The 72089-nt window shown below is 37.1% G+C and overlaps 2 long non-coding RNA genes across 8 annotated transcripts; one reads left to right on the top strand and one right to left on the bottom strand.

Annotated features, from left to right (window-relative positions):
- Positions 1-45593: 45593 nt before the first annotated feature.
- Positions 45594-47293, top strand: LOC145117154 (uncharacterized). Of its 2 annotated transcripts, none has more exons than XR_013712526.1 (3): positions 45594-46056; positions 46451-46534; positions 46635-47293. It is a non-coding gene; the product is annotated as an uncharacterized LOC145117154 (long non-coding RNA). The 2 variants fall into 2 exon arrangements; XR_013712527.1 differs by having other exon boundaries at positions 46632-47293.
- Positions 47294-53072: 5779 nt separating this feature from the next.
- On the bottom strand, positions 53073-58725 carry LOC145116190 (uncharacterized). 6 transcript variants are annotated; one of them, XR_013711913.1, is made up of 11 exons: positions 58494-58604; positions 57276-57391; positions 57081-57154; positions 56892-57006; positions 55925-56020; positions 55712-55848; positions 55403-55502; positions 55157-55200; positions 54613-54704; positions 53970-54058; positions 53073-53398 (listed from the first exon to the last, which is right to left on the bottom strand). It is a non-coding gene; the product is annotated as an uncharacterized LOC145116190 (long non-coding RNA). The 6 variants fall into 6 exon arrangements; XR_013711911.1 differs by having other exon boundaries at positions 53073-53174; XR_013711910.1 differs by lacking the exon at positions 58494-58604 and adding an exon at positions 58613-58725 and having other exon boundaries at positions 53101-53174.
- Between the last annotated feature and the right edge of the window lie 13364 nt (positions 58726-72089).

Genomic DNA, 72089 nt, shown 5'->3' with positions numbered 1-72089 from the left:
AACATCCCAAAATTCATGACCAAAAATTTCATTTTTAAATAAGTTATTATAAAAACCAATAGTATAAAACATTCATAATATCATCCAATGTCCCAATATATCAATAATCAAAACATGTCATCATAAAACAATATCAAAGTATAATCCCAAAGATCTCATGTGCGGAAAACATAGTGTGATGCGATGCGATCGTGCCGATTCCTTTCCTTTGAAAACGAAGTACCTGAAACCAAAACTGTAAACCGTAAGCACGAAGCTTAGTGAGTTCCCCCATCATACCACATACCATACAAATATCATACTGTCAGACATATCTGGGTGCCGGACCTACCCCTTCGGTCTCTTTCAACCGGTAACCGCCTAGCATATCTGGGTGCTGGCCTACCCATTCGGTCTCTTTCAACCGGTAACCGCCTAGAATATCTGGATGCTGGCCTACCCCTTCCGTCTCTTTTAACCGGTAACCGGGGAATATTTCACCCCTACCACTACCACGTAATACCCTAGCATATACACATTAATCACATACTGCCTAGCATATCTGGGTGCTGGCCTACCCCTTCGGTCCTTTCGACCGGTAACCGGGGACTATTTCACCCCTACCTCTACCACATAATAACATAGAATAACATACTATCAGGCATATCTGGGTGCCCGACCTACCCTCCGGTTTATCTCAACCGGCTACGGGGTCTAATCTACCCCTCCTACCACTATCCCATAATATCATAGTATACTATCACATAAAGTATAACAGATAGTGGCATACCAGAAAATTATCACAAAGACAATCATCTCAACTATAAACAACTACTAGTGGGCCGACATTGGTGCCTTCGACTCACTTCTACTGGAAGGTAACTCACCTCATACTGTTGAAGTCCACTGCAAGAGTTTCTTAGTTGCCACCCTGGCAACTCCTCGAGCTATCAATACTCAAAACATCACCCAATTAGCAATTAGGTCTCAAACTATGATCCAAAACCCTTACTTGGGGTGAAATGACCATTTCACCCTCGACCCATCGAGGTCCATACTATATAATCCATGAAAGCCCATCAACGGCCCAATTTTCCAAATTGGGCTCAAACCCTTACATGAGACTACCCCTTTAGAACCCATTTTGTACTTCATAACCCCCAAGGGTCAACCTTGGTCAAAGTCAAGTCAAGGTCAAAGTCAATATCCAAGTCAAAGTTAAAGTCAACGCTCCGAGTTGACTCAACTCATCGAGTTATCCTTCAACTCAGCGAGTTCCCATAAACCACAGAATCGTGATACTACGAATCAAATCGTCGAGTTCTACCTTAACTCATCGAGTTCTCTCCTTTTCAACTGAATCGGGACTTTTCCATACAACTCGTCGAGTTCCCTTGTGGAATCGCCGAGTTCCATGAACAGAATCAAGAATATTCGACCGAACTTGTAGAGTTCCTCTATGGACTAGCCGAGTCCCTTGCATTTCTAGACTATACAGCTTTTTCCTCAGATCTAAGGTTCCAGAATACAGATCCATATTGTTTCCATAAACTATTTCCGTAAAGTTGACAACTTGATAGCTTTGCAAGCCTCAAATGGACCCAAACTCGAGATATAGCAATATACTTCCATGAACATGGCCTTTTCTTGGATAAAAACGGGTTTGAGACCCTTTTTATGATTCTAAAGGCCAAATATTACTGGAAAGTGGGAATCCTTAACATACAATCCATGGAGGGTATCATTTTTCCCACAATGGGCTCAAAAAGACCCATAAATCAAAACTAGAAGAAATCTAAGCTATGAATCACCAAGTTAAGGACTTTTTAACTCAGAAAGCTTCCAGAGATGGACAAGATCCTAGGTCTAATGCTTCTTCTTGAATCCCCAATCCTCTCATTTTTCCACAATCTTCAAAACACACAAGATTCACTCAAAAATAACTCACAAGCTCATCCAAAGCATTAGGGTTTTGTGGATTAGGGTTTGGGACTTGGAGGCTGGAAATGAGGCTGATATGTGGGGATTAAGATGCTTAAATAGGGTGCCAAACCCCGAATTTAGGGTTTTCCCAAACCCATACCAACTCGTCGAGTAGGTTTCTCAACCCGCGTCCAAACTTATTCCTACTCGTCGAGTTATCCCTCTTGGACTCGACGAGTCGACCTTCAATTTGCATATTATCTTTCCTTAATTAGTATTCCAGATTCCGGATGTTACAGTTTATGTTAGTATTGTTAATTCAAAGTATGTTGCCTTAATGTGAAGACATAAATCCTATTAGGTTGCATGTGCCAAGTCTTAATTGTTAAGTGATTTTCCGCTTGAGCATTTCTGTTGTAATCTAAGAAAACCATCAGTGATATCAGAGTCAGGTCGGTATGTGTTTCATTAATCGCATACTTGTGAATTGAACTTTTTTTTTGCAAATTATGTGTTCATGACGTGACAGTGTATCTGTCACGACGTGAAATCAGTGCACATCCAGATTTTCAGGATTTTCTGCCTAATTTGATTTGTAAGGTTGTTATTTGGTAATTACTTGCTATAATATCTACTAAATTTGAATTTTGCATGTATTAGATGATTAAATAAAACCCTAAATGTTAGGAGATATCCTTGGACATGATAATGATTAATTATAAGATTAATTAATATTATCTTTATGAATCTAATTATTGATTTAATTAAATGATTAATTAAAAAAATATTAAATTTATAAATGGTTTAAATAAATAATTAATTAATTGATTAAATAATTAAATTTAAATGATTAAATGTTTAAATTAAATAATCGATTAATTCAGTTAATTAATTTTTAAACCTCGTATTTTGAAATGTTTTAAAATACACCCTTATATATATATATATATATATATATATATATATATATATATATATATAAAGATTAATTACTATATGTAAAAGAAAATTCATTCAAATCAATAGTAGACCTCATTCATGAAGTCATGCTATAAGGAGGGTATAGAGGAAAGAAGAAGAAGGCATATTCTTAATCAAACTGGAAAGGGCAAGACCCATGTTGGATTGTCTAGCAGTGGATCCAAGGCAAAGCTCAACTTTGATGTTCCAACTTTTAGTAACCGAAAGGAGGCCATTTTCTTCCATTGTGGCGAGAAAGGGAATTGGAAAAGAAGCTGCCCAAAGTACCTTCAAGAGTTGAAAGAAGGGAAGATCAATCTACCTGGCTCCTCATCAGGTACATACACTATTCATATCAACAACACACAACTTTATCATGCTTAGCTCCTTGATACGGGATGTGGTTTTCATATTGCCTCAAATTTGCTGGGTTTAAGCGAAAGTGAGGAAACGGAGCATGGGAAGCTCAAGCTAGTCATAAGGAATAGGTGTTCTTCACCTGTTACCAAGATTGGGACGTACAGGCTTGTGCTAGATATTGATGTTAGGATAGATTTGATTAATTGTTGTTATTCGTCTGAAATGACACGAAACATTATTTCATTTCATGCATTGTTCAGACAAGGTTTTTGATATTCATTTGATAATGAAAATGGTTCGATTATGGTTTATTAAAATGGTGTTTTTATGTTTAAAGCTTTACCTTGTAATGGTGTGTATGAAACTGTGACATGTGCTGATAACTTAGGCAATCGTGTATTCCATATTGATTCGTCTAATGGTGTAGACAAAGCATGCTTGTGGCATTATTGTATTGGGTACAACAACAAGAAACGCATCGCCCAACTCCAAAAGGATGGAGTGTTGGAATCATTTGACCTTAGGTGAGGTGAAATGTGAGTCTTGTCTTTTGGGGAAGATGAGAAAATCACATTTCACTAGAACAAGTGAAAGATATGAAGAATTGTTTGTGGGCCCTTCAAATCTGCTACAAGGGATGCAAATTGAGACTATGTGACATTTACAGATGATTATAACAAATACGAGTATATCTACTTAATTAAACATAAATCATAAACTTTTGAAAAGTTCAAATAGTTTAATCACGAGGTCGAGAATCAGTTGGATAGGAAGATAAAGATGTTTCGATCTGATAGAGGTGGAGAGTATCTTAGTATTGAGTTCTATGATTATCTCAAGGAATGTGGAATTGTTTCACAATTGATTCCTCCCATAACACTAAAACTTAATGGTGTGGCTGAGAGACGTAATCGAATCCAACTTGATATGGTTCGTTCCATGATGAGTTGAGCTTCTCTTCCAATATATTTATGGGGGTATGCTCTAGAAACAATGACTCATATCCTAAATCTTGTTCCCACTAAGAAGGTTGCTAAAACACCTCATGAGATGTGGACAGGGGAAGTACCTTCACTCATACATATCAAGGTCTAGGGTTGTGAAGCTCTCGTAAGACGAGAGACTCATGACAAACTCGAAGCCAGAGCCGAGAGGTGTATTTCCATTGGTTACCCACAAAAGTCCTTTGGATACTTGTTCTACAGACCTTGTGAAAATATGGTCTTTGTTGCTCGAATAGGAGTCTTTTGCAAGAGAGAGCTTGTAACACTCTAAATTTCAAACAAAATTTTCATTTTTAAAACCACATAAAACACAATCTCACATTTCTCAAAAACCCAAATGTATAAGTTGTTCAAAGCACAAAACAACAAAATGTTTGATAATATCCCAGAATCCTCAAAACATAATCTCAAGTTGGTGTATACAATCATGCCGGCGCCTTCTCGCGATCCTGATAGGCACCTGAAACACATTTCACACAACACTGTAAGCACAAAGCTTAGTGAGTTCACCAAAATACCACGCACAAATAATTAGCCTCTCATGGCTATATCTCGATAAGGACCCTCCGACATGTGTCTCAGTGAAGATCCTCCGGTCTCACAACTTGGGTCGGACCCTCCAGTCCGGTATCTCAATGAAGACCCTCCGGTCTCACAAAGACAGAATAACTCAATAAGGCTCAGAAGTAATATACAACATAAATCACAAAGACAAAATGCATGATATCACATAACTCAATATAAGCACATAAGACCCTCCGGTCAATAACTCACATAAGACCCTCCGGTCGCATAGTAATTACCACTCAAGTAAGTATAGTGAGAAGACTCACCTCGCAGAGTAAGCAATATCCCACACTCGAACTGCTGATCTAGACTCCACCCCTCCATGGCCTCCAGAATCCATAGCTTGACGAAAACCCTAAAGTCAACGGAAGTCAAAAGTCAAAGCTGACCCAACTCTTCGAGTGCAACTCATGAAATCGTCGTGTTCCTCAGTACTCAGTAAATCACGAAAACCTGAGTCAACTCGCCGAGTTGCTAGCCAAATCGACAAGTCCATGCAGAGTCCAGAAGATCGGGAAAAACCCTAACCACTCGTCGAGTCGTTCCACCAACCCGTCGAGTTTACTCTGTATACAAAAACAGGAAAACCCGACTCAAATCATCGAGTTGGATGCCCAACTCGTCGAGTTCTTCAACCCTTTCTCATTAAACTCATTCTAGTCGATTCCAATGCTCCAAACTCCAGATCCAACCTCCTAAGATGAAGTTACCACGTAAAGTTGCTAACTTTACGATCATGCAAGGCCTCACAAGGCTAAAACACCCAAAACTAAGCTCAAGAAGGGGTTTAGGACATGAAGACGGGTCAAAGCTTCATAAAGCTTGAGGCTTTAGGCCTAAAGGGCCTAGTAGTGTCCAGATCTGAGGTCTCCGCTCCATGTCATGCTCACAACCATTAATGACTCAAGGAGAAGCTAGAAAGGGCCATAAAATCTCAAATGGAGATATCTAACAAACAAATGATCAAGGTAATAACTTTTTACCTTCAAATGACTGCTACCACTGAGATGATGCCGGATCCAAGGACTCCTTCTTGTTCCAAGCCTTCTACTCTTCAAGGAATGCACCAAAACACACCCTCTATTATCTCTAAACACCCTCAAATAGAAGGTACTCGATTAGGGTTTGTCTCAAGGTGGTAAAGTGATGAGGGAGGCGGGGTAAAGGAGTTAAAGTCCTTTAAATAGGGTGCAAGCCCGCATAATTAGGGTTTCATCAAACAGACTCAAATCGTCGAGTCCAGTCCTCCGACTCGACAAGTAGACTTTGAAATCTGCGTGTCCTGATCAACTCCTACACGACGATTTGGGACCAACCAACTCGTCGATTAGGTCTTATAATGTGCATAAAATTATCAAGTCCCACATCTAGGAAATCGGGGTGTTACATAGCTCCTATTCAAAGAGGACAGTGGGAGTACAATTGATCTGGAAGAAATTCCAGAGTCATCCAATGAAGGAACCTTAGAAGAAACTATCTCTCAACCAGAGGATGAGACTCCTATTGAGCCCATTGACGATTCATTGCCTCTTCGTCGATCTAGTAGAGTTAGAATGACATCTAAGTTTTATGGTTTCTATATTATTGTGGAAGGGGACACGTTTATCAATGATCAAACACTGGTGAATTTCTAAGAACCTGCTAATTACAAGGAAGCGATGGCAGACCGTGAGGCTACAAAATGGAAGAAGGCTATGGATAACGATATCCAATCCATGTATGATAACCAAGTGTGGAACTTAGTTGATCAAGAACTTGGTCGAAAGACTGTAGGTTGCAAATGGATTTTAAGAAGAAGACTGCCATTGATGGAAAGGTACACACTTTCAAAGATAGGTTGGTTACGAAGGGATTTACTCAAATCCTAGGGATTGACTATGATGATTGATGAGACCTTCTCGCCAGTAGCTAAGATAAAATCTATTATGATAATGCTTTCCATTGCTACCTTCTATGATTATGAGGTATGGAAAATGGATTTTAAAACTGCTTTCCTAAATGGAAGGTTAACTGAAGACGTCTATATGAGTCAACCAGAAGGTTTTGTACATGCCAAGTATCCTGATAGAGTGTGCAAGCTTGAGAAATCCATTTGTGGATTGAAACAAGCATCTCACAGCTAAAATCTTTGCTTCAACGAGAAAGTCAAAGAGTTTGGATTCTCTAGGAGTGGGGATAAGTCCTGTGTGTATGTCAAAACTAGTGGGAGTATAGTAATTTTCCTCGTATTGTATGTTGATGACATACTCCTTATAGGAAACGACATTCCAACCTTGCAAGAAGTGAAATCTTGGCTTGTAAGTGTTTCTCTACGAAGGATCTAAGGGAAGCAACCTATATTCTCGGGATAATAATTATGAGGGACAGAAAGATATGCCTTATTGATCTTAGCCAGAGTACATAATTGGATAAAATATTGAAGCGTTTCAATATGGACAACTCCAAGAAAGGGAACTTGCCCATTCACTATACTATAAAATTGAGTAAGACTCAAAGTTCCAGTACTGAGAAAGAAATAGATGACATGAGTCGAATCCCATATGCTTCGGCTATAGGATCGATTGTGTATGCTATGACATGTACTCGCTTTGATGTGGCTTATTCTTTGAGCATGGTTAGTCGCTTTCAGGGAAATCCTGGCAGAGCCCATTGGATTGCAGTGAAAAACATAGTCAAGTATTTACGAAGAACAAAATACATGTTCCTAGTTCTAGGTGTTAAGAATACATTGAGAGTGACTTGTTCTCAATCTGGCTGGGTATTCTTGTTAAATGGTGGAGCAGCGACTTGGAAAAGTTCCAAACAGTCGACGGTAGCTGACTCTAATTGTGAGTTAGAGTAAATTTCATTAAATGAAGAATCAAAGGAAGCGGCTTAGTTGAAGAACTTCATTGGAGATCTCGGAGTAGTCCTGACCGTTCAAGAGCCAATGGAACTATTTTACGATAATGAAGGGGCGGTTGCTTTGACCAAAGAACCAAAGGATCATGCCAGATCTAAACATATCAACATAAAGTACCACTACATTAGACATAGGGATGAAGAAGGGCATCTCCTGGTGAGACAAGTGTCATCAGAAGATAATCCTACATATCCTTTGACAAAGGCTCTGAGCAGGGTCAAGCACAACCAACATGCTAGGAGCATTGGCTTTAGAGATAATATTAGTTTAAATAGTTAGTTGATAGTTTTGAAACTTTGTAACAAAATATATGTAATTGATTTTGGTGAATGAATAATATAGAATTATTTATGAGTATCGTACTGCCTTCTTCGACTATTTATTCTTGTGTTTCATTTTGCATGTTTAACTTTCAGAGTAATTTGATTATTCGAAACTCTACAGTCTATCATACTTTTGGAAGTTAGTAGTGATTTAAGACTGTCATGAATCGATTATAGATTGTCTATAGAGAATAGACATTATATAGGACTGTTGCAATATTCATGAGTACTTTGAAAATAGAGATTTTAAGTATCAGATAAACCCACGCTTAGAGATTACTTCATGGATTCAGTCATAAGTAATTCTAAGACGATAATATCTTCTATGCTTCAAACGAATATATATATATATATATATATATATACATATATATATATATATATATATATATATATATATATATATATATATATATATATATATATATATATATATAAGTTGTGATTTACAAATCGGTTGTGCATTGGTATTGCGAAAACGCATCAGTAACATGATGTTATAAAACGTGATGTCATGTATGATTTGGTGAGTAAAGAACGCAATTATATAGTTAAAGTTTATTCGTTCCTTTTTCCTTAACGGGAAAAGTGATATCTTTGGGCCCCTCGGTAATTTGGTGTTGACATTATAGTGTTGGGCCCAACCAGGACTGAATTGATGTGTTCAATTAGTAGTCTGATGATGTCACCACAAATCGGGAAATCGGGAAACAAAATTCTGGACAATGAGATTGATTGGATTCCATGCCTCATTTCCATACGATATTTGTAGAACGCAGAGATAGCTGATCACTTATCGTAGGGCCAACATTTGATTTGAATCATAGTTCGGCAGTGGCATATGAAACACATTTTGTTCTTTTGTTCAAGGTTATACTTGCAATTATAGTTATAGACTTATCCAAGTGGAAGACTGTTGGATTAATGTGTGTAAGCCCATAACTAAATTGATATGACTTATAATTAGAAGCAAAATCCTTTTTGGGTTGCCCTCTTAACTAGGGGTGTTATTCGGTTTGGTTTTTCGGTTTTCGGTTAAAACGGTTCGGTTTTATCGGTTTTTTTATATTTTAAATATAACCATAACCAAACCAAATAAGGTTCGGTTTAATCGGTTTCGGTTTATTCGGTTAAGGTTTATTCAGTTCGGTTTAACGGTTAAACCGAATAAAATTCAGCACGTAAAAATAAATATTAAACTAGAAGAAAAAAGGACTTACTAAAATATTACCAAACAAAGAAACTACATTAATATATAAAATATTATATTCAAGTTTTCGAAATAGGTCAATATAATTTTAATGGTATATGAAAAGAAATGACTAAAGATTATTTGGTTAATTTGTTTTTGCTTTTTAATACAAAATATAGAACAACTATAACTTTATAATGGTTAATAACTAAAAAAGTCATGTAAACCTTAGTAACTAATCAATAAATTTATATATATATATATATATATATATATATATATATATATATATATATATATTAAATAGCTTATTCGGTTTAACTAAAACAATGAACATTTAACCAAAAACCAAACCGAATAAGGTATCCTTATTCGGTTAACCAAACCAAATTAACCGAAAACCAAATAACCCGAACCAAATAAACCAAACGTCATTTGGTTCGATTTGGTTATTCGGTTTTGGTTTTTTATGACACCCGTACTCATAACTAGTAAATGAATAGAATGACATTTGGAGAGAGAAGTTGATTTATTGATTTATTATATGATTAATAAATTGTAATAAATAATTTGTTAACATATTATATGATTACTATATTATTTTGAAATATTAATAATTAATTAAGAATTAATAAGAATTAATTTGGATTTGATTATGGGTTAACTAAAATTAATTAAAGGTGCAAGGACTGGACTATAATTGTTTAATAGTGTAACAAGAATGAAATCCAGAGCCTTCCACAAGGGTGGGCGGTTTTGGAGATTCCATAAGAGCATCTGAAATATTCATTCTAAGAAAAGGAAACTGGATAACCTCTCGGATTTGAAATAATATTATTTTAATCAAGGTTAGGGTTTTCAGGGTTATCCTATCAGGTATAAATAGGACCCTTAGGGTGACCTATTTTCGTCCATACCATACACCAAAAGGATAGCCAAAAATCTGATCACACTCTCCTCTCTTGAAGAATCAAAGAATCGAGTATAAAATGAATCAGAGTATTGAATCAAGTAAGAATGCGAAATTGAACACCGGATGTAAATATGATCTTGTTTCAGCTCTATTACGCTTTCGAATGTTTACAGAGTACAAAGACAGGTCTGTAAAAACTCTTATCTAACTCTAGTAAATATCCCTATTTATAGGGAACAGAAAGCGTACAAAAAATATACTAAGGCATAGACACTTAAGTTTCGAATAAAAGCGCCTTAGTAAAATACATTACAAAACATTCGAAGAGGCAAAATACACTTCGACTAATTACAACCTTTTAACCCTTACAATCTCCCCCTTTGTAATCAAAGTCCAACATCTTAATTCGTAAGAAGCTGGATGGAATACAGCATCACTCTTCGAATTTCCGTGTACCAGGAAATAATCTTCTTAAGCTCTTTCTTATCCCCTTCATTGTTCTTCTTACAATGATTCATACGAACAATTAAGTTCGTATATTGAGACGTTGAATACCTTTCCACTTCGCATGTCTGGAACAAGAAACGTCTTGCTTTTCCAGCTTTGTCTTTTCCTGCGAAGACTATTCCAAAAGGCTTCAAGCAGATTTCACCATCAGCATACTTCTTCAATTCTGCCTGAGTCTTCGTAGGAGCCATTGGAGCTTTAATTTCCATACCTTTAGCCGTAGCTAACTCCACATCTGTTAGAGCCAAGCACTCATAATAATTTTCGATGAAAATCTTGATGTGAGCAAGCCCAAGCTTAAATTCATCAGGTTCTGTGTTTTGAAGATATGAAAACGATTTGTCTTTCAAAATCAAAGCAACTTGTATAAGATCATACAAGTTCATTAATGGAAAATCTGCAATTGTAAATTCGCAAATATTTCCATTTGCCCTGGCAACCACATACTTGATATTTTGGACTGTGTTTTCGAATATCACATCCTTTTTCATACTGATCACTTTCTTGATCTTTATCAACGACCAAACTTCCTCAGGGGCTTTTGCAAGAACAGCATGAAATCGAATTTTCATGTGTGTTCCATCATCCTTATCTTTGAAATTACCTTCTGCTTTAAATTGAGGCATGATGAACATCATTTCCTTTATCGGAAAGTCCAACTGACTTGAATCAGTATTCGTAACCATATAACTTTGTTTTGGTTTCTTCTCAAACGAAAACATATGATTAAAAGCTACCTTGGCCTCAATTGTTTCATAATTGTAATGTTTGGCCGGATCACCCTTGTCCATTCCCTTCGGATCACTTGCACGCTGAGTCATTATGCTTTGAATCAATCTCAGCTTTTCGATTCCAGCTTCTGCTTCGGCTTCCCTTTCTTCTTTCGACTTTTCCACCACAATTGTTTTCCCTTTATCTTTCACGACTGAATCATCTTTCACTTCCATTGTTTTCGAACTACTCCCAACATTATCAGTAGATTTACCAATCACAATTCCTTTCGAAATTGGTCTTGTAATTGGCATGGTTGTTACGATTGTTGAAGTAATCGGCCCAACAGATGCTATAACTGGCTTTGTTGTTGGGATCTTTGAAGAAAACATCTTTCCTACAACCTTCGCATCATCACCATTGGCCTTCGAATCACCAGTTTTTCTTTCTCCCCCTTGCACCCCTGTGAAAACAGATGGGGCATTTGTTGTTGGAAGAAGGCTTGATATGCGAGATAGAGGAACAAGTTGCTTGTTGAGAATTGCTTCGAATTGTAGGAACTTTTGAGATAAAAATTCAGGAGTAATCAGGGAAGAGAAAACCGGCTGGACAGATAGGTCTTTTAATTCCTTTAGCAAAGTAGTCACTTCCAAAAAGTTGGCACTTTCTGTTGTTGAAAGTTGAGTAAGTTGAGGACTCAAACTTTCATATAATTTGACAAATCTTGTGACTACGTCACAAATGATATCAACCTTCTGATTCAGAGATGCATAATCTTGTTGAACATTTGCAATCTCTTTTTGCATATCTTCACGAAGTTCATGAATCTGCAAATTGACATCCTCCCTGACTTTCTTTACATCTTGAATAAAGAGAACATGCCTTTCCTTTGTTGCATTCTTTAATTCTTTCAAATCTCCGGCAAACTTCGAATTTTGAGAATTTATTCGGAGTTCATTATTTTGATCACTATGATCAACCTTCTCCAAAATTCGAGATTCAGAGTCTGTAATCATCCCAGATACTTTACGTACAACTCTGGCTTCGAACATTTTCAACAATGAATCAACCTCTAAACTCGACACAGACGAACCACCCCCTAGATCAGCTTGAGATTGAATTATAGAATTCAACTTCTGATTCAAAATTTTAAATTGCTTCATTGTCATCAGCATATGATCTGGAAACTCCTCTTCTTCTTCATGAAACTCTAATTCTTCAAACGTACCTCCAAAACCCTCAGTATCAGTTTCGGTTTCCATAAGAACGGTTTCTTGAACGGTTGAATTAGGTTTGGGTGTATCAGTGGATTGAGAAGAAAAAATAGAAGTGAAGGGTTTATTGATAATGTTTTCGAATGTAGGGGAATCAGTGGTGGAAGTAATTGGAATAATTGGTGGAGGTAATGAAACAATATGTTCGAAAACAAAAGATGTTGGATGACCTTGATCTTCTTTATTCGAATCTCCTTCACCCTTATTGACATTTGCATCCATATCAGATATGTTTGCAGGGATGCCTGAAGTTCGTACCTCCTTAGAAACTGATTTGGTAACCGAATCTTCAGGTGGTATGACGATTGTCTGCTCAGGAGTTGAACTTTCTACATGAAGAGTGACTTCTGGTGTTTCAGGAATTCTTTCATCATCATCTTCTGTAGACTCAGTGGAAAGCATAAGCTTTTGTGTCTTCTTCTTCTTCTTCTTCTTCTTCTTCGACAAATGTTTGGCCATATCCTCAACCCTTCGTTTCTTGGATAATGGAGAAACAGGTGCTGGCACTTCTCGAATTAAAACACCTTGATGAGTGATGTGAGGTTTTCGAACCACTTTTTGTGTTGGAGACTTGCTTTTATGTGTTGACTTCATTTTGATTCTTCGAAACATACCAGTCTTCGAAGGAATGATCACTTGTTCTTGAGTGTCTTCAGCAACAGGCTCAATCACTTGTGTCTCAGCAACAGACACTTCAACTGTTAGAGGCTTCTTCTTTGGAGATTTCGAAGATTTCAATTCTGTGAGTTTGTCGTCATGAGAAGTAGTTTCAGTCTTCTTTGACCGCTTGGATTTCTTATCTTCCCTTTCCAATAGTATCCCAGTTTCGATTGTAGAATTAATAGTCTTCAAATATGCCACTAAAACAGAATTCGAAGGATCAACTCGTTTGAGCATTGCATCTGGAATACGAGCAACAGATGAAAAAACCTCAGCACTATCTGTGACATCCTTCGGATAGTGGTACGATTGAAAAACTGCTTTTTCTTCATCATTTGGTACCAAAATCCCTTCCTTGTTGTAAACATGTTGCAAAATCAAGCTCCAGTATCTTGCACATGAAATACCATGAATAGCATTCATGTGTTCTACACTCTTTTGGAATTCCTTCCACAATTGTGTAGAATAATCTACTTGAAGATCATAGTATAGCCCAACAACCATGACATATACTTCCATTCTTCCTTTATCAAGACCAACTGATCTCCCAGTTAAACATCTTAGAAAAATATCAAATAAGAAATTCCAGATACTTGGAAGACCAGATTTCTTAAAATCACTAATCTTGGATAGTTGAGGCTGATATCCCATCTCATTAAACATATGAACTATTTGAGGAAATGTGAAAGCAACATACAGAGGTGAATTCGGAATTTCAAGAATTTGGCAAAAGAGTTTCTGTGATAATCTGACCTTTTTGTCATTCACCAGATGGAAAGTAATTGTATCGGAAGCTTTATTGTAAGTAGCGGTTGATCCGGCTTGAGAAGGCCATGAAATTGGAACTGAGAATGAACTGAACATCGCCTTAGACAAAACAGAGCTCTTCAAGGCAACGATTAACATCTTCAATTCTTCCAGATATTTAGAAACATCACCCTCCAAGTAATAGTTAGTTGCTTGAATCTTCATAATTGGCAATGAAGATACATCTTCAGTGGGTTGAGAAGGATCAGCATCAACATGAACAAAAGTCGTCATTGTTAGGGTTTGAAAACTTTAAAGATCAGAAAATTTGGGAATTTGTTCTTTTTGATCGCGTAAACTGATAATGAACCCTTGAATCCCCTTTTATATGTAACCCTGAGGTTTGAATTTGAAGCGGGATGTATATTTAATGATATCTGACGTGGCACCTTGAAAATCGGACCATTACTGCGTAAAAGTAGTCATGCGTCAAAAAATATCTGTCACATCACCTTGAAATCCGGACAGAATACCATACGTCATTAAAAACCAGCCTGTATTGTTATCCCCAAGAAGATTGTAACCGTCAGAACCCTTCGTATGGAAGCAAGGCTCTTTCGCTTTTGGGATGAAAATCGAAGTCATATGCCAGATGTTTGAAATCATCAGCCTGAGTTGGTATTACTCAGAACCTCAAGGATTTCGTGAGTGCAGTGTTCCAAAGAATTTAGACGAGAAACAAAGATAAGAAAATTTTGGGATATTGTGATGTCAAAATATTAATTTGACACAAAGGGAGATAAAATCCCGGCCAAAGATTGCTTCATTAATCATTAAGAGAAATGATCAACAGCTTGTGTAGGTTCCCGTGAAATACAATCGAATACTTGTAAATAAGTATCAAAGGGCTTCTTTTATAATGCTTCGTGGGTAGTTTAAAAATTTCGTTACATGTCATCCTAAACATAAGGTGATAAATTGTAACAGAAATTACTTGTTTGACCAGTGTAGTCAGGGACAAGTTTGTTTTGATAAATTTGAAGTGACATTGAAGTTCGAATGAAACTCACACATAAATCATTTTCAAGAAAAAAATTTGTGCTGGATCTTGTTGGGTAACAAACATCAGGGGTTTCGAATGTTTGATCAAGACCACTCATACGAATTGAATATGATTTGGAGTTTCGAATGTTGGTACTAAACCAAATGGTTCGTGAAAATCTGGAACATAGTTCCCCGTCAATTCCTTAAAAGTTTAGAAAATTGGGTTTCTCTTTCATCACGGTCTCATGATGTCAGATCATAAACACAGATTTTTGATATATCTAAGTCTCGATGGGTTTGATCAGAGACCTCTCGGATATATGTCTTCGTGTGTGATCGTGTAAGAACTTTATGGGTGAAAAAGATTGGTGTAAGACACGAAAGGTACCTCTGTTATTTTTGGACAAAACAATAAACTCTTAACTCATTTTGAGAAGAGTCAGGTAGCTCAGAGACTAATGTGAATATAAGCCTTATTGGGAAGAAATTTTCGTATGACTAATTTCATTAAGGCTTTCGTACACACACATTGAGTCATTGGAGGCTTTGGACAACATGCAGCAGCATGCTTCTAGGGACAACTTAACTAGTTCAAAATATTGAAAATTTATCGATTCGTAAAAAAACTGTACCTGACCCTAGAACTGCAATCATAATCAACTGTGTATCATCATGTATATCTGCAACAAAATACTAAAAAGAAATTAGAAACAAAATATTTTTGTTGTTTTTATTTTTCGAAAATAGAGAAAGAACAAAAGCAAAACAAAATCTTTTTGGATTTTTAAATTTTTCGAAAATTAAATGAAAAAAACAAATAAAAATCTTTTTGGATTTTTAATTTTTCGAAAACTGAATGACAAAAACAAACGCAAATCTTTTTGGATTTTTAATTTTTCGAAAATTGAATAACAAAAACAAACGAAAATCTTTTTGGATTTTTAAGTTTTCGAAAATTTAATAACAAAAACAAACGAAAATCTTTTTGGATTTTTTTTTAATTTTTCGAAAATTAAAAGCTAACTGTACTTGTTGCATATACACGAAATTTTATCATCCCCTGATAAGTGACAAATTTACGAATTCGAAGGGATTCGAAGCGTTGACTATGAACCGTAACCTCTGAATCAACCCTTAAAATATATGATAAATTTACGAATTCGAAGAGATTCGAAGCGTTGACTATGAACAGTAACCTCTGAACGTTTACTGTTATTGCTTTGTTTTTCATTCAGCGCCTCTGAATCATTCCTGGTCAATCATCATTCTCCTTTTTCGCATGGAACAGAATTTCCATCTATCATTCCAAGTCCTTCTAAAATTTTCACAAAGGATTTTTCATCTAACGGTTTTGTGAAAATATCAACTAACTGATCAGTTGTTTTCACAAAATGTACTTCAGTATTTCCATCCTCCACGTGATCCTTGATGAAATGATAACGAAGAGCTATATGTTTAGTCTTCGAATGCTGCACAGGATTATGATAAATTCTTATTGCACTTTGAGAATCACAATATAATGGAATCTTTTTCATATTGATTGCATAATCACGCAATTGACTTTGAATCCATATAATTTGTGATGTGCAAGCAGCAGCAGCCACATATTCTGCTTCAACTGTTGAAATTGATACACATGTTTGCTTTTTCGACTGCTAGCTCACCAATTTGCCATCGAGAAATTGACATCCGCCACTTGTGCCTTTTCTATCAAGATTACAACCACCCAAGTCTGCATCCGAATAAGCTTGTACAAAGAACCCAGTTTTCGAAGGATACCACAATCCTAATGAAATTGTTCCTTTAAGATAACGAAATATATTCTTCACAGCAGTGAGATGTGGTTCTCGTGGATTTGACTGATACCTAGCACAATTACACACAGAAAACATGATATCAGGTCTACTTGCTGTAAGATAAAGTAATGAACCAATCATGCTTCTGTAAAGAGTTATGTCAACTGCAGGTTTATCTAACGAAGGTGTCAACTTTATTCCTGTTGTCATAGGAACTCGTAACTTTGTGCTATTCGTCAATCCAAACTTCTCTAGCAGATTCTTCGTATATTTTTCTTGATTAATAAAAATTCCTTCTCTGCTTTGACGAATATTCAGTCCAAGAAAATTATTGATTTTTCCCATCATGCTCATTTCGAACTTAGTTTTCATCAAATCTTCGAATTCTCTAGATAAAGCAGAGTCAGTTGAGCCAAAAATAATATCATCAACATAAATTTGAACAAGCATTAGATGATTCCCAACTTTCTTTCGAAATAATGTGGGGTCAACAGATCCTTGTTTAAATTTAGATTGTTTCAAAAATGAAGTAAGAGTTGCATACCATGCTCGTGGTGCTTGTTTTAAACCATAAACTGCCTTATCTAAAATATAAACATGATCTGGATGTTCTTCGTTAATAAAACCTGGGGGTTGTTCCATGTAAACTGTTTCTTCAAGCTCTCCATTTAAAAATGCACACTTCACGTCCATTTGATAAACATCAAAGTCTTTGTGAGCTGCATAAGCCAGAAATATACGAACATTTTCGAGTCTTGCGACAGGGGCAAAAGTTTCTTCATAGTCGATTCCTTCTTGTTGTGAATATCCTTTGACAACAAGTCTGGCTTTGTTTCGAACAATATTTCCATCTTTGTCGGTTTTGTTTTTAAAAATCCATTTTAACCCGACAATTGAAACATTTTCAGGTTTAGGAATTAATCTCCAAACCTTGTTTCGTTCAAATTCAGACAATTCAGATTGCATAGCAACAACCCAATCTGAGTGTTCCATTGCAAACTTAACTGTTTTTGGTTCAATTTTAGAGATGAAAACATTGAACATGCAAAATTCTTGACGAGTATTCAATACCTCATTCTTTGCACGAATTTGAGCTCTTGTTAAAACACCCTCTTGTGGATTTCCAATTATTTGATCTTTCGGATGATCTCTTGTCCACTTTTCCATTGACGGATAAGCTGGATCAAATTCCAAAGGTGCATCTTCGTATAAATCATCATTCTCTGAACCTGCAATCGAACAAACATCATCAAAATCATTATTATTCTCAATGTTTTCTAAATGCTCCCCCTCAACATTATGCTCCCCCTCAACATCAACATTCAATCTTTCATTCTCCCCCTCGAAAGAATGCTCTCCCTCAACTAGAGTGTTCGAATCCAAGTGCTCCCCCTCCACTGGATTATTTTGCATACTTTCGCCTTTCTCTTGAGAAGATGTTGATTCATCAGTAAGCTTCGTTAATTCAGAGAGATGATTATCATTTGCATTTATTTCAGCATCAACAGCATGATCTGAAATACCAAAAATTAAATCATAATCAATATCTAAGGTTTGTGAAGATTCAGATTCATCTTGTATTTCTTTTAGAATGGGATGATTTTCACACTTCGTTTCAGTTTGTTTAATATAGAAATCATCAAATGTAAGATTAAAAAGTTTCTTCAACTTTTCGTGTTCTTTTTTTCAACACACGACATGCAACTGAATTATGCGAATATCCCAAGAAAATCCCTTCATCTGCTTTAGCATGAAATTTTGTAAGATTATCCTTGAGATTCATAATAAAGCACCTGCATCCGAAAACATGGAAAAATTTGACGTTAGGTTTTCGATTGTTAAGAATTTCATATGGAGTGATGTTAAAACAACGATGAATGAAAGATCCGTTTTGAGTAAAACATGCGGTGGATACTGCTTCAGCCCAAAGGTATTGTGGAAGATTCGCATATGCCAACATAGTCCTTACCGCTTCGCATAGAGACCTATTTCTTCGTTCAACAACACCATTTTGTTGTGGTGTGTATGGAGATGAAAAATTATGCGAAATTCATTTGTCCACCAAAAATGAATCAAGAACATTGTTCTTAAACTCAGTTCCATGATCACTCTTAATTTTTCGAACAATCTTCTTCAATGTTGTTTCCATCTTTTTGATAAAGTTAATCATGATTTGTGCAACTTCGGATTTAAACCTGAGAAAATAAACCCACGTAAATCTAGAAAAATCATCAACAATGACTAATATGTACCATTTCTTGTTGATTGTTGAAACTGTTGATGGACCACACAAATCAATATGTAACATCTCCAGAGGTGCGACTATTTTCGAATCGATAGTAACTGGATGTCCTTGTTTATGTTGTTTTCCAACTTCACAAGCTGCACATAAAGAATCATTATCAAATTTAAGTACAGGTAAACCTCTTACCAGATCTTGTACCACTAGTTTGTTGATGTTTCGAAAGTTGAGATGAGAAAGTATTCGATGCCAAAGCCAACTCAAGTCTGATGTTGCTTTTGAAAGAAGACATATAGCAGGTTTCCCTACTATTGGATTGATGTCCAAAGTGAACATGTCACCTTTCCTTTTGGATTTAAGTAAAACTTCGTTAGTGTTGACATTTGAAATAACACTTCCTTCTTCATTAAAAAGAACTTGATTGCCAGTGCCCACAACAAGTTGGGAAACACTTATCAAGTTATGTTGAAGACCTTCAACATACGCAACACGATTCACTGTGAATTATCCGTTTGTTATCTTCCCATATCCTTTGACTTGACTTTTTTGATTGTTCCCAAACTTCACAACTCCAACATTCTTTAGACTTCGAAAATCACGTAAATTCTCCTTCTTCCCAGTCATGTGACGAGAGCAACCACTATCAATGTACCATTTATTATCATATTGCTCGTCACATAGTACCTACAATCAGTGGAAAAATTTAGGTACCCAAGGCTTTTTGGGTCCATGGAAATTAGATTTCAATTTCGAATGTAATGAAGAACTTTTAACCCAATCACAAACTTTGGTTTTGAGACTATCAATTACGTTTACATCTTCATTTAAAGGAACCGAAACATAAGATTTTGATGGTTTCGAATGTTCACTAACATTACCCTTCGTATTCTGAGTTTGTGAATGTACATTCTTTGTTTTGATTACTGGTTTCCATGCTTTGGCAGAAATGTTCGAATCCTTAGAAGATAAACTTCCATTTGATGAAGTATTTACATACTTTTCACAGGCTTCGTGAATTTGCTCCTTTGAAAATGTATTCGACTGATACATTTTTCCTTTGCCTTCAAGCCAATGATCAATGTTCTTCCTTGAAGTTATTCCCTTTTCATGTGAAATTTTCATAGTTTCTTTCTTTGTATGATTAGGAAAATTTGGCTTTTTAGGAACAAAATCAACTTTTGGATTGGTTAGAAAAGATTCACCATAAGATGTATCAACAGTGGATTTAAAATCTTGATGTTGAAAGAATTTTTGATTTGGATTTGATGTATTTGAAATTTTAGTTTTTGAGACTTTCGAAAACTTTGGTTGTTTATTCACTTCAGACATTAAATGATTTGATTTTGATGAATGTTGATTATTTGTTGAAAAAGAGGAATTTTTAGCTTTAAAAACATTTTTGGGTGATTGTAATTCAGACATCTTTTGAGACTCAATCATCTGCCAAAATATTTTCTTCCTGGCTTGTCTTTTTGAAATGTTATTTTCCTTCGAAAGTTTGTCAATTTGATCTTTGAATTCCGTGGAGTTTAGTTTGACAACTTTTTCATTTTCCTTTACAACTTGTTTTGAATTCCCTTTTTCAACTTTTGATTTTTCAACCCATTTTCTTTGCGGTTTTTGACGGTGAAAAACATACGAATTCTTTGTTAGGTTGTTTTCAACTGTGCTTTGATTTGTAAAGAAACCTTCATCAGTTGTTTTCAAATTATCTTCTTCAACTAACTTCTTTAATTCTGGTTTGATATTCTCAACATTTCCAGTAGTTACGAATACTTGATTTGGAAAAATGACATCATCTGTACACTTGAAATTTGGATAAACCACAGATTCGTTTCAAGATAGTGATCACCTTTTTCATTCATCACTTTTTCAAACTTTTGTATATCACCATACACTTGATCAACCACTATTCGAGGAATTTCTTCTTCCTTTGAAGATTTCTTTTCCTTCAAAATTTCTTCTTCTTTTTCATCATCGCTATCATCAGTTTGACTGTCTCTGAGATCCACGAAGTCCATATCACAAACTTTCGAAGTTGAGGGTATATCAGTTTCTTTCTTAACCATCAAGTCCTTAACTTTTTCTTTCCCTTTAAATGTTGATGCAACATTAACAACAGACAACTGGGAACAGTCAACATCCTCAAGATCACTAATTTCACTAATATTGTCAGAATTATCTTCAATATCAGCAAAATTAGATTGAGAATCAGATGTTGAATTCTCAGTCTTTTTCAAAATTTGAATTTGTTCAGATTTAGTCAAAGTATCATTCACTATGTTAACTAACTCATTAGCATCAAGACATTCATCAATTTTGACAATTCCATATTTATATCTATCATCAGGAACTTTGTCAAAATCAGCTATTATTTTCTCACAATCATACGAAATATTATCTACCTTAGCTCTTTCGAATGCTAGAAAAGGTAGTAATTTTCTATGTTGCTCTTTACTTATTTCACATGAATGATGTAAATCAGTTAATTTGCCATAAAGTCTCTTAGCAGAATTACAGTATATGTTTCTTTGTGCTAGCAAAAGTTTGACTTCATTTGACAAAGTATCTCTATCACACATAATATTCGTTATTTGTAATTCTAAACAATCAACTTTACTTATTTTCATGTCTAATCACTTTTTGGTCTCTAATAACTCCATGGACAACTTGTTGGCCTCATTGCTAGCAGACACAACAATTGAATCAAAATAAGTAACAGTCTCATCAAAAGATATTAGTTCAGAGTCATAAGCATGTGTAGGAATATTAAAAGATTCGAGAATTTTATGTACCTTTGTTGTCATTGGAGATTTGTCTGCTGTCTTGGATACGAAGCATTTTCCTTTCACTTCAAATTCCTCTTCATCTGAGTCCTCCTCCATCTTCGCATACATTGCTCCATGTGTTGGATTCCTCATTTCTTCATCGTCTGATCCGGATGACCAGATTTGATATGTTCCATCCTCCTCCTGTTCACCCCTTGCAACCAGTGATAAATTTTTGGCTTTCGCACGAACCTCCTCAAGCCTTTCTGCATAATAGGCCTCATCTTTGACTTTATTCTTTCTCTCATCCTTCTTCCTAAGCATACAATGATTCGCAAGATGATTGGCTCCATTGCAATAATGACAATCAACACCAGCATCACCTTTCAACTTTTTCTCACTCTTTCCTTCAGACATTTTTGAATCTTTCTTCTCAATTTTCTTTTTCTCCTTAACAACATTTTTACTCACAGTACTTCCTTTTACCTCAGCAAGCTTAGCCTTCGGATTGAACGACTTTTTGAAAAACTTATTGACACGATTATTCGAGTAAAATGCCATTGCCTCATCATCCGAATTCATGATGAATCCCTCTTCTTCCTCAGAATCACCATTTTCAGCTTCTTTCTCAGATATCTTGGACATAAGTGCCAATGGACCTCCCAAATTCAGCTTCGTCTCCTCAGCAATTTCATTTACCTCAGTTTCGTGTGTCTTCAACTGATTGTACAAATCATTGAGAGTTGATGTATCAAAACTTTGCTGATTCTTCACCATCATACTCACGCTTCTCCATTCTTTTCGAAGACCCATCACAAAGATGAGATTGAATTCCATTGAAGTCCTGGTAATTCCATAGCGATTACAACGATAGATTAACTCGTTCAGTCGATCATAGTAGACTTCATTTGTTTCACCTTCTTTTTGTTTGAAATCTTTCAGCTCAACCAAACACTGTTTGACTGAATTGATTTTCGTCTTCTCACTTCCTTGAAACTTATCTTTCAGATTGTTCCAGATCTCCTTTGCAGTTGTACAACTCCTTACATAATTGTACACAACTGGAGGTAAAGCTCCTCGCAATTCCCTTATACACCTCTTCTCCAGTTTCTTCAGACGACCAGTTTGATTATCAACACCAGAATTTGTAGAAGATGATCCAATTGCTTGAACATTCACCGGAACATTGACATTTCCAGTGATACATGACCATAATTCTTCATCAAGACCATTCAGATAATCCTGCATACGATCAGCCCATTGATCATAATATTCAGGGATTAGCATTGGAATTTTGGTTGATGATCCTAACAAATGAGAAAACGAGGTCATCGAATTGAGATTGAAGCTCGCCATTGTTGTACGGAAGATGATTTTGAAATTTTTTTTAAGAAGATTTGGAAATTTGAAAACAAACTAGTTGAATCAAATCGGAATTGCAAGAAGAACACTCGATTCAACAATTCAAATGCAGAATCAAATCACAAACTAAAATCTAGACAAATTTTTCACTATCAAAAAGTGCGGAAACTTTTAAACCAAAAATTTGATTCAAAAACTTTTTGAATGGATAAAAATCAGATCACAGATGTGATTCCTGCTCTGATACCAATTGAAGAATCAAAGAATCGAGTATAAAATGAATCAGAGTATTGAATCAAGTAAGAATGCGAAATTGAACACCGGATGTAAATATGATCTTGTTTCTGCTCTATTACGGTTTCGAATGTTTACAGAGTACAAAGGCAGGTCTGTAAAAACTCTTATCTAACTCTAGTAAATATACATGTTTATAGGGAACAGAAAGCGTACAAAAAATATACTAAGACATAGACACTTAAGTTTCGAATAAAAACGTCTTAGTAAAATACATTACAAAACATTCGAAGAGGCAAAATACACTTCGACTAATTACAACCTTTTAACCCTTACATCTCTCCTCTTGTGTTCTTGTTGCTAGGGTTTGGGTACAAACCATTAGAGGCACTAAACTTTTGGTGCTTGCTTATCAAGTCAACAACGGAAGGAATCAAGTAAACTTGTTTGCTATAACAAGTTAGAGGTATGTAACCCTAGTTTCATCCTTTCGAAATTGATAGGGTTTATGCTAGTATTGTTAATTCAAAGTATGTTGCCTTGATGTGAAGACATATATCCTATTAGGTTGCATGTGGCCAGTCTTAATTGTTAAGTGATTTTCTTCTTGAGCATTTTTGTGGTAATCTAAGAAAACCATTAGTGGTATCAGAGCCAGGTTGGTATGTCTTTCATTAATCGCACATTTGTGAATTGAATAATTTTTTCGCAAATTATGTGTTCATGACGTGACAGTGTAATCTAAGAAAACCATTAGTGGTATAGGTTTTGCTAATTTTTACAGAAAAAACAAAAATGGGAGGATGAGAATTGGACCTACATCTCTTCAAAATCTTGTGAGGGCTTTACCATTAAACCAAGCTTTAGGTTGAAATTAATGTCATCCTTTTTGTATATAATGTATACTCCTTGATACTTATTTTAATATCTCTTAGCCTTATAAACACATATTATTTATGTATTAGTATAGATATATAAATATAAAATACATCATTACATATAAAAATAGTACTTTTACATTTAAACCTGTTTATATATATATATATATATATATATATATATATATATATATATATATATATATATATATATATATATATATATATATACCCGCTGAAATGATTATTTTAAATAGAATGAAAATATTAAATGTCCAATGAAATAAGATATCGTTAGTTTAGAAAAAATTATGAATAGTTATAATGTATTTTTGGATTAATATTGTCATTGGTAAGCATTTAAAAAGTATGTAATGCAACATATTCAAGGAAATGAAACTGAAATAAAAAACACTAAACATTTCGGTAATGTAAATAACATAAATAAAAAAAACATTAAATTATCATAAATAAATAAATTAATATGATGGATGAAAGTTATTGTCATTTCGGTGGTCGACGAAAAATCTATTATCTGTGCCAACAGACGGGTGCGAATATTTTTTCAAAAAATTAGTTTTTAGATGTGATTAGTTCTTTTGGACGTCGAATATAAGTAGGTTTTTTTTTGTTTTTTTTTGTTTTTTTTGTTTTTTTTTTTAACTATATGTATCTTGCTATTTTGGGTTAAAACTAGTTTTCCTAGTTTAAACTATATGTATCTTGCTATGTAAAGTTATTGTAAATTGTTTTCTTTAGACGAATAGTTTTCATCGATTAAGGCTGTCAGACACGACACGACAAAGATAACATAAAATAACCATTAGTTTAGTTTTATTGTTTGGTTAAGGGATTAAACTGGTTTGAAGCTGGCAGTTAGATAGCTCTGCCTGATGACCAAGTCTTTTTGTACATTTCTATTATGTAATATTTCAAAAATAAACAATGTATATCAAAATTCATTAATTACAATAACTTTAAATTATATACCACTCAATTATCACTAAGTATAGTAAAATACATTTTGGTCAATAAAAAATAATTTACCACACTCAATTCTCACCAATATTTTGGTAAAAGAAAAAAATGTCCTATAAATATGTGTTTTTGTAAGCTAAAACTAATATCGATAAACGGAACAAATAGGAAACAAAATAGAAATCCCAGAAAAAACAATTAAAACCAAATGAAAACCTTAAAAAATCCATGTAAGAAAATGAAAGTCTTTTGCTATGAAAGTTGGATGCTAGAAAGGTTGCTTTTTCAACGTATAATGTTGTAACCAAAACATATGAAAGTAGGATGCTATAATAAAAAAAGAAATGAATGCACATTGTTATTTCTCTCATTTGACAGCAAGATGTGCTTACTTGACACCAAGAACTTAAGATTGTACAATTCTATTTGTTGCATTTGACAACATGGTTTATTTATGAGTACAAGTCACGAATTTTCCTTTATGACAACATTCATGTTTCCTTTTAGTTGTCAATGTGAAAGAAGTCGATGATCACATGGTTCTTCGTTTCTTGCAGTTAGACTTGAAGCAGGCTTGTCTCAATCTCTTTGTATTGTGTTCTAGTTGTAAATTCAGAATCTCTTCCATCTTTTTCCTCTCTCTTTCCAGTATCAGTATTGCTTCCCTCAACTTCCCTTCTGCTCTTCCACCAGCATCCTTACTCAATTCATGTTGCATGATGTTAATTAAACACTTCAAGTTGTAATGTGGAAAACAATATGTGAAAGAAAAAGAAATGGTGTGTAACCTAGACATTGTTAATAAGAGTTTGCAGGCTCATAAGTTTGCGATGAGGCCACCGATGAATTCCCAAGTCTCTACAATGTTTCTTCAACAGTGTAATTCCAACATTCAACTCCTTTGTTGCCTGTTTAATTGGAATGTAGAAGTATTTAGCGATGGTTTCCCTACTTAACATCATCTTAGAAGTATAACTTGAAGCACCAACATTGCCATTTTTGGCTTTCTCTCTTTCTCCATTGTTCTTGGATTTATCATTTGCATGAGCTCCATCTTAAACTCCATCTTCTCTTTATTATCATTTATCATTGTTGTGTTGGTAATCTGTCCACAATTTTTATCCTCCGTGTTTGTTATAAAAAATGGTTGATTATGATTATGGAACCCGCATGAGTTCACCATGGATATGATCTCTTGATTCTAGGAATAGAATCCATTATCTAATCCATAGACACCGATGAAATCATCCGATGTACCAATATTCAAAGAGTCTACAAAATAACATAAATAAGAAGATAAAATGAAAAGAAATGAATGTTCTATGTAAGCTCATCAACAATACAACCTGGGAGAAGACATTGGTTGTGGTTAGGTACGATATCTAAAGATGATTAAAGTAAATCCCTTGAGATGATGTCCATCCATGGCAACACATCAAATCTTGTTGCTCTAGCGACATTGGGATCAAATCGTAACCTCCATTGCATCCTGCCTCCGGAAACCAACTTTATATAATTTACCGATTAACTAAAAGTAAAGAACAAAAGAGAAACAAAAGTTCAGATTAATATTCTTTTGTAAGAATTTACATCATTACTACCCGAACTCAAGTGGAGGCAAAGGGTTAGGAAAAGAAAAGCAATATTCTTCTTTAGCATAATTAACTTCATGGATTGACAAATTTCTCATAGAATATTGAATTTTCATGCTTGCTTTGTTTGGCTTTTTCTTTGAATTTGTTTAGGATGCCTTACAACTGATACAAGAAGCTCTATTTATAGTAAACCCAACCACCATTTCATATTCTCCATTTAATGTGTTCATCATAGGTAGAAAGAAATATTGCCATCCTAGGAAGAAAATAGTTCCATAAAAAATGGTGGGCTTCTAGATGGATGCTGGAAGTCAACAAATCTCCCCCTCCGGTATCTCTGATTGTACGACTCAGTTTTCTTCTCCCTTCTTTTCTTAATAAAATTTGCTGGTTAAAAAAATATTTAAATGGATATTTATTTATACTTTAATATTAATCTTATTGTTTTGACCATTTTGAATAAATTATTTAACACATGAAAATCTAGGTGTTTTTTTTACCTCGATAATCAGAGAAAAAAAGTCAAATAACTAAGTAAAATTAACTATCACATATAAACTGAGATGTTTTTTTTACCTTAGATTACTGGAAAATACCACAAATTAAGCATTATTTTTTGTATCGTAGTGCATAAAACATCATTCCCTGTAACAAAATAATAGTAACACCAAACAATTTAAGGAAACAAATGAAATACATCTACGATTGCTAAAATCTTGTGCGAGGCTTGTAATAGAAATGATAGTGTGTAATATCAATAATTTTTGTTTTCTATGATATTTTGCGCCAAGCACCGGGTGCGAATATTTTTTTTGTCTAATCTTGTAACACCGAAAATTTCCAAACAAAATTTTCATTTTAAATTCATATAAATCTCATAACGCATTTCACAAAATCTCATTTATTTAGTTTACAAAACGCATCTACATAATTGTTTGTTTAATAATCTAGGATCATCAAAACATAACTCTTTCTCTGGTGTGTACAATCGAGCCGATGCCTTCTCGCGATCCTGAGAAAAACCTGAAACACATAACACGGTAAGCATGAAGCTTAGTGAGTTCCCCAAAATACCACACACATCTCAGTAGCCTCTCATGGCTATACTCAGATAAGACCCTTCGGTTAATGTGTCTCAGTGGGACCCTCCGGTCCCAGAACTCAGGTGGACCCTCCGGTCCCAGAACTCAGGTGGACCCTCCGGTCCTAACTCAATAAGCTCATAATAACAATACTCAACATAAATCACAGAGACATAATGCAGAATATCACATACACAAATAAGCACATAAGACATCTCAGTCACACAAGGATACCACTCATGGTAAGTATAGTGAGAAGACTCACCTCGAATGATGAACAACCCCTAAAAACGTTGTTGCCACGCACCGGTCTCTAACTCTGATCCAAATCCACAATTAACCCAATTAGGAACTAAGTCCATACTCTCACTCATTAGGTCTACAGGAGGTCCACTAACCAGACCATCAACAACCTAAAACCCATTGGGCCCAGCAATGCCCAATAATAAATGGGCTCTCCCGAGGCCCAACTCTCAAGTCAAAAAGGCAAGCCCAACCCACGGGCCCAAAGCACCTATACATAATCCTCTGGTCTGAAACTCTATTTCAACAAGCCCAAACTCCAAGCCCAACACTCAAGGCCCAAAATGAGACTTAGGCCATAAGTCCACAGTGAGGCTACGCGGGGAGTACCTCTCTTGGTACGCTCAGCATACTCACGAGTCCAGATTGGCCATCGGGGACACTGGGGCAGTACGCGGGGCGTATAGGAATTACGCTCAGCGTACTCCCCAGATTAACTCTTTCTACTCACTTGGTCTTAATCAGTTAAGACATTACCTCAAACCCTAAATCTGGACTCTCTAATGGCCCTTACTCCATAAAGTCGGTGACTTTAAGCCTTTGCATGGCTGATTAGGTCACAAACACTCAAAACACTCATCCTCTTTCCTTATAAAGCTCATAACTCATGCATGGCTTGCTTCTAATGTCCAAGATTGGATTTTTATGACTTTACTCCACAAAATACACTAAAAGGGGATTGATCAAGGTCTCTGGAGCTCATTATCTCATAAAGTCTCCATCTTTTGGGGCAAAACCCTAAAATACTCCATATAAATGCACAAATCAAAAGAGTGAGAAAGCTTGAAGCTTTATACCTCTATGTGAAGCTTTCCACACAGCTAAGCTCAGATCCAAAAGCCTGGACTCACACTCCTTCCTCACCAAGGCTTCTTCTCCACTTCAAGAACACAAGATTACACTCACAAGCTCTCAAATGCACTCACAAGCTATAAGAACGATGATTTAGGGTTAGGAGGGTTTGGTGTCTGGGAATGGTGGCCATGAATGAGGCCATCATATCCTTTATATAGGGGACTCACCAACAATTAGGGTTTCCACTCTGTGCCTAGTACGCCCAGCATACCCTCTGGTGCGCCCAACGTACTAGGTGACTCCGCTTGAAAATCACGCACACGAGTACGCTAAGCGTACACATATGTACGCCCAGCGTACTCAACTGCCACCTTTCTCAAATAAGGGACTTATCTTCCCACAACTTCAAACTCCCATTACTTCCTCGATATAACCTTTATTCCCATGAACCTCAAACCCACGGAAAGGTGACGAGATGCCCTAAGCTTCTAGCAACTCGTCGCAACCCCAAGACTTCCTCATGTCCGGGTTGCAGCCCACGAACCCTAACCACTGACGACCCGAAACAGGATGTTACAAATCTAGCCTCATACTTACATTTCGAATTCAAATTTTTGTAAAATTTATAGTTATTTTCCTATTAAACCATTGTACTTATAAAGTATAATACTTAAATAAGAAAAAAACTTAGAATTAGAAAAGAAAGTTAAATGCTATAAAAATAAATGAAAGTACATTGCTATTTCGTGCATTTAGCCAAATCAGAAGGTAAATGCAAGATATAGCATTTATTTTTATGTGATTATGTTAATAGTGTGTTGTTTCCCTATTTTTCTTTTGAGGTAATAGCCAACCGCCGAGTGCGGGGTTTTTTTTTTTTTTTTCTCCAGAAAATAGTTTTAGAGACGATTAGTTCTTTTGCGCAAATAATTTGCCACCTCTAAACAATTATCAATGAGTTTCATGCAAGTAGAAACGAAATCAGTAAACACTGTTGTATTCATACTTATGTTACGATCAAGCATCCAAATGATAAATCTGTTTCATGCAAGTAGAAACGAAATCAGTAAACACTGTTGTATTCATACTTATGTTACGATCAAGCATCCAAATGATAAATTTGTTATATTCAACTTCGTACGAAACTTACAAAACTCTAACAACTACTATGTTACATCATACGTAAACGTGTCGCATTGCCAAAAAATCTCTAATCTTGATATTACAATCCATTACTGATAAATTGCATGTTAGTGTGTAATATCACTAGATTTTATTTTGTATGATAGTTTTTAAATAAATAAATATTTTTATAAATTATTGTTTCTTTGTTTACATTTTGCTTGTTAGTGTGTAATAAGGCCGTTTTAAACCCATGGAAACCACGGTTGATAATTTTAAATAGAATCAAAATTTTGATTGTTTAATGAAATAAGATATCATTAATTTAGAAAAAATTATGAGTAGTGATAATGTATGTAACACCCGTGTTCCAGATTGGTTGAGCATTTTGTTGTCAAGGACTAAGGATGGAATTTTGAAGAAAACTGTGTGCCACGACGTGGTTCAGGATGCCCACGACGTGGCCATGTTGGAAATGAATGCATGTTTTATGGAGCCTCCACAGCGTGACATAAGGCCGCCATGACATGGCAACTGCTCAGGACCAAGCCCATATATTTTTAGGGTTTCTCCCATATTTAAGCATCTTAACCCCCATTCTAGGTCATCTTCTTCAGCCTCCATCCCTTCATTTCGAAACCCTAGCCTCTCTTCCATGGAAATGAGCTTGGTAGATTGCTCATGAGGTTAATATGTTCTTTTGGTGAAACTTGAAGAAGAAAGAAGTCCATCTTGGTGTAAGGAAGCAAGGAACAAGCTTGGATCCAACATCTTCTCCATATTTCCGAGTTATTGGAGGTATAAAGTTCATATCTTGACCTTTGTGTTTCTTGCTTGATGTTTGAACCCATTTTTGGATGTTTTGGTCCCATTCTTGGATGCTCTTGGAGTTTGAGGAACTACAGAGCTTGATATGGTCTTCTCACGGTCATGAACTTTTGAGTTAGTGAGAAAAAGGTCTTAGCTTGAGTGTTCTTGATCCCATGTTTGAGTTTTGGTCATATTCAGTGCTTATTAGACTTAGGGATCATATTTTACCTTTGGATGAGGTCCCAATGGATGAAGTTGGAAACTTTATCCATTAAGTCATTAAGAAGTAGTAGATCTAAAGTTTTGAATTTAGATCTATAAGGATTAAGTGCTTAGTGAAGAAATAGCACTTCAGACAGGTTCCCACGGCGTGACGTAGGTAACCATGGCATGGAGGAGTTTGGAACCTCGACAGTATTGTCCTGGCATGGCCAAGGAAGGCCACAACGTGGCAATGCTCTACATGTTGACTAATTGACTTCGACCGTTGACCGTTGAAATTTTGACTAGTTTGACTTTTGGTTAAACTTGAGTAGAATAGAGAATTTGACTAACGATTGATTTCGTTTGGCTTTAGGAAGCTTGGGTTGTGTAACGCCCCGATTCTCAGGTATTGATTTAAATAAGAATTTCTTTGATTTCAAGGTCTACTCGACGAGTTGGTTGCCCTACTCGTCGAGTAGCAGCGGGTTGGTCCACGTAATTTAGTGACCTACTCGCTGAGTCTAAGAAGGGACTCGACGAGTAGGAGCTGGCAGATGAAACCTTAAATCCCGGGGTTTTGCACCCTATTTAAAGAATCATGAGCCTCCTTCAGCCTCTTTACAGTCCCTTGAGAGCTCAGCAAAACCCCAATACGTGTGTGTGTGTACTCCATTGTGTTTTAAGCTTTGGAAGAGGATTCTTGGGGAGAAGAGCTTGGGGAAAACAAGGGGATTGAAGTAAGGAACTCGTGGGAATCAAGATCTACTTCAGTGGGCATATTTTGGGAAGGTATTAAGCTGTTATACTAACCCCCTTTTCATTCTAGATCTATTTTGGGTGGATTTTAGGGCTTTTCTAGCTTATTAGGAAGCCTTTCTTATGTTTGAGCTAAGATATGAGGTTGCAACCTCAGATCTGAACTCTCTTGGGTCTCTAAGCCCATAAAGTTTCCAGATTTTGCAAGAATGAGACTCTCCTAAGGTGTAAAGCTCCATTAGAAGCTTAGATTGGTCATTTAGAGTCTCTAGGGCCTTGCATGCATGTAAAGTTTGCAACTTTACGTGATAAACATGCCTTAGAAGCTTGGATCTTCAATATGGAGCCGTTACATGGCTTAAAAAGTACCTGTATGGATGAAGGTCTGAAGAGACTCGGCGAGTTGCATAGTCAACTCGACGAGCCACATGAAGATGGTCATGTACTCGACGAGTTGGATGAACAACTCGGCGAGTGCGATGAAGATTACCTTGGACTCGGCGAGTCAGTCGAATGACTCGGCGAGTCGGCTAGGGTTTTCCCAACCTTTGGACACGTATGAACGTGTCGAGTTGTAAGGGGAAAAATCGACGCGTTGGCCAAGGGGTTTGCGGCCACTGACACTAGAAACTCGACGAGTCACTCAAATGACTCGGCGAGTTGGCAAATTATGTCAGGAACTCGGCGAGTAGCTGAGGGTACTCGACGGGTTGAGGTCAAAATGGACTGTTGACCTTGATAGTTGACGTTGATCTTGACCAAGAGTTGACCAGTTGACTTCTGGGGGTATTTTGGTAAATTGAATATTGATAGCAAAGGACATTGGTGAATATAGGTGTTGGAGTTGGAGCTACTTTTGGAAGAGTTTGACACTACCTTCCGAGCTACTTGCGAGGTGAGTTATCCTCACTATATCAATAGGGTCTAAGGCACCAATGCCGACCCTTTATATATTTGTATCTGGATTATGGTATGACATAATTGTTGATTACATCCTGGTAGTTAGGATGGTGGTATGCTTATTCTTAGTGACCTGGTTAGGTCCGTTTCCTGGTTAAAGGATGATGCTATGTTAGTGATCTGTTAGATCGGTTTGACTGTTATATGATATGAGCTAGCGTATGATATTATGTGCACATGTTGTTTGATTAGGGGTTGGGTTGAGGCGGACCTGCTTTGTGCTGAAGGCCAACATACCCAGGGCGGTCCGGATAGACTACATGCCCAGGAGGGCATGTCAGTCAGACCGAAGGCCCGACGAGCGGTCCGGATAGGCTGTAGGCCCTGCGAGGCGGTCCAGACGTGCCGAAGGCTCGGAGAGCGGTCCAGATGGGCTGAAGGCCTGCGAGGCGGTCCAGTCAGGCTGAAGACTCATTATGCATGCTGATGGTTTATATGTTCTGATTATGATTGTATGGCGTTGGTATTTTGGGGGTAACTCACTAAGCCTTCGAGCTTACATTTATCGATTATTGTTTCAGGTACTTCTGATGATCGCGGGAAGGCAAAGGCGTGATCGTACCGCTCCTCACATTTCATGATTTTATGACTTGATTCTGGGATACTCTGACAATATGCTATTTTGAAAACAAGTTTGTAATAATCATATGTTTTAAATGTTTTGAAAAAGTTTTAATTTGGCATGAAATTTTCGGGTTGTTCAAGTTTGTACCAGAGCCTTGGTTTGAGTGAATTGGAGGAACACTCGTGTGAATCCAGTCTCAAATCAAGGAAAAGATTTTAAAATGATTTTTAAATGTTTTCAATATAATAAAAGGAGGATTCAGAGTGTACGATCAGCCGAAGCCAGTAAGTAGACCCCAAAATACCATACAGTTATTTGATATTGTGATATGTTAGAACAACATGCTAGTACTAGGCTAGGGATCTTTAGGAATTGCATGATAGAATTGCCTGATTACATGATGCCTGCTAGCCTAGGGTTTCCTTTATACGAAATTGACATCATTACTGTAGTTGCTTAGTGTATACATCACGGCCGTACATAACTAAGATCTTATAGCCTGAGAGTGTTTGGTTTGGCCTTATTTCCTGTTCTTGTTTGATGAAGGGCTTAGGGTAGGATCAGGTATTCGAAGTTTCATGGTCGGGTGAGTTGTGAGAGGCCGAGAGGTCAGTTATGAGATATTTAGCATTCCTCTAGGAGTGAGGATGAGCGCTCGCTATGTTTTGTACATTGTTAGGGTGTTGTGGTGATACTTGAGACAAATATGGGTAGGTGTGTAAGGTAGTATGGGCCCGTACTACTGAAAGCACAAGACCCATACGCGTAGCAAGGAAGTCACAACCCCTAGGGTTTTGTCGGGAGTTGGTTCCCAATTCTTTGTATGGATTATCTGATACCTTATGTTATGTTTCAGAATGGTGATGACGAGACACTTTGTGGCTGGATCCGGTTCGGGATCAGGATCAGGAGACAGAGGCCAGGAGGGGCCAACATAACCTGAACCGGTAGTGCAGATGGGTACAGTGGAGTTGGATGCCAGGATCCGGGAAATTCTGCATGATAAGGTTGCTGCTTTGTTCCGGGCCGAGTTGCCGGAGATGTTCGGGTCTATTAAGACCGCTATGGTGGAGTATTTCGATGAGCGCTATGCAACCCTCACTGAGGCGGCTGCCGCAGCAGCTACAACAGCTGTATCGGCGGCAGGGTTGGGAGCCGGTCGGGCTTTTCAGTACAGGGACTTCGATAACACGAAGCCCCTACTTTTGATGGGACTTAGGACCCCCATCAAAGCCATGAGGTGGCTGTCTGATGTGGAGGGATGTTTCTTCGCATGCTTATGTCCTACTGACCAGAAGGTCAGATGTGCCCTGAACTTGCTAAGGTCCGGGGCAAAGGACTGGTGGAGGTTGATGACTGGGTCGTATTCAGACGAGCAGAGAGCTACTGTTACGTGGGAGTAGTTCATGGATATGTTCCGTGCTCGATACATTCCTCGGGTTGAGCGGGAACGGTTGGCACATGAGTTTTTGAGTTTGAGACAGGAGGGAGAGTCGGTGACGGAGATCACCCGGTTGTTCACAGAGAGGGCGATGTTCTGCCTAGAGTTTGCATCGGACCAGGCCCAGATGACACGTTATCTGAGCATGCTCAAGACTGACATTCGCCAGTTTGTTGCCACACAGTAATGTGATACTCTGTTGGAGTTGCAGGAGGCCGCTAGGCGGCGTGAGTTGGAGATTAAGCTGCAGATGAGGGAACAATGACAGACACCGGCACAGTCACAGCCGACGCCACAATGGTCTAAGACCGCTGATTCTAGGGTTGGGGGCCAGCAGGGCCGCACTTGTGGAAGGTGCGGCAAGGGTCATTCGGGAGCCTGTCGAGCGAGTAGTGGGTGCCACAAGTGTGGTAGGGAGGGGCACTATGCAAGGGACTGTCGCCAGTCCGCCCCTGCATCGGATATGCGGATATGCTATCATTGTCATCAGGTTGGTCACATGAAGACCAACTGTCCGCAGCTCGCAGCTAGGCCGACGCAGGTTCCAGCGCCGACTACATTGAGGATTACCGATGGGAGGCCAGTTAGGGCAGATCTTCCAAAGGCTCAAGGGCGTGCCTTCCAGCTTACAGCAGAGGAGGCCAGGGCAACACCAGATGTGGTTGCGGGTAAGTTTCTATCCTTTATCTCATTTATTATATCTGTCTTATGCTTATCTGTTGTACCTGTGGTTAGGTACGTTCTTAGTGAACTCCTTGCCTGCTTTGGTTTTATTTGACTCGGGGGCGAGTCGGTCTTTTGTATCTCAGACTTTTAGTAGGGAGTTTGGTGTGCCAGTGGGCGAGCTAAAGTGTCCGTTGCGAGTCTCTATCGCCAACGAACACGGAGTTTCTGCTTCTTCGGTCTATCGAGGGTGCGAGTTGGAGATCTGCAGAGTGTCCTTTCCGATTGATTTGATACCGATTCCCATGGGGGAGGTGTGCGTGATCGTAGGGATGGATTGGCTTAGCCATTTTGGTGCCATGATAGATTACGAGGGCCAGAAAGTGGTAGTTCGAACCCCAAGTGGGGGAGAACTAATTGTTTATGGCGAGGGCACCAGAGTGGGTTCAGGGTTTTGTTCAGCCGCCAGGGATCGACAGTAGATTCAGCACGGGTGTGCTGGTTATCTAGCGTACGTGGTTGATACACGGGCCAGGGAGCAGGTTTCAGTTTCGGAGGTTCCGGTGGTCAGAGAGTTTACCGATGTGTTTCCGGAGGAGTTACCCGGAGTACTTCCGGGGAGGCAGGTCGAGTTCAGGATTGACCTGGTGCCAGGCGCGGCCCCTATAGCCCAAGGCGTTGTACCGGTTGGCACCATCAGAGATGCAGGAGCTGTCATCACAGCTGCAGGAACTGCTAGGCAAGCAGTTCATTCGACCTAGCAGTTCCCCATGGGGAGCACCGATCCTCTTCGTCAGGAAGAAGGACGGTTCGCACCGGATGTGCATTGATTATAGGGAGCTGAACAAGTTGACGGTGAAGAACCATTACCCACTCCCGAGGATAGGCGACCTCTTCGATCAGTTTCAGGGTGCATCTTGGTTCTCTAAGATTGATTTGAGGTCGGGATATCATCAGGTTCGGGCCAGAGAGGAGGACGTGGAGAAAAAAGCATTTCGAACTCGTTATGGTCATTACGAGTTCGTGGTGATGCCCTTTGGGCTCACCAACGCGCCGACGGTATTCATGGACCTGATGAATCGGGTCTGTAGACCGATGCTCGATCGCTCGGTCATTGTGTTCATAGACGATATCTTGGTGTATTCTAAGAGCCGAGAGCAGCACGAGGAGCATCTGCGGGAATTATTGGGTGTTCTGAGGCGAGAACGGCTTTATGCCAAGTTCTCGAAATGCGATTTTTGGTTACGAGAGGTCCAGTTCCTGGGGCACCTCATTAACCAGGATGGGATTTTGGTCGACCCGGCCAAAATCGAGGCGGTCATGCAGTGGGAGGTTCCGAAATCTCCCTCAGACATCAGGAGCTTTTTAGGATTGGTAGGGTACTACCGGAGATTCATACATGATTTCTCCAAGATTGCAGTACCCCTCACTCGTCTGACGAGGAAGGGGGTGGACTTCCGATGGGGCCCTGAACAACAGAGGGTGTTTGAGACCCTCAGACAGCGTCTATGCGAGGCTCCAGTATTGACTCTCCCGGAGGGAGTTGAGGATTTTGTGGTGTTCTGTGATGCGTCCATCACGGGACTAGGAGCGGTCCTCATGTAGAGGGGACGGGTGATAGCTTACGCATCGCGGCAGTTGAAGCCACATGAGACGAGATACCCTACGTATGATTTAGAGTTGGGAGCGGTGGTGTTCGCTCTCAAGATATGGAGACATTACCTATATGGGGTCTGTTGTACCATTTACACAGATCACAAGAGCTTGAGACATATCATGGATCAGCCGAACCTGAACATGAGGCAGCGCAGGTGGCTGGATGTAGTCAAGGACTACGATTGCGAGATCCTGTACCACCCTGGTAAAGCGAATGTGGTTGTGGATGCCTTGAGCCGCAAGTCAGCTGGGTCTTCCACCCCAACGATATGTATGAGGATAGTTGTGTATTCTCCGCTTGTTAGTTTGATTAGGGAGGCCCAGGTTGAGGGAATGCGACCGGAGAATTGGAAGCTGGAGAGGATCAAGGGTGAGAATACCCGGTTTGTGCAGGATAGCCGAGGATTATTGACCCGGTGCGGTCGGGTATGGGTTCTGATGTCTGGTGGGGTCAGACAGACAGTCATGGAGGAGGCTCATAAGTCTCATTTCTCCATTCACCCGAGGGCTACCAAGATGTACAGAGACCTGAGTTTGAGTTACTGGTGGCCATGTATGAAGCGAGAAATCGCTTGGTATGTCGAGAGGTGCTTGACCTGCAGGATGGTCAAGGCCGAACATCAGAGGCCGCATGGTAAGCTGCAACCTCTAGAGATTCCCATGTGGAAATAGGAATAGATCACGATAGATTTCATTACCAAGTTGGCGAGGACGACGAAGGGATTTGATGCTATATGGGTCATCGTGGATCGATTGACCAAGAGCGCCCATTTCTTGGCTATTCGGGAGAGTTCGTCGGCCGAGAAGTTGGCCGACATGTACGTTCGCGAGATCGTGTCTCGCCATGGGGTTCCCGTCTCCATTGTCTCCGACCGAGATGTTAGGTTTACCTCCCGTTTCTGGCAGAAGTTCCACGAGGAACTGGGCACGCGGCTGCACTTTAGCATAACATTTCATCCGCAAACTGACGGTCAGAGCGAGCGGACCATTCAGACCCTCGAGGATATGTTGAGGGCATACGTCATTGACTTCGGTGGGAGTTGGGATTCCCACCTACGGCTTGCGGAGTTTGCCTACAACAACAACTATCATTCCAGCATTGGTGCCCCGCCTTTCGAGCTGTTGTATGGACGGAGACGTCGCACCCCAGTTTGTTGGGGTGAGGTGGGACACAGGGTGATGGGACGGACGGAAGTAGTCTTGCAGACTACTGAGAAGATTCAGCAGATTAGGCAGCGATTGCAGACCGCTCAGAGTCGGCAGAAGAGTTACGCCGACAGACGCCGATCTGAGCTAGAATTTCAGGTGGGTGATATGGTTCTCCTGAAGGTCTCACCCTGGAAGGGTGTGATCCGCTTCAGGAAGAGGGGGAAATTGGGTCCCCGTTACATTGGGCCGTTCAGGATCATTGCCAGGGTTGGCAAGGTGGTTTATAGGCTAGAGCTACTGGAGGAGATTAGTCGGATCCACAACACTTTCCACATTTCGCAGTTGCGAAAGTGCATTATGGATCAGGAGGCAGTGGTGTCGTTGGATGATATTCAGGTCGATGAACGCCTGAATTATGTGGAGAGGCATGTGGCCATACTGGAGAGGAAGACGAAAGTTCTGAGGAACAAGGAGGTACCTTTGGTGAAGGTACAGTGGGAGCATCGTAAGGGGGCCGAGTGGACGTGGGAACCAGAGGCAGAGATGCGGGAGCACTATCCGGAATTGTTCGTCGCGGCAGACTTCGAGGACGAAGTCTAGTTCAAGTGGGGGAGAATTGTAACGCCCCGATTCTCAGGTATTGATTTAAATAAGAATTTCTTTGATTTCAAGGTCTACTCGATGAGTTGGTTGCCCTACTCGTCGAGTAGCAGCGGGTTGGTCCACGTAATTTAGTGACCTACTCGCCGAGTCCAAGAAGGGACTCGACGAGTAGGAGCTGGCAGATGAAACCCTAAATCCCGGGGTTTTGCACCTTATTTAAAGAATCATGAGCTTCCTTCAGCCTCTTTACAGTCCCTTGAGAGCTCAGCAAAACCCCAATACGTGTGTGTGTGTACTCCATTGTGTTTTAAGCTTTGGAAGAGGATTCTTGGGGAGAAGAGCTTAGGGAAAACAAGGGGATTGAAGTAAGGAACTCGTGGGAATCAAGATCTACTTCAGTGGGCATATTTTGGGAAGGTATTAAGCTGTTATCCTAACCCCCTTTTCATTCTAGATCTATTTTGGGTGGATTTTAGGGCTTTTCTAGCTTATTAGGAAGCCTTTCTTATGTTTGAGCTAAGATCTGAGGTTGCAACCTCAGATCTGAACTCTCTTGGGTCTCTAAGCCCATAAAGTTTCCAGATTTTGCAAGAATGAGACTCTCCTAAGGTGTAAAGCTCCATTAGAAGCTTAGATTGGTCATTTAGAGTCTCTAGGGCCTTGCATGCATGTAAAGTTTGCAACTTTACGTGATAAACATGCCTTAGAAGCTTGGATCTTCAATATGGAGCCGTTGCATGGCTTAAAAAGTACCTGTATGGATGAAGGTCTGAAGAGACTCGGCGAGTTGCATAATCAACTCGACGAGCCACATGAAGATGGTCATTTACTCGACGAGTTGGATGAACAACTCGGCGAGTGCGATGAAGATTGCCTTGGACTCGGCGAGTCAGTCGAATGACTCGGCGAGTCGGCTAGGGTTTTCCCAACCTTTGGACACGTATGAACGTGTCGAGTTGTAAGGGGAAAAATCGACGAGTTGGCCAAGGGGTTTGCGGCCACTGACACTAGAAACTCGACGAGTCACTCAAATGACTCGGCGAGTTGGCAAATTATGTCAGGAACTCGGCGAGTAGCTGAGGGTACTCGACGGGTTGAGGTCAACATGGACTGTTGACCTTGATAGTTGACTTTGATCTTGACCAAGGGTTGACCAGTTGACTTCTGGGGGTATTTTGGTAAATTGAATATTGATAGCAAAGGACATTGGTGAATATAGGTGTTGGAGTTGGAGCTACTTTTGGAAGAGTTTGACACTACCTTCCGAGCTACTTGCGAGGTGAGTTATCCTCACTATATCAATAGGGTCTAAGGCACCAATGCCGACCCTTTATATATTTGTATCTGGTTTATGGTATGACATAATTGTTGATTACATCCTGGTAGTTAGGATGGTGGTATGCTTATTCCTAGTGACCTGGTTAGGTCCGTTTCCTGGTTATAGGATGATGCTATGTTAGTGATCTGTTAGATCGGTTTGACTGTTATATGATATGAGCTAGCGTATGATATTATGTGCACATGTTGTTTGATTAGGGGTTGGGTTGAGGCGGACCTGCTTTGTGTTGAAGGCCAACATACCCAGGGCGGTCCGGATAGACTACAGGCCCAGGAGGGCATGTCAGTCAGACCGAAGGCCAGACGAGCGGTCCGGATAGGCTGTAGGCCCTGCAAGGCGGTCCAGACGTGCCGAAGTCTCGAAAAGCGATCCAGATGGGCTGAAGGCCTGCGAGGCGGTCCAGTCAGGCTGAAGGCTCATTATTCATGCTGATGGTTTATATGTTATGATTATGATTGCATGGCATTGGTATTTTGGGGGTAACTCACTGAGCCTTCGAGCTTACATTTATCGATTATTGTTTCAGGTACTTCTGATGATCGCGGGAAGGCAAAGGCGTGATCGTACCGCTCCTCAAATTTCATGATTTTATGACTTGATTCTGGGATACTCTGACAATATGCTATTTTGAAAACAAGTTTGTAATAATCATATGTTTTAAATGTTTTGAAAAAGTTTTAATTTGGCATGAAATTTTCGGGTGTTTCAGGTTGGCTGTTCTGTTGCTGAGGTGGCGGTTAAGCTTCTAATGAGTAGTTCAGTTGAGTCTCTTCACTGTACTCGTGGGTCGAAAGCACCAATGCCGACCCACTGGATTATGTTTATAGGATGATGGTTGTCTTTGTGACACTTGCTGATATGTTTGTATGTGCTTGTTGTCTTTGTGACTCATGCTTATATGTTTGTATGCTTATGTATGTGGGGTGAAACGGAGCCAGGGGTTGATACAGACTCGACATAGATACAAGATATTATATAGAGTCATTATGGACTCGGGGTTGATATGGACCCGACACAGCTACAAGCTATTACATAAAGTCATTATGGACTCGAGGTTGATATGGACCCGACGCAGCCACGTGTTGTTATATTTGTATATATGTTGTATCTGGTATTTTGGGGAACTCATTAAGCTTTGTGCTTACGGGTTTGTTGTTTAAACATTTTCAGGTACTTCCAGTTTTAAAAAGAAGAGCCCGACTTGATCGCACTGCATCCCCTGAATATTTATTCCGCAATGATTATTTATGATTTTACTCTGATATTTTGAGAATACTTTTACTCTAATCGTCTTTTGGGATAATGTATGAATGGTTTTGACTTATTTAAAATGAAAATTTTACTCAGTATTTTTGGGACGTTACAAGTTGGTATCAGAGCCTTGGTTTGAGGCATTCGGGCACACTCACGGGTGTGTCTGAACTCAAACTGAGGAGTTAATAAAATATTTTAAAAGAAAATGAGTTTTCCAAAAAGGTTTTTTTAGAAAAAGGGGTGCGATGCATGCGATCAACCGATCTCAAGTAAGTATTTCCCAAAGTTATTGTTTGTGCATCTACATGGGATTCTTGATGTTAGAGGCGATTATGGTTGGGAGGTTCCGAGGCCTCCATCTGAGATTTGGAATCTCTTTGAGTTTGCTTGGTCTTTATTTGGAAGATAACCTTGCATAGTATTATACATTCCAAGGGTCAGGAATGCTATGGATTTGGGTGAGCCAATTTAAGTTTTGGTCGGTTTGCAATGTCAGTTGGTGGTAGTTCGAACCCTAAGTGGGGGAGAACTAGGTAATCTGCATGAAAGATCATCGATCTGTTTGGACAGCTGGTTTCAGAATAAGGGGTCACAAGAATCTGCGGTTCGGGTATGCGAGGCTTTGTTTCAAGATTTGGTTAAGTCGGGGGGGGGGGGGGGGGTGCATAGTAAGTTGCCATCAGATGTATGAGCTCAGGAATGCATGAGTGTTTTTGCGACAAGAATTCTTTGGTCAGGGAGCTCGTTGTAGCCAATGGTTCCTTTCGGGAATGCCAATATATAGATCGAGAGGCGTTTGGGTCGCTCAAGTTGAGAATCGGTTGTTGAGGGGTTTGTCATCTCGTTGTGTATATTAATATCTATAGTCTAGGCTGGGCAGTTGTTGATCGGTAAATCAGCTTCAGAGTTCGGTATGTATAGCTCTACATGGGTTTTGTTCAGCATTGAATTAGATCATTAGATTACTTGTCAATGCATTCTCAATCATTGGTCATTTCGTTCATCGTTAATAGCCGAGGTTCCTCGAAAGTTTCGAGCTTTATCAGTTGAAGTTCAATGGATGTGTCAATCTATCGTCAAAATCTGTACATTGTATATTTTGATTTCTGGTTTTGGGTACCCTCAGTTGTTGGTTATGGAAGTATTGTTCATAGCGGACTTAAGTTTGGCAGATGCCCTTGGTTATTGGAAGTTCGGATGTCGAGGCATGGTAGTTTAGTCTTTCAGGCGTGGCTTTGGGTTTGCGTAGAATTCAATTTTGGAAGGTCGCAACGGAAGGGTTGCTATTTTGGATTAATCCGACCAGAGTCTGACAACATTTCTATTGGCTCTGGAAGTTTTTTCGAGCTATATGCGTATTGGTAGGATCTGTTCGGTTTCAATCAAGTTATAGGATCTTAGTCTTCGACCATTCATGAGGGTGTTTCTATTAGCGGTCGAGGTTTGTCATTTCGGTTAGACCTACTGGTACCACGCTCGATGGGTAAGGGTTGTGAAGAATGAGTGCAGTAGATCTAGGGTTGATTATGTGCTTTCCCTTGGGGATACACATAGGTTAAATAAGATAGCATGATATCACGTGGATCGAGTTATTAGCATGGTTCTTAATTGGTTTGTAGCCCTTAAATTGGAACAAGAGTGCAACCGCCTATCTCATCCTCTGGTTGTGTGGGACCATGTTTTCGCACAAATTTGCATTGGTTGCCGCCTGTGCTGTGAAAGGAATTGTGCGTGATAGAAGGGTATGACCCGTATTCGTGTTTGGTTAACACTGAGAGGGATGTTGATTGGGTTCTTGCAAGTCAGTGGATTGATGATTAGGTATCTTTTATCCCATGTGGTGCCGATCGTGATAGGCGTAGTACCGTGGTCCTATCGTTTTAGTGGTTAGAAGGTGTCACGATGTATCGTGAACCAGTGGTTGTATGATTTTAATGGGCGAGACCTAGTAGTCGTTTGAATGAGACTCTTAGGTCTCAAAGCGTTTGTCATATTGGCATGTTTAGGTATTAGTACATTGTTGGGTGTCGGGAGACACAGTGACCAACTAGTTTAGATCTTAAGGATAGTAGCAGTATGTTTTGGTGGATGGGTTAGTTATGCATCGAAAGTTGCTTGATGAAGGTTTGCAATTAGGGATCCCGTTTTCTTGAGGATGGTTTATTATGGGTTTGGTTACCAATGTTGGGTATTAGTTCTGAAATCTCGAGTCATGAGGTTCGTTGTAAATGTATTGAGTGGTTTGTCAGGTGAATGTGAGCTGATAAGGGATTCGAATGCAACGTGAAATTCTTGGATGAACCATCATTATGCTCGTGGGAGCAGTGGGATGGTGATGAATTGTCAGGAAGTCAAGCGTATATATATAAGGTTTTTGGGCACAACTTCCGGATTTGAAATTGTGGAGATTAACGATCAGGATGTTTTAAGTTTTCTTTCAGCATGAATTAGTGGTGTTCCTGGTCAGGAAACTAGGGGTAGGTGTGACGAATGGATGATCATCAGTATGAGGTTATGGTTTCTGAAGTTTTAACTGATGAGTTCTCAGTTTTGGGAAGTGTTTTTTAGTACTCAGACTTTGATATGGGTATCGTCTTCGAGTTGGTCAATGTTTTTTAGGTACAATTTCATACCTAGAGACATTTCCTGCAAAGTAAAATATTATTCATAAGTTGAAATAGTGATGGATAATCAAATATTTGAAAATGTAGCTAAAATATTATGTCAAGATGAATAACATCGTAGTTTGTGTTTTTCCCTTAAAAAGAATAACTATTCTTTATCTTTTTCTTTGTTTATTCATTTCTTTGACTTACTATACTTATATGCATGTCCACACATGATGAGTACTACAAAAAGTTAGAAGAGAAGAATAAAATTGAACTCCAAACTAAAGTAATAGAACTATCCAAAATAGGAATGAACCAACCCATTCATTTTTGTTGGTATGATTCTGTGAATGATGTTTAGTAATTAGCTGATGGGAGAAATATTCACAAATGTCGCAGAAGAAAAATCAATCAAACCGATATCAGAACTTTAGTGTCTTCTACCTTAACGATGCAAGAAATTCAGTGGTGAACAATGGTAAAATAATGGAATTGCTGTCGTATATAAAGAAGGGGGTAATTGGGTCGACTTTCATATAACTTTGTTCTGATTTAAGAGGGCGAAATATTACAATTATTTATAATTTAAATTCCTAAAGTTCTGGAATTTACGGCTAATTTATTGGGTTATTGTGTTTTTAATTTAGTATAAATAGAAAACAATCACTTTCCTGCTATTGTTTAGCTGGAAGTGTAATGGAGGAAATGGATATTACTATACCTGATTGAAAAGCAGATCAATTTCATTAATCACTATATCTGATTTTGCAAAGTGCATCATAAATTTTGCAGGGATGGGACTTATGTCCAATTTTAAAATTTTAAAATCACACACTAAAGCAGACTACTTTAGTACTCATTTATTGATTAGGGCAAAAATGGAAATTCACTTAAACAAATGAGCTAGAAAAATCGATAGGGGTAGGCTGAGTGATTACCACTTGGCACTTTAGTATTCATTTATTAGATTATGGGATATATAAAATATAAAAGATTATGAAAGTATAATGGTGAAAATGTACCAAATATAACTTTGGGGTAGGTTACTTGGTGATTTGATTATTTATTTTTCAAAGAATGAGTTTGACACCTTTAGAAAAAAAATTAATTTCAAATTTCAAAGAAGACAGATGTTGTACGATTTTGTGATGACAATAAATAAGAGTCAAACTAAGGTAGGGCAATTACTGTTAGAAAGTTGGTTTGTTTATTTTGCAAACCCGTGTTTATACGCTGACAATTATATATTGCATTATCTAATGTTAAAAAAAAAAAAAAAAAAAAAAGTCTTAACTTACCAGCCATAATTTTCGGAAAAAAAAAAAAAAAAAAAAAAAAAACTCTTCAGGATGGAAATTGAGAAAAGAAGAATCGATGGTTTTTAATTCGAGATTGGATGTGATTAAATTCAAGATATTGGATATAATCAAATTCAAGATTATGTGCTACAATCTTTAATTTATGCTCGAAATGTTCATAACGAGCTTCATCAATCCTCTATGATTTCCCACGTATTTTGTATATCTTCACAGCCATAATTTTAGCCCAAAAAAACCCTTCACGATGGAAATTGAGAAAGAAGAATCATGATTTTTAATTGGAGATTGGATATGATTAAATTCAAGATATTGTACTACGGATTTTTCTGTTATAATGGTTCTATAAAGATTCAATGGCTTGATATGCTACATAAAGAGTTTCTGGTCGAAGGGTTCGTACCTAAATTTAGCAATCAGCCACAATTTCATCTTTGTTTTGCTCTGGAGTTAGGAATTTTGGAGTTATGGAGTATCAAAGTGAATCAGAACCTCATCCAGACTCAATACGTAAGTAATGTTTGATAATCTTCTTGGTTTTCATTTATGGTGATTCTGGACAGTAGTGCTTGATATTAGTGGTTTAAGTCTTTTATGATTCAAATGTTGTCAAGTGTTTATGGTTGTGACTTTAGAGTTGTAATAAAAACTAGGTAACATAATGATTATGCTGGTAGAAATGATTCAGGTGTTACCAATACCTTTCTGTCAAATGAATTCTGATAAATATGCTTCTATTTAACTAATTCTGATTACTGATTCAAATCTGGTATATGATTCAACTCAGTGATTCGTGTCATAGATTCAACCAAAAACATTGTATTTTTATAATCTGCAACGGACATGATTCAATTCAGTGATTCATGTCAAAATTCATCATATTTTATCTTTAATTCAATTTCAGGGAAACGGAACGAATGCACTAAAGTTATTAACAACAAAGACATTGCCATCAAGATTGATATTGGATCCAATCTATCAAAACCAAGTATAAACCAATGATATTCAATCAATATTCAATGTTTTCTTATAATTGTTTTTATGTGTAAATAATATGTATATGATGATGGTCTTTCATAACAAAGCAGGACAAAGTATACATCAGATATTTATTCTCGAAAGCTTCCAAATGATGATGATGATGATGATTTTGTAAACCCACCACCTGTTACAATTTTGATACAAAAGATTGTGAAAAAGCAAACTAGAAAGGCAAATCCAGGAAAAGTGGAAGATTCCTTTAGATATTTGAACTCCCGGTTCCCTCCGGAACACATTACCAAAACCATGGCTTTGCTGAACAAGGATCAAAGAAGATGTCTACAGTCTATTGGATTTGGATCCGCTCTATCTATACAATTAGAAAAGCTGCCGCTTAGGATATGTTATTGAGTTGTCGACAACTACGACCCAAATAGCAATTCCATATGAGTAAAGGACCAAAGACTTGTAGTGACAAGGGAGAGTGGACACGAGATATATGGGATTCCAATGGGTGACATAGCAATGTCTAACCCTTCTAAAGCAAATTCTAAAAATAAGTTTGTCAAACTTTGGAAATCCCAATTTCCAAAATCAATAAAACGAATATGGCTAACACATGTTGTGGACATGATAGAAAAGGACACATATGCTGGTCCATTTTTTATTATGAATTTTCTTGTACTGTTTGTATCGGTGATCGAGTTTCCATCGATGGGGACTGTCAATCAAGGATTCTTGGAAAATATTACGTGATACAACAAATCTGCACCAATCTAACTGTTTGATATCCACATCATCCGTAATATTTTCCAAGAATCCTTGATTGACAATCCCTATCGATGGAAACTCGATCATCACCGATACAAACAGTACAAGAAAATTCATAATAAAAAATGGACCAGCATTTGTGTCCTTTTCTATCATGTCCACAACATGTGTTAGCCGTATTCGTTTTATTGATTTTGGAAATTGGAATTTCCAAAGTTTGACAAACTTATTTTTAGAATTTGATTTAGAAGGGTTAGACATTGGTATGTCACCCATTGGAATCACATATATCTCGTGTACACTTTCCCTTGTCACTACAAGTCTTTGGTCCTTTACCCAAATGGAATTGCTATTTGGGTCGTAGTTGTCGACAACTCAATAACATATCCTACGCGACAACTTTTCTAATTGTATAGATAGAGCGGATCCAAATCCAATAGACTGTACACATCTTCTTTGATCCTTGTTTAGGAAAGCCATGGTTTTGGTAATGTGTTCCGGAGGGAACCTGGTGTTCAATAGGATAATTAAATGCGATGACAAGTCTAGTTGTCATTCAATTGATGAAACTCTATCATTGTGAGATGTCACATTAACATTTAGTGCAATCGGAGTTTAATGGCCATTGAATTCTTCAATGGAAGAATGTTTTCTAATTCTTAAATATATATACTATAAATTATCTTTTGTAATGTTTTATTAAACTTTATAGTGCTCAATGCATTGTATGAAAAAATTTGATAGAGTTGTATGGAATGTAAAAAGATGATTTGACAATTCATTAAACTCCATGAAGTTCAATGCATTATGGATGTCATTATTAAGAAATGATAGTAATTAGGAGCAATTTAGTGGTATTGAATTTCAAAATCCACACAAAGTTCATAAAACGATGAAGAATCATGGGAGAAATCGAAGCAAAAAGCCATGAATGTTTTTCGGGGTTTATTTTGACCAACTAAGTTGTGCTTTTTATGATTTAAGTTCAAATTAGTTACGCAGTTAGCTTTATGTTATGTGTTTCATGGTCTGGTTTGCTCTATGTCTCTCTTTATGGCAAATAAAAATACGAACTTAAGAAAGAGACCATTTATATATATTTTGTTTTTATTATGTGTCTAATGAGTGTTGACGGGTACACCCAAACTAAAAAATATGGCGCACAAGAGCAAAAACCCCATGGTTTGTTAAATGGTCATAAAACACTTAGGTGCTGTTTGTTTTTCCGAAACAAAAATTCAAAAAGTCTGCGGACCACCTCTGCAAACCCCTGCAGCAGAAGAGGTGGAACAAACGGCTGCAGACTGTAATAAGAAGCGTGTTTGTTTTTGTTAACATCTGCAGACTGCTGCAGACATTAAAAATTTAAAATAAACGTAATATTAAATATACTTCATGGACACTTATTTAAAAAACAACACACGTCGTTCTTAGATTTTTGGAAAAAAAAAAGGGCCGATTGTTTTTTGGGATTGGATTTTTTTAGGTTTAGGTTTGAAGGGGTGGGAAGAGGTACAACAAGTGCTTCCCCAAGAAGCACACGGACAGAGGTTTTAAGCCCCGAAGACTTCCAAAAAACAAACTGCTGTGGGACAAAAAATGTTGCGCGTGTGCTGCGCCGCGCAGCAATAAGAGTTTTGAAGAAGTTTTTAAAAAAAAACAAAGAGCACCTTACTCTCCTAGAAGTTGCAAGTTCGGAGTCCTGATGCCTTATTATTTTTAGTCCCTTTAAAAAATTATTCAAGATTTTGTTAATCACAAAACAGCCCTTGTAGTTACTGGTTTTACAATTTTATCAAGAATTAAACAAATCAAACATTTAGAAATACCTTAATAACCACTCAACAACTTATTTTTATGTATTTTATCTGAATTTTTTGAAAACCTTGAAAATATATTTACTGTTGCCAAATTCATAACTTTCAATTATTTAGTTTAAGGCGTTGGCCTTTTATATTAAAATAATTATATATCATATTTTTATACCATTGTTTCAAAATTGTCCTAAATAAATATGTGTGGGTGTTAGAAGATTGTATTTTGAGGGATCAATACCTTGATATCGAAGGGATTTTAACCCATCGGTATTAGATGTTGTCATTTTTATTTAATGTCGATGGTTCAAGTCCCGTCTGAAATATATGTGAAATTTAAGTAGTTTAATATTAGATTAGATTTATTGTTAAAAAAAATCGGTACATTGATGTATGTAAAATAACGGGATAAAAATAATACGAACGTAATAACTAAAAGAAGAATTAAATTACTAGTTGGCCGAACGAAATATACTAGTATTGAACAAACGCCATGTGTTATCGGATTTTCTAAAATGGTTGCCTTAGGTGAACTTTTTGGTGGATTTAGGGGTGCCGGTAGCATAACAAGCTTCAATTAAGACTTAACGCCTACAATTTCATGTGATTTTTTATGATTGCTTCCATGAAAAGTCTTCATTTATATTATAGTAGGTTAGAGACCCGTGTATTACAAAAGTTGACAACTTAGAAAATCAAAAAGCATTGCTTACATTTTGAAATCACTTTCCAAACAACATTATCAAAGTTACAATGGTTAAAAAGTATGAAATATGACTTTGATAATCTTCATTGTTTGTATTACAAAATTGTACTTTTAAAATCATATGCCTATCTACCCAATAGAATAGACCATATGAATTTTTTTTCCAAAATGATTAAACCCTAATTTGAATAGATCCCTTCTCTCCTTGGCATCTTCCTTAGGTAAATGTTTTTGACTCTCATCCATTTTGAAATCCCTCTCCAAACTCTACACTCTCACAATCGTAACATATCAATATCGTATCCACCACCCAGTCACAACAAGAGCAATCGTCGAGCAGGATGACATTATGGCATCATAACGATGGGGGCATATTTTTCTTGGTGCGTTAAACCTTACCTTTTATACAGTTTAAGGATATAAAAGGCATGAAGCATAAACGATTAAAGACAGGTAGGGCAGAGCTCAAGAAATGAAATAAATTATCGAAAAATGACTCAGTCCTCATTATTTGTATGTGATTCGCTATGCAGTTATCGCGGTAAAAAATTCAATAGCGGTCACATGCCGCTATTTGAAATCGCGGTTATCGCGGTGGTATAGCGGTGATATAGCAGTTTTTTAATATTACATATAATTTATAATTTTATATCATATTTATATAGAATTTATATATTTAAGTATTAATACTATAAGTCTATATAGAATTAATATCATCAAACCTAAAAAGTCATATAAAAACATAACATAATATTCTATTATAGTAATATGGAAACTAGGTAGTGTCAAAGTGTCAAATAGAGTTTAATTGCATTGCACGGGTTCAATCTCGTATTAGTAGGTCGTGGTTGGTTTAAGGAGTTAAGTTCCAAGTTGTAGCCTCATAGGCGTGGGTTGATTTACAAAAAGCATTAGTGGAGTCCGACCATAGCAGCTCAAGTCATCGTGGGTACAGAAAGAGATGAGAAAGAGAGTTGTCGGTAGACGTAGTTGCTTTAAATGCTTTTAATTATGTTAGTTGTTCGGGATTTTTAAAATGAAAGTGTAGTGAGATTATTAAAAATAGTTTTTCATTGAAAAAGTAACCAAATGGCCCAAAATGTGAGTGAAATGGAATAGCGCCCGTAGCACCGCTATAACGGTAATTGAAATAGCGGTAAATAGCGCCGCTAATAGCTGTACCGCTAAATGAAAACGCTAAACTGAAAATAGCGGTTCTTGACCTCCGCAAAACGCTATAGCACCGCTATAGCGCGCAATTGATAGCTTAGGTGATTCACAACATCATTGTTTATAAATCTTCAGATAGCGAGATCCAGTCCATGTATGATAACCAAGTGTGGAACTTGGTTGATCAAGAACCTGGTCGAAAGACTGTAGGTTGCAAATGGATCTTCAAGAACAAGATTGACATGGATGGAAAGGTACACACTTTCAAAGATAGGCTGGTTGCGAAGGGATTTACTCAAACCCTAGAGATTGATTATGATGAGACATTCTCACTAGTAGCTAAGATAGAAATCTATTAGGATAATGTTTGCCATTGATGCTTTCTATGATTATGAGGTATGGAAAATGGATGTTAAAACTATTTCCTAAATAAGAAGTTAACTGAAGACGTCTATATGAGTCAACCAGAAAGTTTTGTACATGCCAAGTATCTTAAAACTTGAGAAATCTATTTATGGATTGAAACATGAATCTCACAGTTGGAATCTTTGCTTCAACAAGAAAGTCAAAAAGTTTGGATTCTCTAGGAGTGGGGATGAGTCATGTGTGTATGTTAAAGCTAGTGGGAGTATAGTACCTTTCTTAGTATTGTATGTTGATGACATACTCCTTACAGGAAACGACATTCCAACCTTGCAAGAAGTGAAATCATGGCTTGTAAGTGTTTCACTATGAAGGATCTAAGGGAAGCGACCTATATTCTTGGGATAAGAATTTTGAGGGACAGAAAGAGACGCCTATTGGTCTTAGCCATAGTACATACTTGGACAAAAATATTTAAGTGTTTCAATATGGAAAACTCCAAGAAATAGGGAAAACATTGTCAAAATTTAAAGAGCCACATACATAATTTAAAGAGCCACATACATAATTTTTTTTCCTTCTATATGAAATGCATTTAAAGAGCCACATACATAATTTTTTTTCCTTCTATATTTTGGAATTCAGTGCATCAGTGTAGGTATCTGGTGATAAAATGCACTTCAAATCTTGAAAGATAATACCTTCAGTGACCAAGGGTGTTTACACATGAGTTCAAACATGAGTTTCTCAAAAGAATATAATATAAAGCACACAAACTTAGAAACAAGAGTAAAATAATCTTTTGGTCCATGAAATAAGGTTCTTGTACCACTTTCGGTCCCTGTTCTAACTAAAGTGACTATTTATGGTCACCAAATATAGCTGATTTTTGCAACTTTGGTCCCAAATGTTTTGTCATTTTACTTGAAACAAGTAAAAAAACGTTTAAAACCTCAAACAAGGAAGTGCATATCATTTCCATGAGGGCATAATCGCCCAACACAACAGCCTTATTTGGGTTCAATGGAACTAAAACTGTACCTTTAAAACATTAACAGAAAAACTAAATAAGTACATAAAAAGCATCAAGTGTTTTATAGTGTTAAGGGTAAAAACTACATAGTAACACTTTGATTCTCAGGGGAATCTTCTTTTCTTTTTATCAACCATAAGTTCTTTATCTGGTTTCCAAAACCTTTTCTTGTTGCAGAGTGATGAATGGAACATGTTAAAGGAATTGGAATTAAGCATAACAATTCATCTCAGAGTAATGTAACGGAACTTGTAGTTTACAGAATATTTTTGAGAAGAACGGAATTGGAATAAAATTTGAAAGTACAATATTTTAATAATAAAAAGCTATAATTGGTAACCGTAACCAAACATGTTCAGTTTTTCAAAGTATAGTGACCTAATAAGAAAAATAATAAAACTACAATGTGTTAATAGGTTTAATTATGAAAGTATAATGTTTTAATGGAAGTTTTAAGAACTTAGCATCTAAATAGCATTCAGTTACAACATACAAACTTAAGAGGCAATATGGAAAGACTTATTCCCTATTAGACATTTTGCATGTATATTAATAATATTAAGTAATAGGCAAAGTACAATTTGGTTTCTTACCAGGGCATCATTGTAAATGTTCATTTAGCTTTTTTTTTTCTTCACTGCAATAAACCACACACACACCTAAGTGAGCAACAATAAGCCTTACTAAATTTACTAAAATACATAAATTTATCATACCCATCATATACTCTGTTATATAATCACACAATAGGTCTCAATTTCACCATGTCATCCAGCAATTTCAAGTTGCACTACATGAATGAAAATACAGTGAAAAGTTTTGCCCCTCATTTAGTCAAAAAGAAACAAGAGTTTTGTCATGATGTAATCATTATCACGAAATTAAATTGGAAAGAGCATTGGATCTTTCATATATGTAATGTGTGCCAATCAGGTTTCCATGGTGTCCACTTGTATAACATATTGTAGCCATAATGCCATAATTGATTGAATTTTGAGAGTAAGAGTCTCAAAACTGAAAAAATATAAATAAATAAATAAATAAATAACTTCAATGTCCTATGTGAAATAATTGGATGTATAATGCTATAATTGGTAAAAAAAACAAGTTTCCTGTTTCAAAATAGAATGTTTTAATAGAATGTATAGTTCTAAAATTGGCTGGATTTTCAGAATACAATGTTTAAAAAGGACAAGAACTGAAAATACAATGACTTAAGAGATTAGGTTTTCAAAGGACAAAGTCTTAATAAGAAAAACAAATGAAAGTAAAATGTTGGATTTCAAAAGTATAATGTTATATTTAAAAGTGTAATGTTATAGATGGTTAGATCATCAAAGTACAATAGCTTTCAGGTCCTCTTTAAAAGAAATAAAAAAAGATAAAAAGTAGATATTCTTAATAGGTTATTTGTTGAAAAAGTAATGCTATAACTAAAGGTATAATGCTAAAATTAAAGTAGAATATCTTAATAAGAAGAAACTATTGAAAGTATAAAACAGAAGTGAAGAAAACTTAGCCTATCAGACAGACATTTTGCATGTATATTATTAAATAATCAACAAAATAAGGTTTGGCTTCTTACCTTGGTATCCGCATCATATAATGGTCAGTCATTAGCTTTTTTTTTCCAGATTTGTAGGTGCTCTCAACTGCTCCAGTTAAGTTATTCTTCTATCAAATAGAGGATTTGTAAGATGATAATAATTGAAATACATAAATGTGGCAGATTATGTGAGCCTAATAACAACCCATGAGGGCAATGTTGTTGTTAGCTAATATTAACAGAAGATTAAAATGAAGTAAGCAAACATGACACATTCAAACCATGACTAGATCCAAGATTTTGACCAGTACATGTGAAAGCAATGGAAGAGAAACTAGAAACACAATAAACATCAGGCCAATTTTATACTTTATAGAAAGCAAAATAGATTTCAATGAAACAAAACCATCTAAACACACCAGACATGACAAAGATAAATAAAGCGCTACACTAAAATTATAACGTTTAACAAAAACCAATCTTTTTAATACCTGATTACAAGAAACCCATAGAAATTTGTCATCATCGTCATAGTTATCAAACAAATATTCGTTGCTACAGTTCTCATTTTTGGACAAAATCTTTAAGATGTTGATATTGTGGCGTTTTAGAGTAGCTAAAGAGAATAAAGACAGTTTTTTACCTTAAAAAGGGCAATTTGGAAAAACAGATGCATACTTACCATAATTTTCAAATGTCATCTTTACTTTTTGCAAGGTTAAGTGAAGATTTTATGCCCTAATTCAAAACTTAAAGCCATAATTTTCTACTTACCTGCAGAAGATTAACTGTTCATTAGAAAATAGTGAAGATTCCAACCATTATCAAAAAAATATTAAAGTATCGAGTAAAAGTATTAGTACAACTTCTAAACTCATAGACTAAGATGACCTACACTTAAAACCAAAGAAAAAATATGTTGGCACCATTACTAAGCTTGGATTTAAAGGAAGACAGAAGAAAATAATGTTTGAATTGTAGAAGTACCCTTCAATACCATATATATAATTATTATGGTTATAAAAGTCTTACAATTGATCAATAAGAGGGTCTGTTACTTCACAAACCTAGACATGAATAAATATGTATTTTTATAATTATAACAGTTGTAACATAAGTTATAAGACTGAATATGATAAAAAAGTTGGAAATCAGTATAAACAAATGGACTGAAATGCATTTAAAGAACCAAAGAACATAAAAATTGTATGTATGTTGCTTTTCACCTTGGTTGCTACTATGTGTGCAGCTGCAGCCAATGAGCATCTATCTGCATTATTAATGAACCGTGAATTCCAAATATTTTGGAATTAAGTGCATCAGTGTAGATATCTGGTGATAAAATGTACTTCAAATCTTGAAAGATAATTTCTCTAGTGACCATGGGTTTCTCAGAAGAACATAATATAAAGCAGACAAACTTAGAAACAAGAGTAAAATACACTTTTGGTCCCTGAATAAAGCAAACTTACAAAATTTGGGTCCTTATCCAAGCATTGTAAGGTGGCTATTTTTGGTCACCGAGTACAGCAGAATTTTGCAACTTTGGTCCCAAATTTTTTGTCATCTTACCTGGAACAAGTAAAAAAAACGTTACAAACCTCAAACAAGGACCAAATTTGAAAAAAATCAGCTACACTCTGGACTAAAAATGTAATATTACTCTAAACAGATAGAAAATCATTCATATACTGTTACTTAAATACTGATATTCGATAATGAAAATTATTTATCAAGTAAAACAAAATTATCTATTAAAGTATTGACAAAAATTGCAATACCTGATCACATTTCTTTCTTGTACAGATCACCACCAGAAAGAATGAGATGGAATCCATACTTCCTTAACATAATTGGTTTGGCTAAAAGGTAAACAATAAGATGATTGTTCAAGCATCACAGCTGGATGAAGAGCTTCCTGCAAAAAAAATGAAGTTTTTTAACAAAATTCTCATATATAATATTTTCATTCACAAAAAAGAATTGAGTATTACCTCTTTATATTGACCACTTGTTCTTAACTTTTCAACCCACCAAAGACTACACCATGTGGCATTCCCTTCCCTGATGTCCCAATTTGCTAAATAAAACTACATTTTTAAACAAGTAAAAGAATTGACTAAATAACAAATATCTTCTGTAAAGAATTGCCAGGCGTACTAAATAAGTGTTAAAGGCATTTTCCATGCAATGTTCATAATCTTTTTTGATTGATTTAACATGAAGTATGCTAATCCCATCATTTCCTAAAGACAATAAATGACCACAAGTTTTAGGAACAGAGGGGTGTTTCTGGAAATACACAAACAGGGTCATAGACTCATAGCTGTAGCTACCTGTACACCAGAATATCATTTCCATGAAGGCATAATCGCCCATCACAACATCCTTTAAACATTAACAGAGTAACTAAAAAAGAACATAAAAAGCATGAAGTATTTTACAGTGTTAACGGTAAAAATTACATGTTAACACTTTGATTCTTGAGGGGGGGTCTTCTTTATCTGGTTTCCAAAACCTGTTCTTGTTGTAGATTAATGAATGGAATTTGTTAAAGGAATTGGAATTAAGCATAAGAACTCATCACAGAGTAATGTAAGGGAACTTGTGGTTCACAAAATATTTTTGAGAAGAATGGAATTTGTGAAAGGAATTGAAATAAATTTTGAAAGTACAATAACTTAATAATAAAAACTTAGAAGTTATAATGCTATAATTAGTAACCTAAACCAAACATGTTCAGTTTTTCAAAGTACAGTGACCTAATAAGAAAAATAATAAAATTACAATGTCTTAATAGGTTTGATTATCACAGTATGATGTTTTAATGGAAGTTTTTATACCTTAGCTTCTAAATAGCATTCAAATTTATGAGGCAATATGGAAAGACTTATTCCCTATTATACATTTTGCATATATATTAATATGAAGTAATAGGCAAAGTACAATTTGGTTTCTTACCATGGCATCATTGTAAATGTTCATTTAGCTTCTTCTTTTTTTCCTTCCAGATTTCTGGTTGCTCTTGACTGCTCCAGTATTGCTCTAGTTTCTCTCAGACCATCAGATAACTTCACTGCAATAACCACACACCTAAGTGAGCAACAATAAGCCTTACTAAATTTACTAAAATACATAAATTTATCATACCTATAATATACTTTGTTATATAATCACACAATAGGTCTCAATTCTGCCATGTCATCCAAAAATTTCAAGTTGTCCTACATGAACGAAATTACAGTGAAAAGTATTAAGTAAAAAAGAAACAACAGTTTTGTCATGAAGTAATCAAGTACAATAAAGAAATCATATCATGAAATTAATTTGGAAAGAGCATTAGACCTTTCATATATGTGATGTGTGCCAATCAGGTTTCCATGGGAAAGCACCTTTGGTGTTCACTTGTATAACAGATCATCTAGTTTTGGTGGATGAAAAGGGTGATGGTTGTTACTTTCCTAAATTCATAGAGCAAATAAATCAGTAACCAAAAGGGAAGATCTGTTACTTAATAGGAAAGCTTTATAATACGTTTTGAATGTTGTAAACATCTAAACATAAAAAACTATACAAGCTATGCATCTCTTAGGTGGACCTCTTTGTTACAATTCAAAAAATAAACAGAAAAAAACTACAACATGAGTTGGGGAGAGAGTCTCCCACTCTTCTATATTTTTCTGTAGCAATGACAATCTAAAATTGTTTCAGATATGCAAATTACACTTCTAATTCTAATTGAATTGGAAATACAAACAATAAGTTATCTCTTCCTAATAGACTTTCTACTAGCTCAATAAGTTGTTTAATATTTTAATTTGGCTTCTGATTATTTACTTCTCTCTGCATAATTTCACCATAAAAAACAAAGCAAAACAACTCTTTAACTTAGTTAAGACATTTCATCAAACACCTAAAGTGCACAGAAAAACAATCTGCAACTAAACAATACTTTTTTGGGTTTCAAAACTATTTAAGTTTTACTGACAGTACATCACGACTTTCTTGACCAAATCATCTCTGTCTGATGGATGATCTAGTTTTGATTGGGTGACCTAATTCAAAAGACCAACAAAACAAAAAATAAATGGAGGAGAAAGAGCAAGAAACCTAGATAGGTTGTATGTGTTAATTACGATTTAAGGTAGCAAGTATACTTATGTCATTAATTTATCTTTGATATAGTTCAAGTAGATCCTTGGGTGTTGGTGTTTACATGTCAAACAAAGTAAAGTGTCACATAATCCTTTCCTAAAATTGCTAAAGGTCTTGTAGTTTTTTATATTGTGATTCATGCTCAGCTACCTGAGCTATTATGACCAGTTAATCATAGGCAATAGTATCACCATGTGGGTGTTTGCTAAAATTGATTCAGCCAAATTCCTAATGTTCTTATCACATTTTCAGCCTCCAAATTCCCAATCAAAAAACATATATAATCTTACGTGGTGTAAATAACCACCAAGAGTAAATCCGGTAGGTTATTACTCATGTGGGGTTGCTTGATTTTTAATACTAAATATTAAAAATCATATCTAAAATGCCAAAAAGTGAGATCCGTACCTGAAATTGGTGTACAAATTGAAATCAATTGAAGGTTAGTACGTGATTTGAAATTGGTGTACATATTGAAGTCCGATCAGTGAGGGTGAAATTACCATAGATTTAGCCTAAAACGCTACCTGGAGATCAGAAGAGAAGATGTGTACTCTTTTTGTCTTGATTGATGACAGTGAAACAAAACGACATCGCAACCAGACGTCATACACCTACAATGCATAAGGTACAACCCAACAGCATGATGAATCCAGTAGTGACGAGAGACGCGAAGAATCTTGGCCTATATGAAAATACCAAACAAAAATCAATAACACACAAAAATAAAAAACGAAAATACACATAAAAGAATCAAGAACGTTACCTAAGAGACGAAGAGGGAAACACAGAGGATTCTCGAACGCCGGAGAATGAAAGAGAAAGGAAACGTTGGTCTCGGTGGAAGAAAAGGAAAATAAGCAGTGTGAAAGATATCCCCTCAAAATAAAACCCTTTTCTTCTTCAAATAAACTTGTCTCCAGCGGCGCTTGGAGAGCAGCGAGATGAGTGAAAAGTGAATGAAAAGGAGAAGAATGAAAACTTACGACGATCTTGATGATTTCTTCAGATTATAGAGATGGTTGTGAGTGTCCGGCCGGGGATGGGGGTGCTTGAGTCTTCGAGGAGCGGAGTTACAGAGATAGCGATTAGCCTCTTCGGCGGGATGAGTGACGAATGGAAGAGCGAAGAAGGTGGTAATATTAAGCGCCAATACACCGACTCAAACCTTTTGACTTCCCACTTCCAACGGTTCTTTTATAAAACCAAATGTTTCCAAAATTAAAACTTTTCTAAATTACATTTTTAAAACCAACATATTAAATCATTTATTTATTTATTTATAAAACAACTTAAATATATTGATTTGTTTAATTCTATTGTTTATAAAAAAGAAAGTAAACTTATTAATATGTTTATTTATGGGGTAATCGGATAAAAAACATTAAGTTTATATAAAATTTCAATTTTGACATTGTATTATTTTTTTACAATTAATATACTAACTTTAAAAAAAAGTAATTTTGACATTATATTTTTCAATTTTTTTCAATGTTGACTATTTGATCGGTCAACCTAGTGAGCAAGGTAGCTAACTACTGAAGTGGCATGATGAAATGTCAATCTTTGATGATGTGACGTTGACATGGGATGATGACATAATATTTTTTTGGTGACACTATTTTCTAGATGTTAAAGATGAAAAATTAAATAAAATGTAGTGACTTATTTGAAAAAGAAACACAATGTCAAAATCAAACTTTTTTCTAAAAACTTAATGTCTTTTGTGCAGTTTGTCCTTATTATAACATAATAATCAAAAGACTTGTTGGATGGTTGGATACCCTTTATGGGCAAGCTTTTAGAGCAAAACAACATAACAAAATTAGCGTCTACATATGTAGTGCTATAAAGTTAGTGGACAAAATGAATTCAATGCATTGTACTCTGTGTGTCTGTTCATTAAACTCTAAAGAACTCAATGCATTGCAAATACCCTAAACATAGTGAAAAAAATGAAAGATTATATGCAAATAAGTGTTGCTTTGAGCTGCGAATTTCGTAACAAGCTGAATATTAAGACAAGAAGTTCTAGTGATCACCATTTAAGGCTACAAAACCTAGAACCGAGGTCTGCCTCCTTTCTCTCGTCTGGATCTCAATCTCAATCTCCCTCCTCCGCACAAAAGATTGTAGCTCGAAGAGAGAACTATACCTCTCGGTCGACACAAACTCGTGGATCTTCGTCTTGATCATGCTCAAGTAATGGAACATATGAACCTAGTCCGAAGCAACATACTCATGGCAAAAAAGAGCTCTCTCCGTGAACATCTTGGTGATCTTTGTCACCGACTCTGTCGTCTGCTTCAGCAACAGATACTCGTTGGCTAACCTTTCCCTCTCAACTAGGGGAACATACTTACTGCAGAACATCTCATACAAATGCTCCCAAGTCACTACGACTTTCTCCGCAGGAGAATAAGCATTGGTCACCAGCTTCCACCAGTCATTCGCCCCCAGACGAAGAAGGTTCAAAGCGAACTTGACCTTCTGGTCCTCCGGGCACGTGCATGTGAAGAAATAACCCTCCACATCCGATATCCATCCCATGGCCATAATCGGGTCCTTCAACCCGTCGAACTCTAAGGGTTTCATGTTGTTGAAGCCCCGATATTGAATTGTCCCTCTCCCCTAGAATCTCGTAGTAGCAACATCTATGGTGGCTACAACAGCAGTAGCCTTGGACACAATGGTATATCGCTAATCGAAAAGCTCAATCATCACAGTATTAATAGACCTAAATACCTCCGGGATCGCCTCCCTAACAACCATGGTCATCTGAGTGGTGATCATCTCACGAATCTCATCATTAGTCAGTCATGGCCTCGTCGGGCTGCCAACTCCTGATCCTGACCCTCTTGTGATCGGCATATTGAAAATAAATCGAAAAACATCAGAAAAGAATCATAATTCATACTACTACATCATCACTGAACCACTAAACCCTCATGGTTCGTGACTTCCTTGATATGCATATGGGTCATGTGCTTCCAGTAGTATGCGCCCATACTACCTTCCACACCTACCCATATTTGTCTCAAAGGATCGTCATAGACCAGCCGCACATAAAGCCCAAACTAGAATACACATACATCCTATACTCAGTCTCTCGAGAGTGGCTAATCATTCCTTATATTGGCTTTCTACAAACTACACTCACTCATGAAACGTCCACTAACCCTACAGTCTCTTATGTATGCTAATCATATAACATTGGATTCGATAGACAGTCAGATACTTGATTCTAACCTAAGCCTATAACCAGACAAGGAACAGGAAATAAGGCTAAATCAAACATTCGCAGGCTATAAAATCTTACTTATGTACAACTATGATGCATACACTAAGCAACCACAGTCATAATGTCAGTTCCATATAGCATAATCAAAAATTCTCCTAGGCTATCATGCATCATAAATCACGTAATTCTATCGTGAAATTCATGAAGATCCCTAGCCTACAAACTAGCATGCGGTTCTATCAATACTGAAAACAAGTATGGGTATCTTGGGGAATACTTCCCTTGACTCTGGCTAATTGTATACATCACATCCTTTCTGTCGGTCCTTTTAGAGCTAATTTTGAAAAATATTTTGTAGATCCTTAGTTTGAGTCTGGAATCCCACAAGCGTTCATCCAATTCTCTCAAACCAGGGCTCTGATACCAACTTGTGACGACCCAAAAATCATAGTAATTTTTTTTCATTTTCAAAACCATTTAATAATCCATAAATCATACAAAAACATTGTTTCCAAAAACATAGTCATAAATCAAAGTATCCAAAGAAAACCTCTTAACCAAAATCCCAGAATGATGTGTACAATCATGCATTCGCCTTGCCCCGATTATCTGATGTACCTGAAACCATGAAATCAAATTGTAAATCAAAGCTTAGTGCGTTTCCCCAAAATACCCCATACCACAACACATATATAATGCATACACAAAGGCCTACAACATGAGGCTGGTCCGCCACATCAGCCTACAACAATAAGTTGGACCGCTCCTGAGCCTACAACATAAGCTAGACTGCTCCTTTGGGCCTACATTATCAACTAGACCGCCCGAGTCTCTTTGCCTTCAGCACAAAGTAGCACCGCCTCAATACAACCACAATATGTCGACATATGCATACAATAATTAATAACCATCAAGTATATGTAATCATACAGATATACCAATCTAACAGATCGCTACCGCATAGTAACATCCTATACCCAAGGATACATAACAAAATCTAGTAGGCCGACATTGGTGCCTTTGACCCACGAGTATAGTTATAAAAACTCACGTCAAAGTCCAAAATATATTAGAGAGGTGGTCACACAGCATGGAGTGTCAGTTTCGGTGGTCTCCTACCGAGACATCCATTTTACTTCTAGGTTCTGGAGGAAGTTCCACGAGGAGTTGGATACTCGCTTGCATTTTAGTACTACTTATCACCCTTATACCGATGGTTAGAGTGAGTGAACCATTCAGACTTTGGAGAATATGCTTAGAGCTTGTGTGTTGGATTTTGGTGGTAGTTGGGATACCTACCTTCCATTGGCTGAGTTCTCCTAACACAATAGCTATCACACAAGTATTGACGAACCCCCTCATTCGAGATTCTGTATGGTAGGAAGTGTTGGACCTTGATTTTTTGGGGTGAGGTCGGTGAATGAGTTATGGGGAACACTGAGGTAGTGCTCAAGACTACGGATTTGATTTAGTAGGTGTGTGGTAGGCTACAAACTGCACATAGCAGGCATAATAGTTATGTTGATCGGCGTCATTCTAATATTGAGTTCCAGGTTGGAGATTATGTGCTTCTGAAAGTGTCACCTTGGAAAGGTGTCATTTGTTTCTGGAAGCGGGGCAAGTTGTGCCCCAGATACATCGATCCTTTCAGGGTTGTTGCCCAGGCGGGGCAAGGTTGCTTATCGGTTGGATATTCCTGTGGAGCTTAGTCAGATCCACAACACCTTTCATGTTTCCCAACCATGGAAGTGTTTAGCTGATGATTCTGTAATGGTGTCATTGGATGACATTCATATTGATGAGCGCCTGGATCATATGGAAAGACCAATTATCATTCTTGACAAAAAGAAAAAGACCTTGCGCAACAAGGTGGTGGGTTTAGTTAAGGTGCAATGACTGGGAACCCGATGAGGATATGAGAGAGCATTATCCCAAGTTGTTTGCGGCAGCAGATTTCGAGGATGAAATCTGATTCAAGTGGGGGAAAGTTGTAACATCCGAATTTGAGGTACTATTCTTTAAAGCTTCCCTGATCAATTAATTGGAATTGTGGACTTTTGACCTTACCACGATGTAGTATTTAGAGTACCACGACTTTGTAGTTCTATCCTCACCACGACATGGTGATATACCATGGTGTGGCGCTGCTCTCTGCACAAAACCCTAAGTTTTAGGTTTTGGGTCCTATATAAGGGATATGAGAGCTAGGGTTTCGACCATCCTCAGTCCCTATTTCCCTAAAAGAGCTTCCAAGCAAACCCTAGCCTCTTTTGACTTTTTAGAACTCATTTTTGGTGATTTTTTACCTTTGGAAGGTGGAGAAGGATCTTGAAGAGAAAGGAATCACCAAGTTAGCTCATCTCCATCTTTTGTTCACATTTTGGACCTTTGTAAGTCCCTCAAACAATCATCTTTATGCTTGTTTCCTTCTAGATCTAGGTTTTTAAGCTTAGTTCTTTGATCAAGGTCGTTGACTCGGTCAAAAATAAACCTCTCACGCACACTAAATATTTATTGTAAGTAAGGGTTGAATCCACGAAGAGTTTGTGGTCAAACCTTGTGCTAAAATAGTTAACAGAAAAACTACTATTTGCAATTGTCACGAATAATATTTAAACTAAAATTTAAATAAAAAAACTAGAAACTTTATATTGCAAATGTTTATCAACGAGAAAAACAAGGTTGCTTCTGGTTCAATGTCGGATGATTAAAACTCACGTATTTATCTTCCCTTAAATTCCAATTTAATTATGAAAACATAACCAAGGATAATTAACATGTAATAAATAACTTTGGGAATACAATATGTTATTCCAACTAACTGACTTACTCCCCATTTCTACTTGGATTAGGAACAATGAGTGGTTTAGCAATATTGTGTATTACAATTACCAATTACAATGTTTAATATTTAAAATCATAAGTTTGCAATAGTGCATGTTGATTCAGCCGGCCATCTTAGTTCCTAAACTATATGAACTCGACACGATTAGTGAATTGACAATATATTATCTTAATTGTAATTAAACATGAATGAACCCAACTTCAATTATCATTAATAAAATCATAACTTTAACAACAAACAATAACTAAAGTTGATTGGAATAGAAGTAATAATCGAAACATGTTCATTAAATCACCCTAAACATTCTCCGGAAGTAACCCTAATGCTTTAGCCTTCCATACAATTCACAAAACAAACAACTTGAAGAAAAATAATGGAATTCATACTAAAAATCATAAAACAACTTGAAATCATAAAAATAATGAAGCCCAATGATCAACCAAGTATGAAACGATGAAAAATTAGGGAAGAAGTAACCAAATCTAGAACTTGTGGAATTTGATGAAGATCCGTCGGTTGAACGACTTCAATTGTTGAATGATGATGAACTTGGTGATTTGTAGCCTCAGATTTGGAAATTGATGATCAAAAACATGTTTGGAGAAGGTTTCAATGTGTTTGGAACCCGCCAAAACTGTGGAAAGTTGTAGGGGAGAAGTCCAAAGTCGATTAGGGTTGAATCCCTTTTAAATAGGCGCTGAAAAACTGATTTTCGGAGCAATTTTCCGTGTCGACGTCATAGTGGGCGTCTTAGACGTGATGTAGGACGTCTAGGCGTCCTTCGTGGTTTTTTTGCATGCTCTCTGTCGCCTTTGATTTGCACTGAAAAAGTGCCTAAAACGGTCGGTGTCATAGGGAGCGTCCTTGATGTCTGGTGGGCGCCTTCATCTTTCGTGCTCCTTTTGACAATAAAAACGGAAGAATCAACAGAAATGCAAAACATGAAAGTGTCACACCCCGAACCGTTAGAACGGACGGCGGAAAACGTCCGAGGGCGGGTGACATCATGTGTAGTATCACAACAGTTGTATCATAGTAAGCAAAACAAACACAACCATTACATTGCAATATGATTATTTACATCTGTTTGAAAACATAGTTTGTACATAAGAGTATATAACAAAAATAAAAGACGTGACTCTGAATGCTCCGTCTTCTCCAAAAGTTGATAAAAGTACCTGTCTATTGCTGCCCTGAGAATACAAGCAGTTTGAAATAGTATCAACATAAAGCTAGTGAGTTCATAAGTATTTAGTTCTGGTGAAAGAAATGTTTCTTTGATCCTTTGAAAAGTGTTTCCCAAGAAAATCCTATATTTTCTTATGAAAGATGTTTGATTATCCATTAGTTGTTTGTTAACAGCCTGTTTATGTAAGGTTGAGTTATCCCGGGAAAATCCTATATTTTCCCTAAAAGTTGTTAGTTGGTTATCTGTTCTTGTCTGAGGTGTACAAGTATCTACCATACTTGTATCGTTAGACGTAGCTTTCTTGAAAAACCTTGTTTGTTGCCTGTGAGGTGTATTAGCCTTATTACATAAATAAAACTAATAAATAAGTGGTGAACTAATCCTAAGGGTATTATTAATACCCTCTAGTAATCAAACCGGTTATTACTTTGAGGTTAGTTCACTTGTTTCATTATTACAAATGTAAGTTACTGTTATCTAGGTTGTGAGTGTCACAACCGTACTTAGACTTGATATGACACGTAACGGGGCCAATATCTTTTTATGACTTTGTCACCCGTAGACCTGCCGTGTCCGACTGTAGCTAGCAGCGAGGTACGGGATTGTCAGTCCCATATAGATCTATACACAATAGTCACGTTCTCCCTACAAGAGATTCTGGTTACAAGTGCTAATCCTACACCCAGTTTCTGTGGGGGTGTTACCAAGGACGTGTCTCCAACTTTAGAATAACAATTTGTATGTAATAATACTGATAATCCTATTTAATATTTGTATGAATCCCTTATAAAATAACACATTTTACGTTATGATTCACGAATTCGTTGCTTTAGTTTTGAAAACTGTTTCTACGAGTTGATTTCTTAATCGTTTGGTAAAAACCGTTTTATGTGTTAAAAGAATTCTAAACATATAGTTATCTTAAGAAAAATAATATATTTTGAGTACAAGTTTCCTTGTACTTTTGCTTGTATTCCCCCCCTGAAAACATGGAAAATTCGGAAAAGCGTAGGGGTATGAACTCACAATAGTGTGGGCTAATATAAAAATCATATTATTTAATTAGTATTGATCTATAATTAATTTAGAATTAATTTAGAGATCAAAAGTATGACTAATTAAATATGGGCTCTTGTATTTATATAGTGTGGGCTAATGCTTATTTGGAATGGGCTAGGCTTGCATGGAAAGTCCATGGATACTCCATGGAGCTTTAACCCATGGATCTCATGGAAATGAAAAGACATGGGTATTAGGGTTTACATGGATGTAACCTTAATCCACCACGCTATATAAAGGAGACTTTGGTTCTTGAAATTGCACAACTTGATGTGTGTAAACTAAGAGGGCCGATTTCAAGAAGTTTGTGACTATTCTCTCAAGTTTCCAAGTTTGTGGTGATTTGTGACTTCCATTTGAGGCATCCACATTATTGGTGCTAGGCTCTCAAACTCCAAGCAATCAACTACTACTACAAGGTAAGTAATTCTACTAGTTTTATTTGATTCAAGTATCCCATGCCATGCTAGTTAGGATAAGAACCTTGGAAAAATAATTATTTGCATGTATCTTAGTCAAACATAGATCCAAGGTTTCTAGGGTTGCATGTACACCATAAGAGTGTTAGAATGCTGAAAACCCATCAGTGGTATCAGAGCCTGATTTGTTTATTTGATACTTGATGCAAAAAAAAAAAAAAAAAAAAAAACTTGAAAATCGAAGTTTTGTTCAAAAGCTCGTATCAAAATTTCAAGTTTTGTATATGTACTTACGATTCTTGAAATTTTTGATATGAACATTCATAAACATATGAGTTTAGAAGATCATAGAAATCATGTGCTAATAATTGATTAGATTAATTCTTGATCTTTATGTGTTTTAATGGAGTCCATAACTAGTTCTTAAGTTATGGATAACCAAAAGTCACATTTATAAATAACCATTAAAAGAACACATAGGTTACAAAAAATGAAGAGTCTTCATTTTTAATAACCATTAACTCATAAGTTATGAGAAATGAAAAGTTTTGAAAGTTTACAAAATTTGCCCTCAAGTTTTGGAACATGTAAAGTCATATTAAAAACTTTAGTTCCAACCCCTAGAATTTTAAAAGTTAAAATTCAACCCTTATACTTTATAATATTATAAGTTTAATAATATTTATATATGTATAAGATCAAGTCGTCTTACCGCTAGTACGCCTCATTCACGAAGCCGGTCTATAAGGGGGTATAAGGTTGTTGCCTATAAAATGGCAACTTAATGGGTGTCCACTCTCACCCACCGCTTCCTTGATCGGTGGAGGGTCGTTAGCCGAACGGTTAGGACAATGACTTATAAATTCTCATTAAAAGTATAATGATAATACTAAAGTAACTAAAATTTATTGAATTCTCAATCTTAGTTATTTTAGGAAAATGTGAATAAGGTGCTAATCCATGAAATTACACTTTACACTTTGTTTAAGTCGTTAGTGGAGCGTGTGTGGTTAACCGGCACACTAACTTGAACTTAACAAGGTAGGTAAAGGGTGACTTAATGTTTATCATAGTATCGATGGAGCGTGTGTGGTTAACCGGCACATCGATTGAGGGGTAATACATTAAGGGTACCAAGTAATTTGCATGGTTACTTCACACCTTGTTTTGTGATCCTCGGCATCCCAGTCACAAAACTTGAAGGGCACACTCGAGATTGAAATATGCCATTGAAGAAAGTTCAATGAATCTCAAAGAATCTAGGAGTTTCTAAACCAATTAAAACCTAATTAAATATTTCGTTTTTCATGGTGGAAATTGGTGAATCGTCATTCACCTACCTTCAAATATCTTATAGCTTAGATTACGGCATCCCTCTTCTAAGTTATAAAATATTGTGTTGGGTCCTAGCCTTAATATTACATTTGGGTGTTTTGTTAAGGACTATCTCTATATCTAATCTAATCTATTCCCTCTTCTTTTCAGATGTCTTCCAATAACAATGCTTCTGGCTCAAACCCTACTAGCTCCTTCTCTCTCATGAATCTTTGTGGGAGAGTCATCTTTGATGGGTCCAACTTTACAGATTGGATCAGAAACATCAGGATGGTCACTCGGTATGAGAACAAAGAATATGTTCTCGACAAGGAGCTGAAGGTACCTGTAACGCCCGTGTTTCTAGGCTAGACATTAATATTGACATAATGGTCTAGGTTAACCTTTGTAACTCATTTTGAAGAAATGAAAAGGAATTATGTGAATATTATGTGAATTATGTGTTTTATGCTTAATTATTAGAGCTTAATTAATTAAGAATAAAAATGAGCGTCAAAAATTAAATTTTAGATGAAGCCGATATCTATTAAAAAACTTGTAGTGGGCGTGACAAGGATTACGGATATATAAAGAATGCCGAAATCCGAGTTATAACGAAGAAGTTATGACCTGTCGAAGTTTCGCGACAAACCGGCACGGGGCCGAATGTCGTAAAAAAAGTGAGTTTTCGATAAACTACTTTTTGGACTTAGTGATATAAATGAAACTTGTAGTGTTCGTTAAACCGAGAGTAGGTATAAAAAGAACGCCCAAATCTGACTTCGTATAAGGAAGTTATGATTTTTCGAAGTTTCAGCTTAGCAGTAGATAGCTAAAAACTCGAATTTTAGATCAAGTGATTTTTAGCCAACACAACCTAAACGAGAATCGAAGGTCTCGTCATTAGTAGCACAACGGTAAAAAGTCTGACGAAAACGGACGTCGGATGAAGAAGTTATGAATTTTTAACGGATTTCCTGTCCCGGTCTGTTAAAAATAATAATATAAAAATTAAAGTCAAAATTAGCCGACGAAGTCTAAATGAAAGTTGTAGAGCGTAATTTTACCTACGCGTGCATATAAAGAACGTCAAAAACGGAGTCCGTATGCGAAAGTTATGGATTTTAGAAGGTTTGGGTGCAATTTCCGAGAATTTCGCATGGCCCAACTTCGGCCACGTCACCTCGCATGCGAGATGACCCGTGTACGCCTCGTGTCAGCCGCTGATTCGTCCGAAGTCGACGTCCACTAGAATACCGACGCGTCTCGCATCGGTGGCATCTTCCGAGCTCGCAGGCGTGTCCTTCGCGTGTCCGAAGCTCGCACGGGCCACGTCCGAGCCTCGTGGCCTTCGCATCTTCCAACGCGTGTTCGCTTCTCAGCCCTCCGATCCGAGCCTCGCAGCCGCTACGTGGAGCCTCCTTAGCCACCAGTCTTCGGTCTCGCACCCTATAAATAGGAGGGTTGCGAGATCTCCCGGCTAGAATTAGAAAATTGTCATTTTTCACCCCTAAACTTATATTTTGACTATTTTCACATCCCCCGAAGCCCCGGTATCGATTATAAGCCCCGGAATACGCCACGAAGTGCCCGTGAAGCCCGGAAAATTTATCTTTTTTTGGTTTTGAAGCCCGACCTTTCGCAGAGCCCGGTTTCTCAATAAAACTCCCGGTTTTATTAGAAACGATCGTTTTAGGAAACGAATTGCTGCCCGATTTTCATTAAATCAGGTGAGTGTGTAGTCACTTTCATCTTACACATAGATATGAAGTATTTTATATAAAATACGTGCTATGTGTATATATGTTGTTTGTTTATTCGAGATGGGTGTTGAATGAATGTTTTATACATGTTTAAAATGATTTAAAATGTATATATATTTTATCTTCGAATATGTTGGGTAAAACATGGGTAGATAAAGTATGAGGGATAGAAGTACAGTATAGATGTATGTTGGTAGCTATGAATTTTGTACAGTATAGATGTATGTTGGTAGCTACGGATTTAGTATGTTGGTAGCTATGGACTTAGTGCCTGTTGTATAAATCTTGGCGACGATGTGACTTCGTGCCTATTAGATAAACCCTGGCGACGATGTGACTTCGTGCCTATTGTATAAACCTTGGCGACTATGAGACGTAGTGCCTATTGCATAAACCCTGGCGACTATGAGACGTAGTGCCTATTGTATAAACCTTAGCGACTATGAGACGTAGTGCCTATTGTATAAACCCGGCGACTATGTGACGTAGTGCCTGTTATATGAACCTTGGGCAGCGATGGACTTCGTGCCGATTCCTTAGGATGAATCCTTAGGAATGAGTGAGATTTGATTCTTAGGGTAAATCCTTAAGAAATAAGTAAGATAAGGGGGATTGGGTAATTGGGTTGATTGTTTGATGTTTAAGCATAATAAATTATTTAATGTGGGTTGAAAACCCTATATGCTCACCAGGCTCCCAAGCCTGACCCACTCAGTTTGTTTGTATCACAGGTATCGATACGAAGTTACTTTACACTGAGAGATTAAAAGAGATGTAGATCACTAGTGTAAGTGAGTGTAGGTTCTGTTTATGCTTATGTTTATGTATGGACGATGACATCCCAATGGTTTAAATGAATAAAATACATTTCTTCAGAAATGATTTGATAATATAATTATCATGTTTTTATGGGAACAAATTCCGCAACACCTTTTAAAAGGATTACTCTGATTTTATTTTAAAAAGCATAAACAAAATCGGTCTTTTCTGGCCGAGAAATTAGGGGATGTCACAGTTGGTATCAGAGCATTAGTTTAAGCGAACTAAGAAATTGTAGTATTTCTAGACTTAAACTTAGAATGCTAAGTGATGATTGTGAGATGAGTGTCTACCATATTTTAGACACGAGCACTAGTTTATTTTAGGAAAGATGCCTAAAATGTTTTTATGTGCTAAATGCTATATGTTTGCCATATATGCCATTATTTGTTCGGATCTATGGTCTGTTGCCGACCGGATCTGGAAACCTTATGTGTGTAGGATTCTAAGCGTACGATTACGATATTAGAACTAACATGTAAACGTTTCGGAGTGATAAGGGAATTTAAATACCTATCGAGGGTAAAGACCTAAATTCGCCTTATTCGGTATATAGATTGTAATGGTAAGAACTCGTAGTGGAGTTGCAAATGCAAACGGAAACAGGGATCAACAGCCTCAACCTCAAGTAATCGAGCAGGTACCTGTTGTAGGAGCTGCACCTGAGCCAATAACGATGGCTGGGGTACAAGCAATGATGCAGATGATGTTAGATCGCCAAATGGAGGAGACCAGGCGATTACTACAACAGAATAGGGAAGAAACTACGATACCTGTTGAACAGCCCGTATTGAATGAAGGGCAATCAATAGGAGGGAACTACAGTGGGACTCTTGGTCAAGCCAACCCACCGATAGTTAGACAAAACAACCAAGATGGAGGAGTTGATGGACGCGGGTGCAAATACAAAGATTTCATGGCATCTAAACCACCGTGTCTATCTGGGAGTCCGACACCGGTGGAAGTCATGAATTGGATCTCCGAAATGGAGACGATGATTGAAAGCTGTGAGTGCAGCAACAAACAAAAGACCGCACTTGCAATTCCTCTGTTGAAATCTGGTATGTTGACCTGGTGGAAGTTACTAGCTGATTCGATGCCCAAGGGGGAAGCTAGCAAGATTTCGTGGGAAGAGTTCGTGGTGCAACTGAAAATGCAATACTGCTCTGAGCAGGACCTTCTGGAAATCAACAATGAGTTCCAGAATCTGAAGAAGGGAAGAATGAGCGTCATCGAGTATGCTACTAGTTTTACAGAAAAGATGAAGCTTATTCCCTATCTAATTCCAACTAAACTCTCCAAGGTCAACAAGTTTGCCCACGGTTTACCAGCGGACTTTGGTCCGATAGTCAAAC

Source organism: Lactuca virosa, chromosome 5, assembly GCF_052849685.1.
Source record: "Lactuca virosa cultivar CGN04683 chromosome 5, Lactuca_virosa_CGN04683_v6, whole genome shotgun sequence".
In the NCBI taxonomy this organism is placed as follows: domain Eukaryota; kingdom Viridiplantae; phylum Streptophyta; class Magnoliopsida; order Asterales; family Asteraceae; genus Lactuca; species Lactuca virosa.
The sequence above is the reverse complement of the archived record's forward strand: the minus strand, read 5'-3'. Positions and strand labels throughout refer to the sequence as shown.